This window comes from Salmo salar, chromosome ssa14 (genome assembly GCF_905237065.1).
Source record: "Salmo salar chromosome ssa14, Ssal_v3.1, whole genome shotgun sequence".
NCBI classification, from domain to species: Eukaryota; Metazoa; Chordata; class Actinopteri; order Salmoniformes; family Salmonidae; genus Salmo; species Salmo salar.
In genome coordinates, this window is record NC_059455.1 from 8,162,901 (window position 1) to 8,234,989 (window position 72,089).

General features: G+C 43.8%; 2 protein-coding genes across 3 annotated transcripts in view; one reads left to right on the forward strand and one right to left on the reverse strand.

Moving 5' to 3' along the window:
- The window catches only part of zgc:110269 (probable flap endonuclease 1 homolog), an 8,100-nt gene extending 4,567 nt beyond the window's left edge, over positions 1-3,533 (reverse strand). The window contains exons 1-7 of one of the 2 annotated variants that reach the window (XM_045693839.1): positions 3,353-3,527; positions 2,956-3,031; positions 2,761-2,839; positions 2,533-2,635; positions 1,183-1,237; positions 1,032-1,093; positions 756-892 (exon numbers count right to left, since the gene is read on the reverse strand). In XM_045693839.1, the coding sequence (XP_045549795.1) occupies positions 756-892; positions 1,032-1,093; positions 1,183-1,237; positions 2,533-2,635; positions 2,761-2,765 (362 nt within the window). In that variant the 5' untranslated portion in view covers positions 2,766-2,839; positions 2,956-3,031; positions 3,353-3,527. Of the gene's footprint in view, positions 1-755; positions 893-1,031; positions 1,094-1,182; positions 1,238-2,532; positions 2,636-2,760; positions 2,840-2,955; positions 3,032-3,352 lie in introns of both variants that reach the window. The other variant, XM_014139278.2, reaches the window with a different exon arrangement.
- A 19,349-nt stretch (positions 3,534-22,882) lies between these two features.
- On the forward strand, positions 22,883-49,516 carry nyap2b (neuronal tyrosine-phosphorylated phosphoinositide-3-kinase adaptor 2b). The gene is made up of 7 exons (XM_014139280.2): positions 22,883-23,803; positions 27,290-27,493; positions 36,006-36,328; positions 39,414-40,487; positions 42,691-43,734; positions 44,630-44,727; positions 46,959-49,516. The coding sequence occupies exons 2-7, from the start codon at positions 27,315-27,317 to the stop codon at positions 47,172-47,174; spliced, it is 2,934 nt and encodes a 977-aa protein (XP_013994755.1). The 5' UTR covers positions 22,883-23,803; positions 27,290-27,314; the 3' UTR covers positions 47,175-49,516.
- Positions 49,517-72,089: the final 22,573 nt, after the last annotated feature.

Here is a 72,089-nt window from a genome sequence, read left to right on the forward strand (position 1 = left end):
GCAACTGCCACCTTCTGGTTTGGAGTATTTTATCAAGGCTTTTGTGCCTGACGACTTCCAAGGTCTTTGCTGTGTGAATAAAAAAGACATTGACTGCAGACACCCTGTTCAGAGGTGCTAAGTACTGTCAGCAGGCAAACGTTTCACTATCCTGCTGGTGTCTTGAGCTTTTATGGTTAAGCTTAGGGTTAAGGTTAGGAGTGATGTTAAAGGGTTAAAGTTAGGGTTAGGGGAAGGGTTAGCTAACATGCTAAGTAGTTGCAAAGTAGCTAAAAAGTAGTAAGTAGTTACAACGTTGATAATTAGCTAAAATGTGATGAGATTCGAACATGCAACCTTGGTGTTTCTTGACATTCGCGTTATTTGGGTTGCTAGACGTCCATGTTATACACTCACCCATACCAAATCATTGTCTTATGTAACCATTGGGGCAGCAGGTAGCCTAGTGGTTAAATTGTTGGACTAGTAACAGAAAGGTTGCAAGATCGAATCCCTGAGCTGACAAGGTAAAAATCTGTCGTTCTGCCCCTGAACAAGGCAGTTAACCCACTGTTCCTAGGCCATCATTGAAAATAAGAATTTGTTATTAACTGACTTGCTTAGTTAAATAAAGGTAAAATAAAAAATCTAAATAAATACCAAATGTAACATATCATACTAATTTGAGTGTCCCTGAAGTACATTTACTATACTACGTCTAGTCTATGAGACCAGGCTGTATAGACATGGCTATGGACTCAAAGGTGCACTCTCACCTGTTTTTCTTGGCGTTGAGCTGGCGGATCAGGATGTTTCCACCAAATGGCAGAGTGTCCATGTCTTCTGATGCTACCGCGTCTACTATGCCCTGTTTCACCAGGTGGGCACATAGTGCCTCGCCATCTCCTGGAGCCTGGAGAGAGAGCGAGAGAGTGGAAGGAGAGGGTTCATATGTTATGGTTTCTGGTGGTTGGTGTTTGTTCAAGACAACTTGGTATAATTAGGATATGTGTTCAGGGTTAGCATGCTACATAGAGCACTCGCACACTGACCTGGATGATGGGCACACCCATAAGCTTCAGAAGGTGGAGACAGTCCCGTGTCTGAGGGGACACTACAGGTGCCCACAGAGAGGTCAAAAGTAAAATACAGGAAGATGGAAAACTGATATGCACTGTGATTGAATTCCAATGTTTCTCTTACCTGCTCCTGAACGACTGGGGGAGCTCCAGCCTGCAGCCTGTGCCCTCTTCTCCAACTGAAAGAAAACAGAGAATACAATTAAATTAAACCGTATTGACATGGACTGTAGCAAATTGTACCCTATTTCCTATTTAGTGTAGTGCACTACTTGTGAGGGTATCATTTTGTGAGCTACAGAGCCTTCAGAAAGTATTCATAGCCCTTGACTTATTCCACATTTTGTTGTCACAGCCTGAAATTGATTAAATAGATTTTTTTCGTCACCCATCTAAACACAATACCCCATAATGACAAAGAGAAAACATGTTTTTCAAAATGCCAGCAAATTGAAAACGACACCCCTGAGTGAATACTCTGTAGAAGCACCTTTACCAGCGATTACAACTGTGAGTCTTTCTGGGTAAGTCTCAGAACTTTCCACACCTGAAATGTGCAACATTTGCCATTATTATTTTCAAAATTCTTCAAGCTCTGTCAAATGGGTTGTTAATTATTGCTAGACAATCATTTTCAGGTCATGCCATAGATTTAAGTTCAAACTGTAACTCGGCCACTCAGTAACATTAACTGTCTTCTTGGTAAGCAGTTCCAGTGTAGATTTGGCCTGGTGTTGTAGGGTATTGTCCTGCTGAAAGGTGAATTCATCTCCCAGTGTCTGGTGGAAAGCAGACTGAACCAGGTTTCCCTCTAGGATGTTGCCTGTGCTTAGCTCCATTCCTTTTGTTTTTTTATCCTGAAAAACTCCCCAGTCCTTAACGATTACAAGCATACCCTTAACATGATGCAGCCATCATTAATGCTTGAAAATTTGGAGAGTGGTACTCAGTAATGTGCTGTATTGGATTTGCCCCAAACACAACACTTTGTATTCAGGACAAAAAGTGAATTGCTTCGCCACGTTTTTTGCAGCATTACTTTAGTGCCTTGTCGTAAACAGGGACCTTACAGATAATTGTACATGTGGGGTACAGAGATGAGGTAGTCATTAAACAATCTGGTTAAACACTATTACTGCACACAGTGAGTCCATGTAACTTATTATGTGACTTATAAAACACATTTTTACTCCTGAACTTATTTAGGCTTGTCATAACAAAGGTGTTTAATACTTGACTCAAGACATTTCAGCTTTCATTTTTTATTAATTTGGGGAAAAAAAGTTTTTAACATAATTCCACTTTGACATTATGGGGTATTGTGTGTAGGCCAGTGACAAACAAATCTCAATTTAATCAATTTTGAATTTAGTCTCTAACAACAAAATGGGGAAAAAGTCAAGGGGTGTGAATACTTTCTGAAGGCACCGTAGGTCGCTATGGTCTCAGCTGTAATTCTAAGAGCGCCACTAACCACAGCCCTTTTCTCCCCAGGAGGCTTCCCATCGAACACAAACAATGGTTTGATGTCATGCTCCAGGAAGGTTAGCGTTCGAAAGAACAAACCTGTCAAGGGACTAGAGCGAAATTATGGGAACATGGGTTAGAAACAGAAACAGGGTCCTGAATTCAGAAATAGTTTACACAGGTCTACACATCCCAATAGTCTAAAGTGACTCCCTCTCTTGCTCTAGCTACTTACTTCATCTGCACTGGCTGGAAAGAACTGGACAGATGACAGTAAATAACTGGTAGACATTCGCCATATGCTTTCCCCTATCCTGTGATTTTAGTTCAGTGCAGATGAAGGAGAGGAAAAAGCCACATTTGAGGTGCTGTCAACAATGCCAACGGTTGGGTAAGCTTCTCAATTTAGAAGTTAGAAATGACAGCTCACCCCAGTAACTGAAGATTTGGTACTGCAGTGCGGAACTGGTTCAGAACAATGGAGGTGTCCAACGCAATGACCTTTCCTAAAATTTTGAAACAAAACAAATGACTGCATTTGTAAAATCTTTAAGTGAACTCAATGAGTAGGAAACATCCAATTGTGCCCATATCTAGTACTGGATTAAACTTGGCCAAGCTAGTTTGATAACGTGAATAATGCCTGCCCTGTCTGGTAGCTTCAATGTTGGGGATAAGTCATGTCAATAATTGGGTGGGGCACACTGCTCCATAACATTATACATGCTAGGATGAGATAAAGAGCATATGAAGGAGGTTGATACTAGTAGCAAACTACATGCTAGCTAGCTAACGTTAGCCTTAAGTAGCTAAGCATGCAAACGTACCTGTGTAGTCGCAGATCTCTTTGTAAGAAATAGCACCAGGCGCATCGCTACGAATCAAATCTGCCAGTTTTGTAATACCCATTGTGCTTGTCTGACAGTTACTTATAAAGCCAACAACTTAGATACACAGTTTTGGTGATGCTGTGCACCCGGAAACCTGCGTTGTTGTTGCTACACGAATCTACCAATAGGGGCAGGGGGATCAAACAAAGGAAGAGAGCACAGTAAGAGACTATACCTTAAAGCCACCCATTATTTATTACAGTAAACAATTTACAAACAATCCACTGATATACACTGAACAAAAATATAAACGCAACATGTAACGTATGGTCCCATGTTTCCTGAGCTGAAATATAAGATCCCAGAGATGTTCCATATGTACAAATAGCTTATTCTCAAATGTTGTGCCCAAATTTGTTTCCATCCCTGTTAGTGAGCATTTCTCCTTTGCCACAAGAATCCATCAACCTGACAGTTCTGGTATATCAAGAAGCTGATTAAACAGCACGATATTACGCCGGTGCACATTGTCTTGGGGACAATAAAAGGCCACTCTAAAATGTGCAGTTTTGTTACACAACACAATGCCACAAGTTTTGAGGGAGCGTGCAATTGGCATGCTGACTGCAGAAATGTCCACCTCCAATGTTGAGAATTTGGCAGCATGTCCGAAAAAAACGAACACAATTGCATTTTATCGATGGCAATTTGAACGGACAGAAATAACGTGACGAGATCCTGAGGCTCATTGTGAGACCCATTTTTTGTTTAAAGGTATCTGTGACCAAGGGATGCATATCTGTGTTCCCAGTCAAACTAAGCAAGGCTGTTAATAATACATTCTTATTTTCAATGGGTTAACTGCCTTGTTCAGGGGCAGAACGACAGATTTTTACCTTGTTAGCTCGGGGATTCGATCTTGCAACCTTTCTGTTACTAGTCCAACAATTTAACCACTAGACTACCTGCCGCCCCAATGGTTACATAAGACAATGATTTGGTATGGGTGAGTGTATAACATGGACGTCTAGCAACCCAAATAACGCGAATGTCAAGAAACGCCAAGGTTGCATGTTCGAATCATGTCAAATTGATCAGAAATATAGTGTAGACATTGTTAATGTTGTAAATTACTATTGTAAAAACAGCAGATTTTTTATGGAATATTTACATAGGCGTCTTTATTTATTTAGTAATGGCAAACTAATGGTATCGTAGACTAATGGTATCACATGACTTGCCATGTTTCGCTAAATACTGGTGTGCAGAAGGTAGCCTACTAGCTAACATAACACATCTTTCATCTCAAGGATAAAATGTATCATATGGTGGATGTAATAAACTGCAGTGTAATCATTACTTAAACAGTTGAAAAACAGAATTGGCGTAATGAACACGCCCCTGAAAATATTAGTAAGCAACAGTAAAATAGATTTGTAGAACAATCTAAGGAGCAATTGAAAGGAAAACAAGATCACCTCCAAATCGCAATAGTTTATTTATTTTGTATGGCAAATTCACGAATGTAAAAATATGGAACAATTTGTCAACTTGTTGGCTATTATGATTTGTAAAATTCTAAATATCAGTTTTTCCCCAGATGAAAACTATTCTACAACCATCCCCTGAGAATATGTTCTATGTAGATTAGAATGTCACTGTTACCCAATGTCTGTTTGTTTTTCGATATCCCATCCCATAGAGTGCCAGAATCTCATAGGCTTCCACATGCTCATCAAGCTCTTTCCCCTCGTGTTTGTCCTCATTTCTTTCAATCTCTCTCTGCATAGCCTGAATTTTCTGAAACTCTTTTGGTGTCACCCATTCTGTCTATTGTGCCATGTCTTGTTTCATCCTCCTTTCTCGCCATCTTTTGCGCTCTCTTTCCAGATGTTCTCCATTTCGTCCAGCAGATCCTTCCACAGCTGTTCTATAAACTGCTGGAGTAGCGTTCCCTCAATCTCTCTGTCTCTTTTTATCCTCTCTCCATTCTACTTCATTCGCCAAAGTGATCTCCACCTCTTGCTCCAAAGTTTTCAGGGACCTCACTTGGTCATTTCCCTCAAATATCAACTATCTGGTTGTCTCTCTTCAATCTTTTCCTCTTTCTCTACGTTTGGAAAGACAAATACTTTAACAACAGGAGGAAACAAATCTGAAGAATGAGTATACTGTAAAACCAGATAAGTTCTGGCTTCACCAACATTTTGAGGAAACTGATTACCTTAAGAAACTTAATTAGCTGAAGTGAGCAGTACTACCTTCATATGATTAATACAAATGGCGATTTCTGAGTTAGTACATTCTTTCATGTAAATCCAGTTAGTTATTTTGATTTCTCTCTACATAAAAAAACGAAGTTAAATTAAATCAATATGGTGAAGTGAACATGAAATAATCATATTAAGTCAGTCACTTAGTATGTACAAGTTGCAATACATGAAATGTTTGAGTTTAGCAAAGTCCACCTTATTTAAAAACGATAATTGACCATTACTCAAACGTAACTAAGTTTACTTAAACATTTTTAGGAAACATTACATTAATGTTATCAATGAGCCTTAACTCAAATATAATCAGTAAATACAAAACAGTTAGTTAACTACACTCAAAAAGCAAAAGTTCAGAAATGTTCTGTCTTCCTCTGTGTTGGCTTTGCCTAGAGCTCAGAGAGAGCAAAGAGCAAAGACATGAGACATGTTTACGTTGTAGATTGGCCCAAGACAGCAGTGCCCTGGCCCTCTATCCCCTCTCCCCTCACTGTAAACCCCAATGTGCTGTCATTACTCAAACGTTTTTAGGAAACATGTTGCACTAGATATATCTGAGCACAGTTACATAAAGTTATTTTGTAGACTTTACTCAAACCGACATCAATCAAATGTATTTCTAAAGCAATTTTTACATCAGCCGATGTCACAAAGTACTGTACAGAAACCCAGCCTAAAATCCCAAACAGCAAGCAATGCAGATGTAGAACCACGGTGGCTAGGAAAAACTCGCTAGAAAGGCCGGAACCTAGGAAGAAACCTAGAGAGGAACCAGGCTCTGAGGGGTGGCCAGTCCTCTTCTGGCTGTGCCGGGTGGAGATTATAACAGAACATGGCCAAGATGTTCAAATGTTCATAGATGACCAGCAGGGTTAGATAATAATAATCACAGTGGTTGAAGAGGGTGCCACAGGTCAGCACCTCAGGAGTAAATGTCAGTTGGCTTTTCATTGCCGATCATTCAGAGTTAGAGACAGCAGGTGCTGTCACGGTTGTCATAGGGTAGAGTGGACCAAAACGCAGCAGGAATATATGCACTCATCTTCTTTTATTAAATGGACAAAGAAGGTAAACCAAAACAAACACAAAGACGAATAACAGGCCGGTAAGGCACAAAGCTATACACAGCACAATCTCCCACAAAAAAACCCCATGAAAACAAACTCCTAATTATAGGACCTTCAATCAGAAGCAACGATAACCAGCTGCTTCCAATTGAAGGTCCAACCCCAATAAACTAAACATAGAAATAGACTAGACTAGACAGAACATAGAAATACACTAACATAGAACAGTGCCCAAAAACCCCGGAATACATAAATCAAACACCCCTCTACATAGACACACACCCCGAACCACATAAACCAAATACCCCCTGCCACGTCCTGACCAAACTACAATAACAAATAACCGCCAAAACTGGTCAGGACGTGACAGGTGCGGTAGAGAGAGAGCCCAAAACAGCAGGTTCGGGACAAGGTAGCATGTCCAGTGAACAGGTCAGGGTTCCATAGCTGCAGGCAGAACAGTTGAAACAGCAGCATGACCAGGTGGACTGGGGACTGCAAGGAGTCATCAGGCCAGGTAGTCCTGAGGCATGGTTCAAGGGCTCAGGTCCTCAAAGAGAAGAGAGAGAAAGAGAGAGAGCATACTTAAATTCACACAGGACACCGGATAAGACATCATAAATACTCCAGATATAACAGACTGACCCTAGCCCCCCCGACACATAAACTATTGCAGCATAAATACTGGAGAATGAGACAGGAGGGGTCGGGAGACACTGTGGCCCTGTCCGACGATACCCCCAGACAGGGCCAAACAGGCAGGATATAACCACACCCAGTTTGAAAAAGCACAGCCCCCACACCCCTAGAGGGATATCTTCAACCACCAACCTACTACCCTGAGACAAGGCCGAGTATAGCCCACGGAGATCTCCCTCACGGCCCAAACCCGAGGGGGCGCCAACCTGGACAAGAAGATCACATCAGTGACTCAACACACTCAAGTGACGCATCCTTCCTAGGGATGACATGGAAGAGCACCAGTAAGCCAGTGACTCAGCCCCCGTAATAGGGTTAGAGGCAGAGAATCCCAGTGGAGAGAGGGGAACCGGCCAGGCAGAGACAGCAAGGGTGGTTCGTTGCTCCAGTGCCTTTCCATTCACCTTCACACTCCTGGGCCAGACTACACCCAATCATAGGACCTACTGAAGAGATGAGTCTTCAATAAAGACTTAAAGGTTGAGACCGAGTCTGCGTCTGCGTCTCTCACATGGATAGGCAGACCATTCCATAAAAATGGAGCTCTATAGGAGAAATCCCTGCCTCCAGCTGTTTGCTTAGAAATTCTAGGGACAGTAAGGAGGCCTATGTCTTGTGACTGTAGCGTATGTGTAGGTATGTACGGCAGGATCAAATCGGAAAAATAGGTAGGAGCAAGCCCATGTAATGCTTTGTAGGTTAGCAGTAAAACCTTCAAATCAGCCCTAGCCTTAACAGGAAGCCAGTGTAGAGAGGCTAGCACTGGAGTAATATGATCACATTTTTGGGTTCTAGTCAAGATTCTAGCAGTTTATTTAGTGCTTTATCCGGTTGCTGGAAAGTAGAGCATTGCAGTAGTCTAATCTAGAATTGACAAAAGCATGGATACATCTTTCTGCATCATTTTTGGACAGGAAGTTTCTGATTTTTGCAATGTTACTAAGATGGAAAAAAGCTGTCCTTGAAATATTCTTGATATGTTCGTCAAAAGAGAGCTCAGTGTCCAGAGTAACGCCGAGGTCCTTCACAGTTTTATTTGAGATGACTGTACAACCATCAAGATTAATTGTCAGATCCAACAGAAGATCTCATTGTTTCTTGGGACCTAGAACTAGCATCTCTGTTTTGTCCGAGTTTAAAAGTAAAACATTTGCCGCCATCCACTTCCTTATGTCTGAAACACAGGCTTCCAGGGAGGGCAATTTTGGGGCTTCACCATGTTACATAAAAATGTACAGCTGTGTATCATCCGCATAGCAGTGAAAGTTAACATCATGTTTCCGAATGACATCACCAAGAGGTAAAATATATAGACCAATTTGTGTTTCTAATCTCTCCAAAAGAATGTGGTGATCGATGGTATCAAAAGCAGCACTAAGGTCTAGGAGCATGAGGACTGATGCAGAGCCTTGGTCTGACGCCATTAAAAGGTAATTTACCACCTTCACGAGTGCAGTCTCAGTGCTATGATGGGGTCTAAAACCAGACTGAAGCGTTTCGAATACATTGTTTGTTTTCAAGAGAGGCTTTATTACTGCCACTTTTAGTGAGTTTGGTACACATCCGGTGGATAGGGAGCCATTTATTATGTTCAACATAGGAGGGCCAAGCACAGGAAGCAGCTCTTTCAGTAGTTTAGTTGGAATAGGGTCCAGTATGCAGCTTGAAGGTTGAGAGGCCAAGACTTTTTTCATCAATGTGTCAAGAGATATAGTATTAAAACATTTGAGTGTCTCCCTTGACCCTAGGTTCTGGCAATGTTGTGCAGACTCAGGATAACTGAGCTTTGGAGAAATATGCAGATTTAAAAAGGAGTCCATAATTTGCTTTCTAATGATCGTGATCTTTTCTTTAAAGAAGTTCATGAATTTATCACTGCTGAAGTGAAAGCCATCCTCTCTTGGGGAATGCTGCTTTTTAGTTAGCATTGTGACAACTTAATTCTCCTCAATTAAGTTGGAAAAACCAGATTTGAGTTGTATCAGCTTGAACATTTTGATTAACGCCTCCACTAAGCCACGCCTCCAATATAACAAGCAATGGACATTAGACCGGTGGAATTCTGTCCGTTGGTCTGATGAGTCAAAATTTGAGATGTTTGGTTCCAACCGCCGTGTCTTTATGAGACACAGAGTAGGTGAACAGATGATCTCTGCATGTATGGTTCTCACCGTGAAGCATGAAGGTGCGATGGTGTGGGGGTGCTTTGCTGGTGACAATGTCTGTGATTGATTTAGAATTCAAGGCACACTTAACCAGCATGGTTACCACAACATTCTGCAGCAATACACACCTCCAGGCTGTGTAAGGGCTATTGGACCAAGGAGAGTGATGGAGTGCTGCATCAGATGACCTGGCCTCCACAATCACACAACCTCAACCCAATTGAGATGATTTTGGTTGAGTTGGAACGCAGAGTGAAGGAAAAGCAGCCAACAAGTGCTCAGCATATGTGGGAACTCCTTCAAGACTATTGGAAAAGCATTCCTCATGAAGCTGGTTGAGAGAATGCCAAGAGTGTGCAAAGCTGTCATCAAGGCAAAGGGTGGCTACTTTGAAGAATCTAAAATCTAAAATATATTTGGATTTGATTAACACTTTTTTGGTTACTACATGACTCCATATGTGTTATTTCATAGTTTTGATGTCTTCACTATTTTCTGACTGGTGTGTGTGTGTGTGTGTGTGTGTGTGTGTGTGTGTGTGTGTGTGTGTGTGTGTGTGTGTGTGTGTGTGTGTGTGTATGTATGTATGTATGTATGTATGTATGTATGTACGTATGTATACATAGAGTGGCGATTTTAACATGTAAATCTTGGTGGGGCAAATAAAAAAAATGTGGGATGCATGCCAGCAAGGCCACTACACAACACATTTTTTGTCATTTACATTTAAGTCATTTAGCAGACGCTCTTATCCAGAGTGACTTTCAGTAGTGAATGCATACATTTCATACATTTATATATATTTTTTTCCGTACTGGTCCCCCAACACTAAACAATACATTGATTTCACTATAACTGTGACAAACGGTTCACACAAACGTTGAGGACCTACATAAAGCTGTCCCAACAGCAGAGTTCTAACACCTTACCACTGCAAAAACTGACTTTCAGCGGAGCCTTGTCGGGCAGCGAAACAGTTCATTAAATTACTGCCTTTTAAAAAAACATAGCTGATATGGCAGACTTGCTTAAACAAATGTGGTTTCTACTGACAATTGAGATGTACAAATTATGGCATAAGGGGACAGCAAGCGGATAAGAGGCAATCCGTAATTTCGATTCAGACATTAATGAGCAAGCGACGACGCACATAGTCAATATAACTGTTTGTTCAGCACTTTTGAAATGTACAGCGACAGAACTCAGAACATGGGCCATTCTTACAGTGTACCAGTCAGAACTGTAGGATAAATAAATGGGGCATATAAACAGACAATGAAAGCTCTTACAATATTCAATGATTACATTTTTCTAAAACAGGTTATAGGCTATTTGTGCACCACCAAGTTAGAACAGTGGGTGAAATTAAGAGGTGAAAATATACCAAATTATTAGGGTGAGGCACAGTGAACGCCTTTGGGTCTTTGCGTTTCAAAACAAATACACGTCAAATAACATAATTCTATTATAGAATGTTGTGTGTGCTGAATTTGTGCAAGCCAAGCCAAGCACCACAACTATTAACGTATGTGTTTACTATACCGCGTTGGTGAAAATAGACCAAATTATTAGGGTGATGCACATGGGCTACTAACAGCTTACTACACAACATACACTTAGTATTACTTTCTTATACATTTCTCCCTAGCATATTACATAATTTATGCAGCAGCATACAAGACATCTTTGGACTCACCTTGTGAAAGTGGCGCAGCGGTCCTTTGTGTGCAAATTTTGTCATCAAAGTCTGGCATTCTCTGGATTTATGGTGGGAACTCGGGGGGAAAAAACACAGCCACTCCATTGAATAGCAGGCTAACGTAGGGGTTTCTTTGCAACGCTTGCAGTTAGCCACTGATTCCTTCCAAACGACTCATTGTTGAATTTGCGATTTCCAACTGATTATTGTGTAATCTTAATGTACAATGGCCGATGAGCACCGATACGTTTTATCTATAATTTCTCTTCATTATTTCTCTTTATATGACAAGGATTAAAAAGGATTTGCCAGTAGATTGTCGACTTGATGAAAACTGATGATGACTGCTAGCTTAGACTTTGAAAGTAAGACGTTGACTTGATCAGTCCAATAAAAGCTACTGTAGATATAATGTGATTTGATGGCATTCTATCTGTGGCCAATGACCTTGAGCATTCTTGGATGGGAACTTCTGATATAACTCTATGGCAGAACCGAAGGGGCTAACATTTTCGAGCTCTAACCTTAGAATTGGGGATTACGTACTGTCCCATGAGTGACAGAAAACTGAGCCAATCATGACAGAAAACTGAGCCAATCAGGCTCAACGCTCTATATTTTCTGCTGGCTCGCCCCAACACCACAGAAAGCACTGAGCTAGGTTGAAACACCTGCCTTACTCAAGAAAGCAAAAAAAGAGACCATGTTTGGATGCAGCTTTATTAACTCATTGAGATTTTTTTTTTACCTAAAAGGGTGGTGCTTAAAATGAATGACGGGTCGCCTTGGTTTGTATATATAAGCCATATCACTGTCATGAGGTTGGACTGTGGGTAGGTTTATGACCCCCATAAATACCTTTCTCCCTTCCCTCTCTCTCGACTCTACAGAAGGACTCTTGAAGAAGCCTTTGTTAAACATATAGAGTCTGTGAACATCAAAAGGTGGGGGGAAAGGAACCATATTTCGGTAATCCAACCAGTTATGCGTTGGTACTTAATGAATATGATGTCAGTTCGGTTGTCATCTGAGACATTCTTATTAATGATAGGATGACACAAACTGTATCCTGGAAAGTCTACACATTATAGTTATCAGATTCACATGGAATTGTTGTGCAATTTAAATGTTTAAATATGAAACTATTTGTGAAAAGATGAAATGTCATTTTAGCTTCCAAATGAGAGAATTGGGTTTTCATGAGTGAACTATGCCCAACTCAGTGGCTCCGCCCATGTGAAGAGACATTGGTTATAAACTATGAAACACTCCCTCTCTCCCTTCCTATAAAAAGCCCTTTACGAAAATTTAACTTCCTGTTCCGAGTACGCGATGCCTGCAGCCTCTGCGTTAAAAGGGCGAATAACTTGCTGTTCCGGGTACATTAGGGCGACGGTCCGATGTCAGAAGGATTCAGATAATAAGCTGTTCCGGGTACAGTAGGGCGACGGTCCGGTGTCAGAAGGATTCAGATAATAAGCTGTTCCGGGTACAGTAGGGCGACGGTCCGGTGTCAGAAGGATTCAGATAATAAGCTGTTCCGAGGACGTGAGGACGACGGTTCCACGTTAAAATGACTAACATGTCAACTACAGAACTAAGCCAACCTCAGCGTGAGCTTTGGTTGCGAATGGTATGAACTTATTCACTACAGAAGTGATACCTCCTAGCCGTTGAGTTAGCAGCGACCGCTGTAAACGTGGGCTAGGAAAGGACAGACAAAGGATCTCTTCTACCAAACACCATGACACTGCCAAGTAATCTGTTTACCACCAGAGACCCTCTTAAAAGGACAAGGAAGATCTCTGTTGGGCAACACGGCCAGCATCTACGACCAACCTACCGAAGCACAGCTCAGAGTAAATATTTATTGCATTTTCCTTTTCCAAATGGGTGGTTATTTACAATGCATAAGATTCTGTATTTACGATAGCATAGCTTCTCCCTTTGTTCTTCAGTCCTCCCGTGCTTTCATTCAAGCCCAACCCTCTCTCTTTGTGTAACCAGCCGTCATACAGGTTCCGTCCTCCAGGGACGTTTTCTGTACGACATAATTTGCATTCTGTGTATATGTAATTCTGTGTGATTATTTAGGTATTTAGTAAATAAATAATTAAATCAAAGTTTGAATTGCTGATTAAACTTGTTAGCCAGGGTTCGTGAAGATAACCAAGAATTTACAACTTTCAGATGAGACTGAAATAAGGTGACGATTAATATTGACTGCTATTGATGTAAAATATTGCTAGGTCTTTAAGAGTTTATTCGGAAGATAACAGCTCTATAAACACTCTTTCGTGGTGCCCCGACTTTCTAGTTAATTACATTTACATGATTAGCTTAATCAGGTAATAGTAATTACAGAGAAAGGATTTTATAGAATAGCATGTCATATCACTTAATCCGGCATAGCCAAAGACACGACAACTGTCTCACAACTGCCCTAGAACTCATGTTAACTAGCTATTCACAGACCACAACCTTGTGGTTATCATGCATTTTTTTCTCAGTCGTTTTTCAATGTGCTTACGCTGTCAGAAAAAGCCCATTAAAATCCTGTTTCTTACAAAGCAAACACAAAACAATTGTGACCCTATAGGTCCACTAAAATGAAGATTGCTAACTAACTTACCAACAAAGACTTCTGTGTCAGTCAAACTGCAGTTGTTAAGCTTGTGTTCTGGCTTTCTGTCCCCAAAGCTCTCTCTCCATGCCAACCCCTTCATGAGGTCATGCCTGTAGCACCTGTAACTGTGACATCCTACTATAGCCAGACAACTGGCTACAGTAGGAGCAAATAGGAATCCAAGGTAGCCATTGATATCTTTAATAAAATGCACACCACCTAGTACAGCCACCTCTGTAACCTCAGTGCATTAACACAAATATCCAATGACTCCTATGCTTAACCTATACAGTCATCACCATAACCACAGTTCATTTCAAAAGGGTCAACACGTAGCCACAGTGCACCTCTCACACGTGGTTGTCATCTCCGTAACCACAGTGTATCTCCTGGTCAACTCCGTAACCACTGTTCCCCTCCGGCGTGTCCATCCGTTGAACACTCAGGGGTGAGAAGGGTCTTCTGTCTGGGTCCAGCCTGTCTGCAGCCATGCATGGGGCTTCAGCCCATGAGTTTTGGACGTCTAAACTGGGGATTTAAGGACTTATGGGGGGTTAAACCCCCGGATTCAAGCCCCCAGCCGCCTGTTTGAGGGATTACACTCCTCAGACCCCCATTTTCACCTCTTCATCTTGGCTAACGAGAAATGGGGGTTGTCTTTGTGTTCATGTCTCTGCTTGACATCTCTGGGGGCGAGGGATCTCTAAATGAGTGGACTAACTGCTCTTAGAAGTTAAAGAGATTCTCCGGTACGTTTGTATATATGTTTTTGCCAGTAGTTCTGAAAGTAGCGCCCATGAGCTAAAAGTGGTCCCCAAAAATTGCATACTACAGTTGTGGGATCTTAATTTGAGCCAGTTTGATACAGCAGAAACATTATCCTGCAGCAACAGGAAATCGAAATTATTGTGTGTATTATAATTAATGACAATTTATTGTAGGGGTTTAGAATTTCAGACTTGATTTGCCCTAACATAAAATGTATCAAGTGGAAATTATAAGCTTTTCCTGCTATGCAGGAAAATTATCATCAACAAAATAGTGATCAAATGAAGATCCTATATCTCTACGTCACAAATGTGTAGATATGTGCACTACGTCACTACGTCATTGCTCTCTCTCTCTCTCTCTCTCTTGCTCTACTTTGTGTGTGTTTGCTAGCTGTCACTCAAATGGCAAGGTGCTGAAGCTTATTGGCTGAAACTCAAATTGCTAGGGGGCTGAAACTCATAATGTATGGAAAATGGCACCACACAGTTTCCAAAAAACAGTCGCTTTCAAACTATGGATTTTGTGGCTAATTGAGGTAAGACAGTAATTCTGCTCATAGATTATGCATGTATGAAGTACACATTGACAAATCCAGCTCAAAGCGGGAGGTTAAAAAAAGACTTACTAGTCTCCAAAGTACCCGAGCATGTCTTTAATTAAGTCCCCTATTTAGGGGACCGGTTTTGACTGACTTTTTGGTGTATAAATCGCTCTGTGAACGTTGCAGGCTTTAGTGACTTATAGTGCCGTCTGTCTGCTACCGTTTGAAGTGTCAGGTTTCACACTCCACATTCACATAGGGAGTGATGTGTCACGTTGTCTGGCCTATCCAGACAAATAATCAATTTGCTCTCCCTCTGTGCAACGGAGCCCAGCCTGGGAGGCGGCATATTCATGGGGGTAGTCTAGCGAATCCAGCAGTCGCAGTTTCATCTCGCTGTGATATTCTCAGCCGGATTCTCAGCTCTCAACATGAAAAAAATACTAAATAACTTAGTAGAATTGAAACACGACCACTTTCTTTTGGTCACCGCTAATGTCATCAGTTGTATGAAATGGGGCCTAATTTGCACTGTCACTAATTATGATCACAATTAGAAGCTTTAACCTTATTTTATATTTTGATTGTTACTACATTTAGAAAGCATTTCATTCATTTCAAACCCTATTCCCTTACTTTTGTTGAATAGGATGTTTTTTCTTCATATTTTCATAATATTTGTACACCTCAGCAATTTATATTTTTACCAGAAAGGTGAGTTTCAGACCTTTGTAGAACTATGCAACATTTCTAGTTATTGTTTATGGCCATCTCATGAAGATTTAGTACTTTTAGGCATGTCTATTTGGGTGGAAATGTACATTTTTGTCAGACCCTGATCTGTTTCACCTGTCTTTGTGCTTGTCTCCACCCCCCTCCAGGTGTCGCCCATCTTCCCCAGAGGTGGGACAAAGGTACAGGACGACAGGCCCTGTGTACTTATACCTGTGTTTTCTGTTTGTCTGTTGCCAGTTCGTCTTGTTTGTCAAGCTTACCAGTGTTTGTCCTGTCAGCGCCTGTCTTTTTCCCTGCCTCTCTTTTTCTCATCCTCCTGGTTTTTGACCCTTCTCTGTCCTAACCTTGTACCTGCCTGCCAGACCACTCTGCCCGTCCCGGGCCCTGAGCCTGCCTGCCGTCCTGTACCTTTGTCCCACCTCTGGATTATTGACCCTTGCCTGCCTTGACCTGTCGTTTGCCTGCCCCTGGTGTTACAATAAACATTGTTACTTCACATGGTCTGCACTTGGGTCTTACCTTGATTCCTGATACATTTTGCCATATTGTTCAAAAGGTTAGAAGGTTGTGTAAATGGGACATGGTACATGCTGTATTGTAGACGAATGCTGAGGACCTTTAGAGTGTTGTGATAGAAGCCAGTGGAATGCACCATATCTTTTTGAGGGGGGTCTGATCCAACAGCATAAATTGACATCAAAGATACGACATAGGCCTACAACAGTATTAATGTATTGACGATATTGACTACATAATGGACTGCCCTGCTCTAATGGTTTACAAGAACTGCCTATACAAGCAGTATGGTAATGATTTGACTATATGGGTGTGTGAGAATGAGGTCAACTTTGTGCCTATGTGAATGAATGGAAAAGTGTGGGTGTGTTTTTGTGTGTGCGTGCATGTGTTTACCAGTATGTGGTTTTGTGTGTGCTCATGTTCCGGTATTTGTGCATGCGTGCGTGTGTTCCGGTATACATGTGTGTGGTATGTCAGGTGTCTGTGTGCTGCTGGCCAGAGCGCAAAGCTTACGCTCCACTTCAGTGTGTGTGTGTTCCGGTATGCCAGGTGTCCGTGCACTGCTGGCCAGAGTGGGAAGCTTACGCTTCACTTTACAAGGGAGCCTACAGGGGTGGAAGTAAGCTGCCCTGAAACTTTAATGAGAGTCTGACATCTTCAACACGACCGTCTCACTGCCCTCATCCTCATCCAACAGTCCCTATATGTGGAGTGAAAACCAGACAGACAGCCTACTTTAATACCAGACAGACATTCTGCAGTCTCCTAAACACAAAGACACTATTCACACTGTTTATGGAGCTTCATTGTGAAGATCAACAGCTAGCTACGAAAAATAGGTTTCCACTCATGATTGAATTATCTTGTGTATAGTACGCTAAATGTACATGCAAGTTGATGACTGTTCCTAACGATTTTGCTTTCTTAATTGTTTTTGATTGATTGGCTAATTGTCCTATAGCCACATCAGTTGCCAATTACAGTAGCGGATCAATATTCGTTTACATCGTTACGTGCTTGGCTGAACTGTAAAAACACTAGAGTACAGTAAATTCAATATTGGGAAATCCCTGATTAGTTGCCCTAATGAGGTCTACTGTAAATCAATGACCCAAATCAATAATGTATGTTTACCTCCTATCACTTAAATCTACACTACAGTAAGTACATGCACATCCTTAAAGGAGAACTATTCCATCTCTATTCCAGTGGTTACTACAGAATTAGAATAGCCTATCGCAGTTGCAGTTACATTGACCAAAACCCTTCACTGGAAATAGTTCTCTTTTAACCCCTCAACCCCCAGAGTCAGTTTAGTTACACGAATAGAGCCTGATGAGTTACACAAACAGACTCTGTCAGGGAGTAAACTGTTCCTTCGAAGTGCTGAACACACAGGCTGGGGGGAAGAGGTCAGAACGGGCCTTTTCTTTTGTCCTCTGAAGTGACGGATGTCGGCTGACTTTGTGTCTGTCCAGTTAACCACATTGCCCACGGAAATGACTCTAATTATTTCCATGGTTGACACTTCCTTTACAGTGCATTTGACCAGTCAAAAAACCAGTCAAAACAAGCAGGTAGTGAGTCATTTAACTCATATCTGGTTATGGCATACTGTACCTTGTGACAGAGAGCACTTGTGATTCAATTAAAAGTTCTTGATTGATACTCTTACTCAGTACTAGCTCTCATGATGGTAGTGCCATTGAAGTGCAATTACAGTGCTGGATTAGCCATCTAAAATAACAAGCACACGCACATGACATCCACTGGTAGTAATAACAGTCTCGAGCTATAGTTTGTGATTGACAAATCCTGTGTTGAAAGAGTAACCAATGTCATCTGCACAAAAAAAACATGAAAGGGACTTGGCCCTTGAATTGTACTGCTTTCTTAGTAGGTTACTTACACGCACTTTCCATTTGGGTACTGAACCATACTTACAAAATGCTTTCCTATTTACTTTCGAGTAGAGTTCTGCTCGTTTTCTAGAGCTAACAAGATCAACAAACCTAACTCTCAACTGCTGACTTACTTTCGGTTGTTCTTATTAATAGATATATTAGATCTATAACTTGTAACTAACTCAATCCTAAAACTAGCTAATCTCTTACCCACTACTGTGCACTGACATTTACAATGATTCTTTCTTCCCCTCTGCTGGGGCCTATTCTCACAAAATTGAGATTCTAGGATTTGCGTGCGCAACAAATTATTGGCATTTATCAAACTGTCGCAGACAACATTGACTTTCATTGATTTTCAACATTGAGTCAACATTGTTTTCATTGATAAATAAGAGCCATACTATACGTGAACGAGTGCTACAACCCCACCTGGAAAATGCCCTCCATTCACCATTTATGGTAACAAAAATGTCCTAATTTGCTGTATGATTTGGAAATGTTAGAACTGGGCCATGTCAGTTTCTAAAAGAAAGCGCAAAGTCTAATTTTAATCACATTTCTGAAGCGGTGTGGGTAGAATGTTTTAATCTTTTGCTGTGACGTCTTCAAACAAAAAAATGCATGCCACCTATTGCGAGTGCCAAACACTGGCTACGCATTCTGCAAGATTGATTGTCTATTCAAACAATTTAAAAGTAAATGCTACAGCCCATGCTTCTTTGCAATATGATACACTACACGGCCAAAAGTATGTGGACCCCTGCTCGTTGAACCTCTCATTCCAAAATCATGGTCATTAATATGGATTTGGTCCCCCCATTGCTGCGATAACAGCCTCCACTCTTCTGGGAAGGCTTTCCTCTAGATGTTGGAACACTGCTGCGGGGACTTGCTTCCATTTAGCCACAAGAGCATTAGTAAGGTCGGGCACTGATGTTGGGCGATTAGGCCTGGCTCGCAGTCTGCGTTCCAATTCATCCCAAAGGTGTTTGATGGGGTCAGGGCTCTGTGCAGGCCAGTCAAGTTCTTCCACACCGAAAGGGCCTTCCTCAAACTGTTGCCACAAAGTTGGAAGCACAGAATCGTCTAGAATGTCATTGTATGGTGTAGCGTTAAGATTTCCCAAACACTGAAACTGAGGGCCCTAGCCCGAACCATGAAAAACAGCCCCAGACCATTACATTTTATTACATTTTACATTTAAGTCATTTAGCAGATGCTCTTATCCAGAGCGACTTACAGTAGTGAATGCATACATTTCATTTATTTTTTTTGTACTGGCCCCCCGTGGGAATCGAACCCACAACCCTGGCGTTGCACACATCATGCTGGCGTTGCAAACACCATGCTCTACCAACTGAGCCACAGCATTGTGCAAACTGTAAAGTTTGCACAATGCATTCGGGCAGCGAGTGTTCTCCTGGCATCCGCCAAACCCAGATTTGTCCGTCGGACTGCCAGATGAGTCGTTGAAGCGTGATTCACCACGGTGCCACGTTGAAAGTCACTGAGCTCTTCAGTACAGGCCATTCTACTGCCAACATTTGTCTATGGAGATTGCATGGCTGGGTGCTTGATTTTATACAATTGAAAGCAACGGCTGTGGCTGAAATACCCGAATCCACAAATTTCAGTTCAAATCAAATGTTATTTGTCACATACACATGATTAGCAGATGTTAATGTGAGTGTAGCGAAATGCTTACACTTCTAGTTCCGACAGTGCAGTAATATCTAACAAGTAATCTAACAATTCCCCAACAACTACCTAATACACACAAATCTAAAGGGGTGAATGAAAATATGTACATGTTAGTATATGGATGAGCGATGGCTGAGCGGCGTAGGCAAGGTGCAATAGATGGTATAAAATACAGTATGTACATGTGATATGAGTAATGTAAGATATGTAAACATTATTCAAGTTGCATTATTTAGAGTGGCATGTATAAAGTGACTAGTGATCCATTTATTAAAGTGGTCAGTGATTGGGTCTCAATGTAGGCAGCAGCCTCTCTGAGTTAGTGATTGCTATTTAACAGTCTGATGGCCTTGAGATAGAAGCTGTTTTTCAGTTTCTCGGTCCCAGCTTTGATGCACCTGTACTGACCTCTCCTTCTGGATGGTAGCGGTGTGAACAGGCAGTGGCTCGGGTGGTTGATGTCCTTGATGATCTTTTTGGCCTTCCTGTGACATTGGGTGCTGTCGGTGTCATGGAGGGTAGGTAGTTTTCCCCCAGTGATCGCGTTGTGCAGACCGCACCACCCTCTGGAGAGCCTTGCGGTTGAGGGCAGTGCGGTTGCCGTACCAGGCTGTAATACAGCCCGACAGGATGCTCTCGATTGTGCATCTGTAAAATTTTGACAGGGTTTTGGGTGACAAGCCAAATTTCTTCAGCCTCCTGAGGTTGAAGAGGCGCTGTTGCGCCTTCTTCACCACACTGTCTGTGAGGGTGGACCATTTCAGTTTGTCGTTGATGTGTACACCGAGGAACTTAAAACTTTCCACCTTCTCCTTGATAGCTTGATAATGAGCTTGGAGGGTACTATGATGTTAGATGCTGAGCTGTAGTCAATGAACAGCATTCTTACATAGGTATTCCTTACATAGATATGGAATAGGGCAGTGTGCAGTGTGATGGCGATTGCGTTGTCTGTGGACCTGTTGGGGCGGTGTGCAAACTGAAGTGGGTCTTGGGTGGCCGGTAAGGTGGTGATATGATCCTTGAATAGTTTCTCAAAGCACTTCATGATGACAGAAGTGAGTGCTACGAGGCGGTAGTCATTTAGTTCAGTTATCTTTGCCTTCTTGGGTACAGGAACAATGGTAACCATCTTGAAGCATGTGGGGACAACAGACTGGTATAGGGAGCGATTGAATATGTCCGTAAACACACCAGCCAGCTGGTCTGCGCATGCTCTGAGGACGTGGCTAGGGATGCCGTCTGGGCCGGCAGCCTTGCGAGGGTTAGCATGTTTAAATGGGGTGTCCACATACTTTGTAGTGTATATTGTTCAATATTTTGTTGATCAATACATGATTATCTTTCCTTCTCCTGCCTTGGTATAGGCTCTGAGATGAAATAGGCTATGATGTTGCGCTCCTTTTGCACAGCAATACTGCAGCCTACACATACAGTTGAATAGTTTAAATAGGCTACCGTTCTATTTACTTTCAAGCATGCTTGGCTATCGAATGAACAATGGATAAATGGTAGACTCATTTTTTGTTGTGTAGCGGGAATAAACCTATTTGACCTTTTGATGTCATAAAAGTAGGGACAGTAATATGTCCTGCAATATGATTATGATTTAAGCCTACATAAGAAAAGTAAAACAAACATAGACCTATTAGGCTACATGCTGCTATTCGATATCGTTACCAATGGCAAATGCATCTGTTTAATCATTTGGCCTACGTTTGAATGTTTTTATGATTATTCCCATCCACCAAATACCTCCAAGTTCCCCAAAACAACAACATTAGCTTGCAATACAATTGATCAACCACTAGAAGTTGTGCGTCCACACTGTTTAAGCTTTGCTTGGAGATACGTACATTTTCACCAACCTTTGCAGGAAAACTGAGCCTCCTGCTCCCTATCTGCTCTGCTCTCTGCTGTTCCTAATTCAATACATTTGAATTAGGGACAGCAGTTAATACACCTTAAATTCCCATTTGTTCCTGTAAACTAATTTGTAGGTCGCCTCTGACACAGTCCCCCCCCCTTCTGCAGGACTCCTTATTTCTACAGTCGAGTGCGAGACCGACCGAGGGGGGATGGAGGGAGGGGGAAAGTGAGGGGAGGGGGCGAGGGGAGTGGAGGGTAGGGTTGATGAAAACAACAGATCGCTGCTACCCTAATCCTTTTGTGTATACGGTGTTAATCCAGCCGTAAAAGCCCGCTGCATCCGCGCCTTGTACCCGAGCGCTCCCATCACACAAACAACTACCCTATGTCCTTATGGAGAGCAATGTCTGGATAGTCATACTGTAAACACAGCACTAGCAGCACTAGCATCCCATAACAAACACACCAGAACACAACCTCAAACTCTAACTGTGCCTGTTGTGTGTCCATTCGTCTGAGTTGCGCCAGGGATGTGCAGCCTTAACACAGATTTCCTCTTTGCGCGTTTGTGCAGAGTGCGTTTTAATTAATGCGGGGAGGGTGAAGGTGTGTTTTGAAGATGGGTTTTGTTTTTTGGCTGCTTTCTGACATTTTCTCCATGTGCATTTGTTGTTTTTGTTCCATTTGTGCATACAGAGTTGTTGGTTTGTTTGGTATGGATGTATGAATGCATACATGTGAATGTAAGTCAGTGTATTCATTGTGTGCTGTGTTTTTGTGTGTATCCCAGGCTTGTTTACAAGCTGAACGAGAGAGAGGGGGGAGGGGGATAGAGGGAGGGAGCGGTAGTGTGGTTGCCGGGGCAGGGGGGGCTGTGTCTAAAGAGGACACACCCTGGCAGCAGCGGAGGCACCAATGCCCCTCCCACCCCCAACCCCCCTCTACTCCGACCCACAACGCCAGGCAGCTGATTAGAGAGCTCTCCGTGGTGCTGAAAAGAGAAAAACACATTCAGACACACAGTGAGTGCAGTACGGCCATGAGAGAGAGACAGAGAGCGAGCGAGAGAAAGAAAGTGAGAGAGAGAGAGAGAGAGCGAGCGAGCGAGAGAGAGAGAGAGAGAGGGAGAGAGAGGAAGGTAGAGTAGGCGTGTTCTTTGTGTTGTGATCCACGCTTCTGAAGCCTGGACTCATCTGCTGTGGCTCAGGCTAGCAGAGAGGAGCTCTGTGTGGAGGAGAGAGGCAGTGGAGGGATGCTCCGACTGAACACCCCCTGACACACACATACACACACCGCTCTTCTTTTCAACTACGGACACAAACTGCACCTGTGACACACACACACCTGGAAAGCCGAGAGTTCATCGGATCAGACAGAAAAAGCCACGAAGAACAAGTCACCTCCGGCGTGTGAATTCATTCTGCAGAAAGTGGCAGCAAGTCAAGAGGAGTGTGTGTGAGGCTTGTTTGTGTCTGTCTGTTTGTCAGTGAGGATGTGTGTGTGATGCTGGTAGGGTCTGGTCCAGTGCTGCTGCCTCCTCCCATGCTCTGTAGCATGTGCAGATGAGTGTGAAGCTGGCCCCTGGGTTGGAGTCTAGCATCGTTTGGACAGGGGGCTTGGGTCTCTCCGGCTACCCAGGGGAGGGAGCACTGGTCTGGGCATCCACCGGCCTTGCTGGCACTGCCTCGGCCCTGGAGGACTCCTCTGAGCCAGCCTTACTGTCGGGAGCGTACAATGGCTACTGGACTTCCCTGTGGATTTAAGTGGAATTCTGCACAGATGCTCCAGGATCTGTCCGAGTTGTTCAGCGGCTCGCACTGGACTCACCTGGAGAACACCGCTTTGGCCCTCCTCAAGCCAGCAGGGACACAGCTCCACTGTAAGTATCCCCCCCCCCACCACACACACACACACCTTCCCCTAACCTATCAAATAAAATTGTATTCGTCACATGTGCCGAATACAACAGAATTCAACCTTACCGTGAAGTGCTTACTTACAAGCCTTTAACCAACAATGCAGTTCAAGAAATAGAGTTAAGAAAATATTTACTAAATAAACGAAAGTAGACAATAAACAGAGAGTAGCAGCAATGTAAAAACAAGAGGGGGGGGGGTGTCAATGTAAATAGTCTGGGTGGCCATTGATTAAATGTTCAGCAGTCTTATGGCTTGTGGGTAGAAGCTGTTAGGGAGCCTTTTTGGTCCTAACTTGGCGCTCCGGTTGCCATGCATAAGCAGAGAGAACAGTCTATGACTTGGGTGACTGGAGTCTTTGACAATTTTTGGGGTCTTCGTCTGACACCGCCTAGTATATAGGTCCTGGATGTCAGGAAGCTTGGCCCCAGTGATATACTGGGCCGTACGCACTACCCTCTGTTGCGCCTTACGGTGAGATGCCGAGCAGTTGCCATACCAGGCGCTGATGCAACTGGTCAGGATGCTCTCGATGGTGCAGCTGTAGAACTTTTTGAGGATCTGGAGACCCATGCTTATCTTTTCAGTCTCCTGAGGGGGAAAAGGTGTTGTCGTGCCCTCTTCTCAACTGCCTTGGTGTGTTTGGACCATGATAGTTCATCAGTGATGTGGACACCGAGGAACTTGAAACTGTCGACCCACTCCACTTCAGCCCTGTCGATGTTAATGGGGGGCCAGTTCGGCCCTCCTTTTCCTGTAGTCAACGATCAGCTCCCTTGTCTTGCTCACATTGAGGGAGAGGTTGTTGTCCTGGCACCACACTGCTAGGTCTCTGACCTCCTCCCTATAGGCTGTCTCATCGTTGTCGGTGATCAGGTCTACCACTGTTGTGTCGTCAGCAAACAGTGCCATTGATTTCATAGGGTTCACCTTTGTTACCTGATCCTCTGTATGATGAGTGATGGTTTTCACTGAGCTGGCTGTGCAATGTTTTGACACCGCTCGAGAATATCCCCATACCCCCAGTGCCACCGTTGCCTAGATATGGACATAGTGTGCCACTTTCGTTTCCGTTTTGAGAAAAAGCCGCCTCGGATGACCAACTGTTGCAGTCAATGTCATCTAAGGAGAGGAGAGGATGGAGAGGGCAAGAGAAAGTGAGGTATAGTGAGGGAAAGAGAGGATGTGGGTTAGGTTCGGAGCTGCAAAACAACATTTTAAGAGAAAAGATTGAGTAAATAATTGCACGCACGGGAGAGAGAGCTTCTCCAACAGATATAGCTGATTTAAAAGAGAGAAAAGATAAGAGAAAGAGGTGAAAGAAAGGGAAGAGATGAACTGTTCAGGACCATAGGAGGAGAAACAGGGCTGCAAGGTTTTACTGAAAAACAGTGTGATAAACAAGCTGATTCCAGCGCTGCATAGCGCTGCAGGCTTACAGGGATTACAGAGGCAGGCTTAATTCAGCTCCAGCAGTGTTTGAATCCTGCGTTGCTCCCCCCCTCCTGTCACTGACAGAATTTTACCTCTGCACTTAACATATCCACTCATCACTTCAACACTGAGATTTCACGATGGGCTTCAAAAGTGCTTCACCACTCAGCAGCTTCATGAAACCACTGTGCTTAGAAACGGTGGTACATGGACCAAAATTCAACCACTAGATGCAGTGTAGAGGGTCCGCACTCAAAAGAAGATGCAAAAGTACTCTGTGCCTGTGCATCAATGATAAACTTCAACTATGAGATGCAATTCTGCAGCATTAACTGTAGCGCTCCAGCTACGAGCTAAAATACAGTACTGTAAATTAGGTCTGTCTCTCGTCTCTCTGTGACACTGATTCAAAACTGGGCCCTTTAAAAATGAGTAGTCTCTGGAGCAAACCGGAACAAACTGCCCCACATGCAGTTAAACTCACTAACCCCAACGCCGAGGTTATTCATGGACAGACAGAACAGACAGACAGCAGAGGTATAGTGAGCCAGACAATTTTCTGGTCTTTCTAAGTTAGCCATGCCATCCATTTGGCTGCTCTCCAATCTCTCTGACTAAAAAAAACAACACACACACACACACACACACACACACACACACACACACACACACACACACACACACACACACACACACACACACACACACACACACACACACACACACACACACACACATGGTCTCACATGCACACACGGACAGACACACAGTCTCACACACACACACACCCACGCACACACACACACACACACACACACACACACACACACACAGTCTCACATGCACACACGGACAGACACACAGTCTCACAACGAACAAACAAAAAGCTAAAAAAACACACACACACACCCACGCACACACACACACACACACACACACACACACACACACACACACACACACACACACACACACACACACACACACACACACACACACACACACACACACACACACATACACGGTCACACACAAACACACACTGTCCCCCAGGTCCCCTCCCCCCACTCTACACACAGTCCACTCAGTGCCGCTCACACGTAAACAGCATGAGTCTCTTAGGCTTATCTGAAAACATTGACCTACATAAAAGTGTGCGTTGTCTTCTCTTCTGCTACAGACTCCTGTGGGATGCACTGTGCTGTTGCACACACGCATACCGGTACACACACATTCCCTCTCAAACAGCGTCTATGCACAGTGAACACTCTGCATCTACACACACATTGAATCGCACACCACATCATTAGATGCTCAATGGTGTGTTTGGATGTGGCTGTAAACAGTGCTGTAGTCACCATCCATTCTTCTCATTTGAGTGAAAGCAAAGGGATAACAGTCGAACTGATGTCAAGGAAGAGTCTTTTTTTCAATGGAGCATCCTCCTTCACGCAGCTCGCCTGTGACGCACGACTGTTTGTGGAGGAATCTTATAAAGAATAATCTTGTGGAGAAGCAGACAAAAGCACAAGCCAGATTATTTGATCAGGAATCGCAGCAGTTCTATGTGTAAATCCAGCACAAACGCCAGGAATGCACATAAATGCAATCAGTACCATAATGCCTGATATTCTGGGTGCATAGTACATGACGTTGAAGGACTTCTCAGTACTGTATGTTGCTTCATCCTAAGCCTAAGGCTACTGTCATTCGGTTTTGTGTCATTTGTTTTTCCTTCTTTCATCCGTAAGTTCTTGATCCATTGAAGCTATTTATCAGAGCGACTAGATAGTGGGGCCCCTTCAGAGTTGTGTGTTTGTACTATACGTTTCTCATGCTCCGGGGGGGATAATGATGAAACTTGTGGTCTCAGCCATGACGCAACTGTTACCACTAATAATAACAACCCTTTATAAGCAAAAAACCCCGCCCATACACAGCCACCAGCCACCGTAAACGTCACTGAGCCACTATGCCATATTTGTCCTTAACACTACTCTATGTTCCTCTCGCAGAAGGCTGCCGGATCGCTTGTGAAGAATGATGAGCTCCAAAGAGGAAGAAACTCTGAGATTTCTCCAGTATGTTGAAGATAGCGGACTAAGAGCCTACAGCGGGCTGGTCTCTCAGAACCTGGATCACGCCAGGAATGAGAGGAACAGGATTTACCTACAGGAGAAAAACGACAAGAAGAGAAAACAGGAAGAAGCCATAAAGAGGTAGGATGCTTAAAATGTGTTCATACACCTACAGGACACTCCTTCCAAAACCTGGGCCGCAGACCTTTGAGAAACAATACACATATACAGGCACGTCACGCTTGTCTATAGATGTGAGCTGTCACACCATACTAGTGCGAGGACTTAACATTACATGTAACAAAGCATCAAAGACAGTCATGCATCTTATAATACACCTCAAACCATACACACACACACACACACCGCATGCTTGTCCAGTTATATATAGATTCACTTATACATGATATGCTTGTAAAGTCACAGGCGTAAGTTGTTGCACTGTGCTGCCGATGCCACAGACCTCTTACAATTACAGCTAACCCAAGCCTCCAAGACAATGAAACTGGCCCAAACAAGCCCTTAGGGCACCTTGTCCAATCTTTCAAGGAGGCCTTTGAATTTCCATTTCCTTAAGCTGGGGCCCCGAAGTTTTTGAGATCGGAGACAAAATCCCCATGTCGTTGCTTACCTGGAGCGCGCGGCCGCCACCGACACTCGTTTAATGTGAGCGAGTCAGAGACGCAATCTGAGGGCTTTGACCCGTCTTTGAGCAGTCTCAGACGTCCCAATATTTGGAAACATGTTTGAGACATGCAACGACAAGATTTGAGAACTGTGATCTGCAGTAGCCAGTGAGGTGATGACGTTGTATCGCATCACCCAGAATGTGTACACTCGAGCAGGGGAAATGACTCTGACAAGCTCTTTACACACAACGTTATTCAATTCAAAATGTATCGGCTAGACATTTCAACTCTGTATCGCAAGCGTGAATGTCTGACTGAAAACGTTTATGAGGCTGCTTGGAGCCGTAGCTCGTTCTAGCTATCTCATCGCATCCTTGTTTTAGTGAGACAGCGTGGTATCGAGAATCCTCACCACAAAGGGAAGAATCTGATCGTGCATGACCCACGTCTGCGCCACATCGTTGAGTGTGCACAGTGCACACCGCTACGTCGGCAATACAAAAACACGACTGGAATGACGGTCGTTTAATGTGAGAGGCTCAGAGATGTTAGGATTTTAAAATATTGTGTAGTGTTCCCGCCCGGCGTTAGGGTGTGCCATTCTGATTTGGAGCAAAGGCTTGTCCTCTGCGTTGGTCAACACTGTTGAGTTTCCATACCCAACAGAGAGGAAAGGATGTGTGTACTGTATGTTGTTCTTGAGTGGGTGTGCGTGGGTTGTGTGTGTGTGTGTGTGTGTGTGTGTGTGTGTGTGTGTGTGTGTGTGTGTGTGTGTGTGTGTGTGTGTGTGTGTGTGTGTGTGTGTGTGTGTGTGTGTGTGTGTGTGTATGGGTCTTGAGTGTGTAACATGTCCTCAGTCCCTTCTGTTAAGAGCTCACAGTGTGTGTGTCCCTTAAGCCATGGCATATTGCTATACTTTGGGGTGCCAGTGGGTCGGTGCGGGCCTCTCTACGGAGTAGAGTTAATTTATCATTTACTGACTTATTTGGGACTTGTCCTTGGCTAGAGGTCGTCCCTGCCTGCTCCACTTGACGGAAAGTAGTTTTAAGGTAGCCTGGTCTCAGATCTGTTTGTGCCGTACAGCCAACCCTTATGGCCATTGTTTGGCATGGCAACGACAATAGGACTTGGCAAGACAGCAGAAACGGATGACAACAACCATAGGAGCACAAACAGATCTGGGAACAGGCTAGATTTAGGGAGATTGTGATCATACAATTGATGGATGAGCCCACGTTCACTATTAGACATAAATGCATTGAGTGTGTGATTGGTTTAAGGTTGTTTTTAATGTAGGGTCTATCAACAGAACTATAGGCGATATTTGTTAGCTGGCTAATGGTGGAAGAGTTTTGGCCCGAGATTGGGCCAAAACTCAAAACCAGTCATATATAATGTACATAATATTATTTACTAACTGAGAGTTTGTAATTTCAGTCGTCTGATACAGTGGTTACAAACACTCCTACAAAGCATTGGAATGGTCAGTAGTGTCTGGCAGATGTTTGCGTCCTCTTTCACCCTCTGTCCAGGTGAAAGTGAGGCAGAGGAGACTGGTTGTCCTTACTTGGGGCTATGTAGCGGCACCACGTGGCATCCGAAAGCTGAGCGAATAGGAAGTGGCTGCACGACATGGGCAGCACGTGGAGACGGCGTGCTTTGGTCGTGTGTGAACAAGTAGGCGCTGTGGAGGCACGTGTGCGGTTCGCCCATAAAAGATGACAGCAGATGGGTAGAGAGGCGTCTGGTCGTGTGTGCTTTCTAATGCTACATGCTAACAGTGGTAGCAGAGTTCCTCGACAGATTCTCATTCTACAAGTCTTGGCAGCATTTTCTCGGTCTAGGAAATGTGTTCCAAACCTGAACGGTCATCACTCTTTAGGCCTTGTACGGCATTGATTGCTTTCACCTGTTAAGCTCTGCAAATGTTGCAGAGAGTGTCAAGTATGTGCAGTGTAGGTGCAGCTTGGGCCATTTAGTGTCTTCTTCTGGCTTCTTCTGATAGTAAATCTGACATCAACTACAGTTGACTCCTAATATTATAGTAGGTGCCAGCAGTGTAACTTTCTTCCATTCATTAACTGTACTGGTTCTCTGCACTTGCAATGATTCTATGCACAACACCGTTTACATGAGTAGCGTTTAAGAGCAAGTTCTATTTGAGAAACCAATAGTGCATGTTTTAAAGCGCAAAGTCCTAGGTCCTCCAGTTGTATGATGAAACGTTCTGTGGGGTGCACAAGAAACTCATATCACTTCTCACTTAAACACATTGCAGCAAAAGTTACCTAGCACACCGATAGCGAGTCTGAAGTCATCCTAACTTTGTACCCATTCCAAGGGAGGTGCTGCCTTGAGGAAAGTGCTACCTAGTGTCCTGATATCTCTCTATCTGTCTCTCAGCTGTTGTCAATGTAAAATATTAATACACAGTAGCTAGAGGAAGAGTATAAAAAAATAGCTGGATTTTTGACGAGGCCTATAAGTAGGTCAATGAGACGACCCATTTTTACAATAACTGATGGAGGGAGAGAGAGAAGCAAAAGTAAAGAGAGATAGAAAGGGGGAGAAAGAGAGATATACGAGAGAGAATGGGAGAGAGAGAACGAGGGAGAACGGGAGAGAGCGCGAGAGAGAGAGAGAGACAGAGGAGAGGGAGGGGGAGAGAAAAGAAACCTGTTAGAAAGAGATTAAGTGTGAAGAGCTCGCTAGCAGGAGATGTGTTCTGCCTGGTGACAGCTGGAACAGCCGCAGGCCAATCAGATCACCAAGTTGGTTTGAGTGAGGAAGGTCTTCCTGCCTACAATGCCATCCCACTTGTGTTTCCATTTTATCTGAAGGAGTAGTTATTCACACACACACAGGGATGTACACACACAGGGCTGTTGTCGGGCAGTTCTGGTTCTGTGTCTACTTGAGTCTCTATGTGACTTGGAATGTGCAATATGTCACCAACAAACAAAATAATTGGGTTTATGTGAGAGATTAATTGGAAGGGAAAAGTCGGTCCATAACATTCAGTGTGTGTTGTCACGCACGCACGTGCACGTGCACGCACACACACACACACACACACACAGATTGATATGCACAGCAAACCTCACAGACAAACTTAGTTCTGTTATTTTTTTTTGTGTCTTATTGTGCATTCAATGTCACATAGACAGACTCAAGTAGCCTACTGACACAGAGCCAGAACTGCCTGACGACAACCCTACATCCAACTGTTCCATGTGCACCTGTGGTCTAAGTTCCAGCCAATCACCGGGCAAAGATCCTATAAATAACACACACATACACTCCACCAGTTACACACCTGGTACATACACAGTTCTGTATGTGCTTATGTTCATGAGTGCTTTCCTGCAGACACCTGTGTGTGAGCGAGCAGAGCTTAATTATTATTACGTATGATTATGATTACATTATTATTGTCATTTCTGCAGAGTATATGAATTAAGTACCACCATGTTATAGTGAAGCCATATTTCCACATTGCATGGATAAAGTTTTCTAACTCTAATGAAATAACAAATGATTATGAAATAGGCTAATGTTATGACATTATTATGATCATTTCTGCAGCGTTTATGAGTTAAAAGCAAAAGCTACAACTCGTTACTTGATTTACTACACTGAAAACAATGAAGGTTCTTAAAGGGTTCTTCCTCAGCTGGTAAGGTTCCTTGGGGAACTCTTGGCCGATAAAGAACATTTGAGTTAAGTGGAGTGTTCTTGATGGGACATCTACAGTTCTTCGGAATTCTTAAAGGTTCTTGAAATATATGGAAGCGTGCAGATGTGTCCCTTTCATAGCATACAGCAAATTGGCCAGTGTTAACTAGTGTTGATTTTTCTGGTTAACATTTTTTTTGTGTTGATTCAGGAGTTAAATTAACACTCAGTGGTGTAAAATAACCCCAGTGTTGGTGACGATAACCAAAGTTGAACCAAAACCATGCCCATCGTTATCATATTTCCCAGTATGCTCTACTGCAGGTGGATTTTAAGAATTGTTTGTTTCAATATCTATGTTTTTGCATGTACACAATTGATTAATTAATCATATTCTACTAAAATATTAATAACATACATTTTGTAAACTAATTCAATCTGTTACTATGGACTGAGGCTATTGCACCCATTACTGAAATGATTGTTCCACTTTATATCATCTCATATCTTAGTCTTCTTAACCCTGGCAGTCATTCTGAAAGCAAATGCTGGCTATCCCCGCTCTTCCTGGATTCCAATAGGAATTACACATCACTTTGCAAGACAGCATAATGTGACTTTCAGGCCTGATGTGGCCTGTAAACCATGAGTTTCAGGCCACTGTATTAGGGTAAAACTAGGGTCTCAAAATAAGCCTTATGAATTATGCTGTGTTAAAAAATAAATGTCTAATGATAACACATTCACTTCGGATTTCACATGGTGAAGGCCACAGGACTGAAAATGTATGAACGCAACAACCATGTCTCTGTCACAAGCAAACACAGTTATTGGTGGTACTGGTAACTCAAAAATGTACTTGAAAGGCACCCGGCGAAATATGCAAATTCATCTCAACAATAAGGTGTTAAGTGTGTGTGGGTCTTCAAAGAACCATCCCATTTAAGGTTCTTCAGAGAGCCTAAAATGGTTCCCTTATGGCAGGGCTGCCCAACCCTCTTCCTGGAGATCTACCGTCCTGTGAGTTTTCAGTCCAACCCTAATTTAACACGCCTGATTCTACTTATTAGCTGCTCAACAAGACCTTAACTAGCTGAATCAGATATGATAAATTAGGGTTGGACTGAAAACCTACAGGACAGTAGATCTACAGGAAGAGGGTTGGGCAGCCCTGCCTTATGGCATCGCCCTGAAGAACCTTATTTGGTTTCAACTTGAACCTTTATTTTTAACAGTGTACATAGGGAAAATAATAACTCCTGCCATTCAGATACCATGGTTAGTGTGTTTATGGTTCAAAAAAAAGAATAGGAAAGGACCAAAAAGAGTGTTTGAAACAGGCACTGTCTTCTAGGCTACATAACATCAGCTGGTGCCAAGCTCCTCTGGGCACAAGGCATGACCAGGAATACACACTGAGAGCTGTGTGATTTTTTTTCCTCCCAGGTCTTGAAAATGCCAGCTCAATGCTACATCCTTCATGTGCGTGACTGGCACGGTCCACCGCAGGGATTCATAACCTGAGGTCCTGGAACCCTCAGGTGGTGTGTGATAGGTTTGATAGCTGGAGGGTAGGTGTCATCTAGCTGTACACAAGGGAGGTCTACAGGTTCAAGGAAAGATTCACCCATTCTGAATGCTACATCTCTGAGCGAGGTTCTATCGATTCCTGGGGTCGTTTCATGACTTCATGTGTATCTGAGCTATTGCCGTTCAAGCATGCTGAAATTTGCAATGACATAGCTTTGCGATAAATCTGCTCTCACTAGACTGGAAGTTAATAAGGAATACGACTTTTAGATTGCAAAAACGTCTGCCATTACATGTCAGATTTCAATACTGGCTGATGTCATAACGCGGGAGCCATTTATAATATTTTTCCAATATTCCTACCTCGAGAAATGTGTAATTTAACAGTGGGTCCTCCACATGTCTCCTATTTGTCTGCCTCTTCAGTCCAGGGTGCATTGCATGGTGCCATTGCAAGGCCGTTGCGAATGTCAGACTCTGTGAGGCACACCGATCTGTAGATTGAACATGGTGAGATTGTAGATTCCTACATTTATAGTGCCGTTTGTTTAGGCGATTTTACAGCTAAGTAGCTACTTCACATGCTGATATTGACTTTGGTATTATTGTGTGTAGCTACATTTGCTAGCTAGCTACCTAGCTTGCTAGCCAGCCAGCCCATTGAGAGAGCATTGTGCGTGTTGTAGTCAACTTGGTCTGCAACAGTTTTCCACAACGATTTTCACATGTTGCTACCAATCTTAGTATAACAATAAAATTAAACATTTGTTCACAAAAAATATTTTTCTCACATATTAGTGTTATTTAACACTGTACGTTTTTTGGAATGAATGGTTTTGGGTGGATTTTTCCTTTAAGAACTACAGATGGGAGTTTAGGACTTGGGAGTTGTAGTCTCTCATGTGTTCGTTTGTTGTGCGGAGCTGGACAGCAGCAGGCTTTGTGTCTGGTTTCCGTGGGTACCCTGTTGCTAGGCAAAATTAAGCCCCTGACCAATGAACCCAACCCTGCAAGCTCCTGCTGCTCAGCAGCTGGCTTGGAGTCAGTGGGAGTCAGCAAAGTCACACACACACAAAACGCAAACATCCACCCACCACCGCCCATGCACGCATTCAAGCATTTGTACGCACACAATGCCACTTAATGTCACAATAATCTTCCAACTTTGTATTTTGACTGACGCATTGACTTAATGTTTGGATAAACTCTTGGACTTAATTTCCACTATGTGGGCTAAACCACCAAAAGATACCAAAAACAGAACAGCCTTTAGGTTGGTTTTCCTATAACTAACTGATTCAGTGCAGATAATTGATTCCCCTCAATGACAGTAACTGGACAAAAACTGTTTAGAATACTAATATATCAACATCACTGTTTCTGTCCAATTGGTCTTGAGGGGACATTCTTTCTATATTGTCCAAAACAATTTGGAAAGTTGGTCATTCCAATTTCCGAACCTTTTCAAAGAGGCACTCTGCAACTGGAGTACTGTCTCCATCACGGTCGAATTACACGTGGTTCAACTCTCATCCACTGACGTCGTGAAAACTCTGCATCGGTGCAATGAGGAGTTTGAGTTGTAGTTGAGCACCAACAGAGAAAGATGCATGAGTAGGGAGGAAGGACATATTCAACACAGCGCATGATGCACAGTAGTTTGAATGGCCACTATGTGAGTGGGTGTGTGCATGTGCAAAAAGTTCTGTAGTTTTGTGGTTGGAGAGAGAATAATTGTTAGGCTATTTGGTTTTGTAGTGTTCAATTGACTTACAGGTATTTACTCAGATTTTTTTTTTTTAAGTATTCAAGGTGTTGACAATATATTGTACCACAATCAACACATTTTCGTATCTGACAATATCTGATGATATAGGGCTATAAAAATGAAGACAAAAAAAGCTATTCAGAGGCCCAACTAGACTACTTCCTATTTTTGTCCACCTCATCATTTCCAAACTGTATTTAAACTTTCGCCATGATATCTTCTGTTTGCTGGTGACCTTCTAAATAAAAACAAATAAAAATAGTACTTGAAATGAAGCCAAAGTCACCACCATCTGGCAGTAAGAGAGTCAAAAATCAACTCTACAGTCCTGTGATTGTTAAAGCCCCATCCTGCCACATGAACCACTCCATTCAGGCTAATCATCCGTGTTTTTAAAGAGGGATCGATGGTGGCTGGAGTGGGGAGACTTCCATCGTGTCATTGTGTCTCTGCGGCTGGGAGCGCTGAGCTAACCATGCCCAGGGTTAAACACAAATCAATGGCTACCCACAGAGAGATTCTCTTGGCTGAGTGGCACTAATGTGGCTCTCGTTGTTGACGCTTGCATCATTGGAGCACTCACAAAGAGAGTAGGGCAAGCGGAAACTCACACACGTGCACAAACAAACATCGAAGTAGACCTAGACCTCTGTGTGCTATTTTTGGTTCAAGTTCTTGTGAAAGGGCAGAGTTCCAGAGGTGAGGGAAGGACTGATGTATCGGTGATGTTTTAAGTTTTCTAATTATCTTTATAGATTCATCTTTGTCACAGTAACTTACTACAACTGTTTGAATGAAAGATTGATCAATTTATTTATTGTTTTATCATTTCTGGATCAATCATTTGGATTGGAAAGAAATACATTTCATCTTTATAGTGTTCAGTGTGGTTGTGTTTGCTTGTTTTTCCATCCATAACAAATTGTTTCTATGTCGAATGCGAAGATAGTTGTACGTACCGTCGTGCGTTATGACACGAGCACCTATACTATCAGATTCCAGATCAGTCGTCATGTATCATAACATAAACATGTCTCTCTCTGTCTCTCAGGACGGGCGAAGAGGTGGTGACTGAGGGGAAGCTCCTGCGCATGGGCTCCATGACAATGCCGCCCCCCCCGGAGCGCATGCCCGTGCCCCCCTATCTTGCTTGCGGGCCGGGCTTCGCTGTGCGCTCCCAGTCCCTACACTCGGTGGGCGGGGGCAGTAATGGCGGTGGGGAGGAGGAAGTGGGCAGCCCCACGTCCCGCAAGCAGCCCCCACCCAAACCCAGGAGGGACCCGGCTACCAAGTTGAGCATTTCCTCTGAGACAGTGGACCACAGCCCCACCTTGGTCTGTAGGGGCTGCAGGGCCAATCCGGAAAGTTGTGATGGTAAGTATGGAATGGCACGGCTAGCTAAGCAAACTAGCTAGCTATAGCCTGTAATTCAACGTAGCTAAGGCAACATGGGCTTAGTACACAACTATGAAAATAAATACTACCCAACGCACAACTACACAAACACACAAGACCTGAGAAACACTCTGAGAAACACTACACTACAATATGCACTGAGTGGTTTATGTGTGACAGCACTGTACAGCATTCCTGTCTGACTTTACATAACAACAACACAATTTGGCCCACACTCAGTAAACAAATGACCGTCCGCTGCAGTGGGATTGAATGAGCCGAGCCGCCACCCTTACAAGCCAGAGTGCAGTGAGTGTACATGAGGTTGAGTGTAGCAATGCGGATGAACATTGGCTTCTAGTGAGTGAGGCTCTGCTCGGTCATTCCATCCCACTGCTCCTGACGGTCATGAATGGTGTTTATGTAGGCCCAGTCGGCCAATTTTTTTCCACTATTATTGGATGGCGGATGTGCGTACAGACTTTCTTGTCATCATACTTTTTCCTCCCCACATGGACATGTTGCAGTGTTAGATTCCCCCCGCTTGAGATTTCACCACAGGAGGCTGCTGAGGGGTGAACGACTCGTAATAATGTCCGTAACGGAAACCACGTGTTTCATATATTTGATACCATTCAACCTATTCCGCTCCAGTCCTTAAGACGAGCACGTTCTCCCCAATTAAGGTGCCACCAACCTCCTGTGGATTTCACAGCAACACAACCTGACTCTACTAACTCATTCAGGCCTGAGGAGGTTCGAAGGGTGCGTGCAAAGTGACCGGTCTCATTTTTGGTGCGCTGTCGAAAGCTAACCGTTTGGAAAATGCCTCCCCACAGCATGTGCAACCTACAGTATCTGTGTTCTACAGTGTCTGCTTATCCGTTTTCTCCCTAAAGCCCACAAAGATCCCGTTTACATTTTGCAAGAGAATGTGCTCCGAGAACGGGTCACATCTGGAGAGATCTGAATTTGATGTCCTGGTGTGACTCGTTTAGCCTATATCCACTTTGTGATCGGCTCTAGCATGAATCCTCACCAGGTAGACAAAAGTGATCCGCTCTGCGTCTGTTGTGAGGAAAAAGTGTCAGAGGTCGTTGTAAGTCGTTGTTGCATGCAATCGGCAATTCCCCTGAATTTAATAATAACAGCAGATCTCAAAGGAAAACAGATTCATGAAACGAATGACGGAAGCGGGACACATTGGGAAAAAGATGGTTACTGTAATAGAAAATGTGAGTAGAGACTAGGTAATGAATGGATCAACATTCAACCATCTCTAATCAGATATGATTTTTTTTCTCTTTATTCACTATAAAATCAGTAGTGTGGCCTTGTGGATACTGGGATGTAAACCAATAGAGCATAAGAGCCATATAAATTCAATCACTGTTCAGCTGTAGACCTATATCAAATAGCATGAAAACAAAAAAAATATTTTGACAGAAACAAAGAAAACCTGCTAAGCAAGGAAACAACAGGTGAAGAAATTAACAGGCTATTAAAGTATTTTAGTCTTAAAGGGCTGTGAGAGACTTAAAGGTGAATATACGGCCGCATTTGACTGCGTTGCAGTTTGACGTGTGTGCCAATGTGATGGTTGGTTAGGGAGTTGCCCTGGCTGTCTCAGATTGGAGGGGATCACTGTGTGCGCACAGATCTTCCTCTGCACCACGGCAACCATCCCACAGAAACAAGACCCCCCATAGCCCGGCCAATCAGAACAGCGGCAGGCAGCGAGGGCCAATGAAGCGGCGGCAACGGTTGAGCTCTAAGGCGTCCCGGCCAATCGCCGTCGGAGTGTGGGGGTGTCCATCACAGAAAGAAGGGTTGTTGCGTGAGCCAGAGCAGGCTTTGCGCCGAGCAGGGGGGAGGGGCCAGTCGGAAGCAGAATTCATTCAGGAGGAGCGATTGACCTAGATTCCTTTTCCCCTAGGAGGAGAGGGGGTGTGGGTAAACACATCCGCTACGGGGGAGGGGGCGAGAGAGCGGGGGAAGGGAGGCGGGGGAGGATGAACTCATCATCTGTGCGTGAAACAGATCTCAAGATCCACCATGCAACCCAGTTAGCATAATGATAGTAATAACAGGCCATGCATCCGAGTGCGGAGACACAAATTACACTGACACATAGCCACATCAACAATTGAAAAAACACACACACACACACACACACACACACACACACACACACACACACACACACACACACACACACACACACACTGAACCACAGCTGACTGTGCTCAAATGAGGGGTTGGGTGAAGTGCGGAAGAGACATTTCAGTTGAATGCATTCAGTTGTACAACTGACAAAATAAAATATACATATATCCTATTATCGTCTCCTTATCTGGTTGAGAAAATGGTGCTGGGATATAAAGCCCTGTTGAATTTACAACCTGTGTTTGTGCAACCTGTGTTTTTATGTGCACTTGTTGGAGGAAAACAACATATTTGCCCTTTGCCTGTGTGTGTAGTAGGGAGAGATTTAAGTTCAGAGACTATGAATGTGAATATGTTGAGGTTGGGTTGAGGTTATGGATGTACTGTATATGAAAGATTTCAAAGGGATGAATGGTGTGTGTGTGGGTGGGTGTGTGTGTGTGTGTCGTGATGGCGGTGGTGAGTCATAGAGAGGAGCGTGCGCCTGGACCATCTGGCGTCTGAATTATTAAAGGTGTAAAATCTGCAGTTTGAAGGAGACATGTTCTAGCTTTTATCTTCCACTTACATCTGACCAACGGGAAAAGGGACTCACTAATACACTACACTATTTGACCTAGAAATACACTCTCTCTCTGCGCTATAATATACTGTAACCAGAACATATCTAGCCTAAAGGAACACCTGTCTCTATATGGCTGTGATATACAAGACCCAAATGGATTCACTGCAATGCTACGTCATACCAACCTGAAAAAACCCACACAGTTTGACTCAGATACACTTAACTACAACACTACCGTATATCTGACCTAAAAACAAAGACATGTAAAACGGAACAATACAGTGAAGGTTTACTATGATATGGCTAACACGTTTTGTTTTTCTGCTCCTTCAGCGCCACAAGGCTGCGGCGAAGACTGCAAGAGGGTCCCTCCCCCCAAACCCAGGAGGAACCCCAACACCCAGCTGAGCACCTCCTTCGATGATTCCTACATCAGGAAGCACGGAGGCTGCAAGGGTCACTCCCCCTCTGCGGAGCGCGAGCGCAACCCCTCGCCGCCAAGCGACGAGAGCCCCAGCCACCACTCCGACTCGGATGAGCCCGTCTACATCGAGATGGGCGCCAGTGTTGGGGGGCAAACAGAGGCGCCCAAGAGTGAGGACGAGGAGCCGGACGAGTCGGTGTATGAGGAGATGAAGTACCCCCTCCTGGATGACATGGACTACCGCTGGGACCCCCCGGGATGCCGCTCCGCCTGCCCTACCCCGGCACCACTGGACCCTGAGCCCCTCAGCCGCTGCTCCACTCCGCGCAACATCCCCCTCTGCGACATTCCCGCGCCCTTCCCCAACCTGCTAACCCACCGGCCACCTCTCCTGGTGTTCCCCCCTTCACCAGCCCAGTGCTCGCCAAACTCAGACGAGTCCCCGCTCACCCCTCTGGATGCACTGACCAAACTGCCCATGATGGACAACCCCAGTGCCTACAGCAAGTCACCCACCTCCTCTTCCGAGCCCCCGTTGGCGCACCTACGCCGGGAGCTGACCGCCACGCCCACCCTGACCGTGTCAGGTCGCTCGTCGGCCCCGCCCCTGCCCTGCACCCTCTACAAGTCCTCGGCCTCCTCGGCCCACGGCTATCAGCGCAGTCACTCAGCCTGCCCCTCGCCCGTCAGCATGGGCCGCTGCCTAACTCCCCTCAGCCTGATGCGTGCGCCACCCTTCGACACCCCCATTCCCTTCCCAGGCGGGCTGCCGCGCAGCGCCTCTGCCACGCCCCACGGAAAGGGCTCACCGCCCCAGGACTGCGTTGCCGGGGGCAGGCTGCATGGGTCAATGCAGAACGTGTCGACGGGGCGCTCACGCACACCGACCAGCCCCCTGGACGAGCTGACCAACCTATTCACCGCCGGTAGGAACATGATGAAAAAGAACACCAGCGGAAGGAAGTCGAAGGAGCCCGGGGAGAGTGAGTGTCAATCATTCAGTCAGTCCATCAATCAGTCAATCAACGCATCACATAATCTATTTGTCAATCTAGTTACAGAATTAGTCAATATCAACATAGAGGTAGAGTAACAAAATAGTTCCTCTACAGGTATCCACTATCCAGTCTGATCCAAACTGACCGCTATGCTATAACCCACACAGTGTAACATTGACACATTTGTTGACACATTGATGCGCAAACTACAGCAATGGTTCAAGTTTTTTTGTGAAATTATTTATTAGTGTTCTCATCAGTGTCGCGTTAATATAAACCCCTTTTCATCTGGTAAAACAACTTCCAATCCCGCTAAATTAGGAGATGCTGCTGCTGATGTTTGCAGTGGGTGTTTGTGGTTCTTTGCAAGCATTTCCACCGTGAGCCCGTTTAATCTATGCCCAACAAACATAGATTGATACAGATCATATGATTTAATCTGGCCCGGATTAGGGAGTAAAGCGGTCGGCATGCCTCTCAAACCCTGCAGTGGCATTAAGCCACCGCACAGCATTACTCTTAAATATGTAAACATGTTTAATCACAGAAGGCCAATGCGTCCAGTGCAGTACGGTGCCAAAATTGCACAAATGGTGAATCCAGATAGTTACCCAACTCCGGAGATTAATACATTTTTATAAAACTTCAGAACCGGTTTTCCGTATTCATGCTTCGTCGACCATCCTGTAATCTTTATATTCAATCATGGATTTATTTATTTAATTTGTATGTATAATTCAGCCATTGATTTTCTCCTAATTAACGACCCCTGTTGACACATGGCCTGAAATTTAAATGGGCCTAATGCAAAGGAATAAAATATTAATTTGTGTTTGAAACCACATAGGCTATGCATTGCATATGCACACAATACTGTATAACAAATTGTAAAAGATTAAATCGTGTGTAGGTATTCAGGACTTAATTATGGTCACAAGAGCAGTGAAGTGTGTTATTGGGTTTTTATCAGATTGGCTGAGGATTTGGAGAGAGATCTAACATAGCAACTAACTCAATGAGGGAATTCCCACTGGCTGAGTGCATTTGAACCCATCTAGGGCTATACATAAAAAATGACTGGGCACGTGTCAATCTGTTCTTAACTCCGAGAGCTTCATAGCAACCACCAACTCCAACCCAGTCATAGCAACAGAAGAAGGAGCCTCTCTTATTTGCAGCATCCCCTCCCTGTGGGGAAGTGGGCCAATCGCAGCGCAGGTCACTCCAGCTTCCAACTGATCATGTGCAGCAGCAGTAGGCTTCCTAAGAGACAACCAAGACATTTACACCTGATCAGAGCGTTCTATTCCTATCTTGGCCCAATCAGCAAGTAAAGATTGAACCAATCAGGGAAATAGCTTCACTGTCACCAATCAGGAGAGAGAAAGAAGCCCCAACCTATGACAGTTGCTGACTTCCTGGAATTGTAACACCACAATCTTCTCTGAATGTTGGAAATCTTGGTTGGTGGGTCTGGCAAATGTTTGCATCTAGCTTTTTATGCAAATTCGGTGTATTTTTTAGCTTTAATTGGCTTGTGGGATCATTTGTTGGCTCTGTCCTCTTCATGCATATGCAGTAATGTCTTATTGATGCACAGTTCTGTGTTCTGTGTTGTCCTTTAGCCTAATAGAGAGAGACAAGCAGAGAGAGATAGAACATTACAATTGTCATATATACCTACTGCATTGTTTTAGAAATATTTATCCAAATATGACAGATTAAAACAGCAAATAAATGTGTTTAAATAAGAATGCATTGAAAGTGGTTACTGAGCCTTTACCTACCCATTGATAATAGTATCTATGCAATTCACATCCTGGATGTCTCCACGACATCTGTCAAATGAAACAACAGCATTTCCCAGTAATTCAGGCAAAAGGACCTTGTCTCATCCCAGTGGTTCATAGCACCCACAGCGCATGGGTGAAACCAAGTGGCCGTATAGCGTTAGTGCAGTGCTTTTTATAAAATAGTTTATTTTTATATAGGTTATGTTTACTAGATATTTTGTGTTGAAGTAACAGAATATACTACTAACTAATTGGCAAGGACATGCAGGAACTTGGTATTTGACTGCGTTTCTCCTAGGAAATAACAGTAGATACCACTAGGCCTAACTAATAACTAGGGACTTAAAGAAACTTGGTATTTTATGGTGTCTGACTGTGTTTCTCCTCTGTTCCAGCCGAGTCCAAGTGTAAGCCTAACTGCGAGTCCAAACGTGACGGCAAGGAGCGGCACAGTCACAGCAAGGAGTCCAAACGGGAGAGCAAGGAGTCCAAACGGGAGAGTAAGGAACGTAGCAAAGAGTCTTCTTCTCACAGACGCGACACCAAGGACAGGGGCTGTAGCAGCGTTGAACCCCTGCCTATGAAACGGGACAGCAGAGACCGGGGTTGTAATAGTGTGGAGCCCTTGCCTATGACAAGAGACAGTAAAGATAGGGGTTGCACTAGTATTGAGCCTCCACCTGTCCGACGGGACAGCAAAGACAGGGGCTGCAATAATATAGAATTGATGCCTAGACGCAATAGCAAAGACAGAAGTGTCCACGGCGTGGAGCCTTTACTACGGCAGGACAGTAAAGACTCTCCCCGGAATGGTGTGGAGTCCAGACATGACAGCAAAGAAAGGCTCAGCCACCAGAACCCACCGGAACTTCTACCCAGGCAAGATAGCAAAGACCGAACCAGGAGCGAAATGGATTTGAGACATGACAGCAAAGAACGAATTGATCAGCCACCAGAGCTCCTACCCAGACAAAATTGCAAAGATTCACCCAGAAATGGCCTTGAGTGCAGACGTAATAGCAAAGACCGAGACAGGGCGAGCTACGGCCTGGAGTCTAGACAAGAGGGCAAAGAACGAAGTTACAATGGAATGGAGCTCTTACCCCGACAGGACATCAAAGAGTCAGCCAGACATGGCCTTGAAGCCAGGCGTGACAGCAAGGACAGAAGCTGCAATGGCTCAGAACTGCCCCCCCGGCGGGATAGCTATGGCAAGAGTGCCAATGGGGTAGATCCTAGGCGCGACAAAGACCGGGTGGGTTACAGCTCAGATGTCTTGCCCAGGCGTGATAGCAGAGATAGGGGGACCTACAACTTTGAGCAATCAAAACCCCAAGAGAGGAACGGTGTATCAGGGCAACAATCATCGACGGCCACACCAACTCGGCATGGAAGACCTGCTGGCAGTCCGCCAATGATGTTGGGAACTGGCAATACAGGTGAGGATAGCCTAATTGAAATTGCAAATACAGCTCAACACAACCAGACACCAGGAAGTGACTGTGGTAAATTATTTACACGCACTAAACATGTCCTCATTAAGCACAATAATCAGCAAAATTTAGAGATGCTATACTGTTGATTGCAATAACATGCAAGTAGAGTATCCATAATCAAACAATTTGAACATTCTCTGACTGGGTTACATGGGTAACTAAAATGTACATACAACAAAGGTAGTCAGGTTCTTCAATCAAGTACAAGGGTGGAGCAAAAACCCGCAGACACTCGGGTGACTCGGCCCTCCGTGGAATGAGTTTGACACATGCTGTAAAACAACACATTTCACTGCACCTATCCGGGGTGTGTGACAATAAAACATATTTTGAGTGCGCTTGTTAGCTAGCTTGCTAGGCTAATTTAGTCAACATATTGTCCGTCAATTTGATTGTCATTTGAAGACATTGAATTAATTATAAGGATATTTCATACTAATCAGTAAAGTTAGAAAATTAAATGAACAAACACAATTTTACACTTTTCACACCAAATAAGCAACTTACCTAGTCCAACTGTTCTCATCAAGTTGCAGTTTCAAACTCAAGAAAGGTGATTTTCTCTGTTTTTTGCGGGAATACTGAGACCAGGTGCAGGTGACCTTTGAAACACACTGTAGTCTAAATAGCTAGAAGCTACATAACATAAAATGAAATGTGATTCCAAGTGTTATCTTATAGACAAGACATAAAACATGCTGAGAGAACTACAAAGTAGCCTACACTATTTACTCTGGTAATGTGGTGATGATTGGTAAGGGTTTGAGATTGTTTTGTTGCATATAAAAAAAAGAGTGAGCTAAATGTATTAATTTAAATGCATTGTCCATCTTTCTAGAACTGAAACCAGCACTTCCGAAGTATGGACGCTCCTCCTCTGCCCCAGTTACACCCTCTCCCTTGGGGACCCCACAGAGGCAAGCACCAGAGGCACAGGTAATTCGATGAGATATGAGATATGCTGCCAATAAATCTACGATTATCGAGAATTTCAATAAACATTTTTCTACGGCTGGCCATGCTTTCCACCTGGCTACCCCTACCCTGGTCAACAGCTCTGCACCCCCCACAGCAACTTGCCCAAGCCTCCCCCATTTCTCCTTCACCCAAATCCAGTTAGCTGATGTTCTGAAAGAGCTACAAAATCTAAACCCCTACAAATCAGCCGGGCTAGACAATCTGGACCCCATCTTTCTAAAATGATCCGCCGAAATTGTTGCAACCCCTATTACTAGCCTGTTCAACCTCTCTTTCGTTTCGTCTGAGATCCCCCAAAATTGGAAAACTGCCAAAGTCATCCCTCTCTTCAAAGGGGGAGACACTCTAGACCCAAACTGTTACAGACCTATATCTATCCTACTCTGCCTTTCTAAAGTCTTTGAAAGCCAAGTTAACAAACAGATCACCGACCATTTCGAATTCCACCGTACCTTCTCTGCTATGCAATCTGGTTTCCGAGCTGGTCATGGGTGCACCTCAGCTACGCTCAAGGTCCTAATTGCCATCGACAAAAGACAATACTGTGCAGCCGTATTCATCGACCTCGCCAAGGCTTTCGACTCTGTCAATCAACGCATTCTTGTCGGCAGACTCGACAGCCTTGGTTTCTCAAATGACTGCCTCGCCTGGTTCACCAACTACTTCTCAGACAGAGTTCACTGTGTCAAATCGGAGGGCCTGTTGTCCGGACCTCTGACAGTCTCTATGGGGGTGCCACAGGGTTCAATTCTCGGGCCGACTCTTTTCTCTGTATACATCAATGATGTCGCACTTGCGGCTGGTGATTCTCTGATCCACCTCTACGCAGACGACACCATTCTGTATACTTCTGGCCCTTCTTCTGGCCCTTCTTTGTGTTACCTAACCTCCAGACGAGCTTCAATGCTGTACAACTCTCCTTCCATGGCATCCAACTGCTCTTAAATGCAATTAAAACTAAATGCATGCTTTTCAACCAATCGCTGCCTGCACATGCCCGCCCGCCTAGCATCACTACTCTGGACGGTACTGACTTAGAGTATGTGGACAACTACAAATACCTAGGTGTCTGGATAGACTGTAAACTCTCCTTCCAGACTCATATTAAGCATCTACAATCCAAAATTAAATCCAGAATCGGCTTCCTATTTTGCAACAAAGCATCCTTCACTCATGCTGCCAAACATACCCACGTAAAACTGACTATCCTACCGATCCTTGACTTCGGCAATGTCATTTACAAAATAGCCTCCAACACTCTACTCAGCAAATTGGATGCAGTCTATCACAGTGCCATCCGTTTCATCACCAAATTCCCCATATACTACCACCACTGTGACCTGTATGCTCTCGTTGGCTGGCCTTCGCTTCATATTCGTTGCCAAACCCACTGGCTCCAAGTCATCTATAAGTCCTTGCAAGGTAAAGCCCCGCCTTATCTCAGCTCACTGGTCACCATAGCAGCACCCACCCGTAGCACACGCTCCAGCAGGTATATTTCACTGGTCACTGCCAAAGCCAATTCCTCCTTTGGCCGCCTTTCCTTCCAGTTCTCTGCTGCCAATGACTGGAACAAATTGCAAAAATCACTGAAGCTGGAGACTCATATCTCCCTCACTAACTTTAAGCATCAGCTATCAGAGCAGCTTACAGATCATTGCACCTGTACATAGCCATCTGTAAATAGCCCATCCAACTACCTCATCCCCATATTGTTATTTATTTATTTTATTTATATATATATTTTGTTTTGCTGCTTTGCACTCCCAGTATGTCTACTTACACATTCATCTTCTGCACATCTATCACTCCAGTGTTTAATTGCTAAATTGTAATTATTTTGCCACTATGGCCTATTTATTGCCTTAGCTTCCTAATCTTACTTCATTTGCACACACTGTATATAAACTTTTCTATAGTGTTATTGACTGTATGTTTGTTTATTCCATGTGTAAGTCTGTGTTGTTGTTTGTGTCACACTGCTTTGCTTTATCTTGGCCAGGTCGCAGTTGTAAATGAGAACTTGTTCTCAACTGACTTACCTGGTTAAAAAAGGTGGAAAGAAAATGAAAAAAAAGATCGGCCCCTACTGCAGACCTGGATCAATATCTATTTGTTTTCTTTCATTCTTGGGAAGTGCTTGATTTTCTTTCCCTGGTTGGCTACTGCTCTTCTCCACTTTTCCCCAGGTACCCCAGATGCCGTGGATGTGTGGGGACAGCACCATGCTGGAGCAGATCGAGAGGAAGCGCACCCTATGCATAGAGATCCGCTCCAGGCAGCGGCCCCCAGACAGGAACCACCCGGACAGGAACCTGTGCAAGCAGAAGAACAATGGGGCCAAAAAGATCCAGCCGCCCCCGTACCCCACACAGACCACTGTGTTCTGGGACACAGCCATCTGACTATAACCAATGATTAACTATAACCCACTTGGCCCCACGCCCAACCCCCATCTAGACTTTGTGCCTACTGATTGGCCTACTCCGCATCACGGGGGTCAGGGGCAGCCAATAAGAGCAGGGAGGGGATCGCTGATGTCAAAGAACAATGGTGGTTACCATAGCAATATTTCCGCTTGTTCAGGTTGTAATGTTTTCTCATCATCACTGGTGATATTTGATATTTTTCTATTTCAAGTGACTCCATGTAATATACTTAGTACGAATAAATATTTTCTAAACAAAAAGGGATAAAGCAGCAAAAACTATGTAGATGTAGAGAAGTCCAATGTTTCTTTTACGTTTTTGTTTTGGTATTTTACATTTTAAAGCATAATCTATCACGGATAATTATTTATGCCAAATGCTCAATGAATTTCCAGTACTCAAAGCACTCTTTTGAATGGAGGATATTCTGACTGTCAACACAATGCCACTGTTGTATGTTGACATAGGTTTCTATCAGAACCATATATTTCGATCTAAATACATGGCTCTGGTTGCCATTAGCCCTTGGGCCAATGTGTTTTAGTATGTACAATACTTAGTCCTAGAACAGGTCAGGAATCTTATGCTTCAGTTTGTAAGTTTACAAGCTGTGTAGTCAGTCAGAGCCTTTGACAAGGATTTATTTGTTATGTGATGGGTTGGCTAGCATGTACATAGTACACAACACTAAGATAGAAACGAGGGTGGGTCAGGGAGATAAACCTAAGGACAAACTTATTATCCCAAACCAGCCTGCTGAGGTAAATTGTGGGTGGGGTTGCACTTTGCAAGGGTTGGTTATCTAATATGGGTTGGTGGTAATAGCTGGCACAGGTCAGCTCTCCTACTCTGCCAGGCACATTGAGGGCATCTTCCCACAGAGTAGATAGGGAACTCAATCCACACCAACAACCAGCCAGAACAATCCATGCCTGTACTTTTAGACAACGACTTAATCTTACGGCAGAATATGTGTATATTATGCACTTGCTTGAGAAATAACTTGGGAAAAATATGCTTATATATTTTTGGGTAAAATGTAGAGTAGTAGAGCTGTGCCATGTAATACGTTATCACTTGTTGGCTGGGTGGTATGATCGCAGGATGATTGGCTGTCTGTGACATGCCGTCATCCGTGACTGGCTGTCTGTGACGCATTGTCCCCCGTGATTGGCTGCTTGGCAGCATCCATTTTAGGGATCAGATGATAAGGACCTATAGGGTGGCCACAGCTCTGCCCAAGTATAAGGACATGGGTTACACAAGGGCCTACAGATCAAGGCTTTGTAAAGTAAAGATTAATAATGAAAAACTGCACTACCCATCATCCTCCATCACACTCAATTAGACTGGATCCATGTCCAGCTACCCCTCCACTCCCCCTCTACCTCCTACATCATCTAAAGAGGTTATCTTTTGCACGTAAGAAATGCAATGTCTGCATTGCCAAACTGTTTTAGATGTACCCCCCCCCCTCCTATTCCTGTCCTCCATAGACCAGCATGCACCTGCATGGGCAATAGGGGTGTGACTGAAGTCATGGGTGACTCAGGAGTTGCCTCTAACAGTTGTTCCAGGGCCAGATTTCTTAATGGTCTCCTAGGTTAAGGTTAGGATTTGGGTAATCTAACTATAGATCTGTGTTGGGGGATGATCCTGCATCAAGTGATGAATCCCTTTGAGGTTGTTTAGGGTGCAGTGTACTGTAGTGATGTTGGGGAATAACATGGGCGAGAGACCGATAAACGGCTAGATCCCCAAATCTGTCCATTCATTGGCAGACATGAGCAGCAGTCCTACAGGAATGGAGGAAAGGAAACCTAGGAGTAGCAACAACCTAACTGGTTAAGCCAGTGCAGTACCCCTTCCATTGAGAAATCAACACGGAGGTCCCACCGAGTCCTTTATACCTGTATGTGTGTGTGTGTTAGTGTGTGTGCGTGTGTGTTAGTGTGTGCCAAGCTACACTGTATGCAGGTCAACTCTGAAATGATTGTTTTTAAACATGAACTTTTCTGCCCCGCACGGTTGGTCGGCGCAGGTCTGAAATGTATAACGATGTACAATCTCTTTTGTGTGTGTATAGAATATGTGCACTGTGAAAGGTAGAGAGAGCACAGCACTGTGAAAGATAGTGAGAGCACAGCACTGTGAGAGGTAGAGAGAGCACAGCACTGTCGGAGTCATCTGTCTAATTTCTAAAAAGGAAAAGAAGGAAAAAAAAAACATGTTTGAGAAAATTAAGTACTGTATGCTGATTGTCACATGGGTTCTGTTGTCGAGATAAATAAATATGAACTTCAACCCACTGTGGAAGAGCTCGGACTCCTGGTGGAATATGTGATTGTACTTTTGGTCTTTACAGTTTACTCTGATTTACTTGGATACATATGTTTTTTCAATAGTAACCCACATTGTAGTACTCAAAGGGCACTTGTTAAAGTTAATGGAAAAGGTCCCTGTAAATCACAACATGATTCAAAGGGATTTTTGTTCTTGTGGATGAAACTTTTAAAGAATAAAAACATCTGCTTATCTGTAATACAAACATGGCATAGCACAATTTGATAGCAAATTTAAAACCATAAGAGCACCACTGTTATCAGCACCAATAAACAAAATGAATATTTACACCAACACAGGCAACAAAAGGAAACTATTTCATTTGTCATTTCATTTTGCACAACTACAAACAGGAATATAACATGTATGTATGATGTACGAAGAAATGGGACCAGTGCATTTGAAGCTGTAATAGCAGCAGTGTAAGTTATATAAATTATAACATTATGACATGGGTATTGATACAAGAATATAATATTATTGGTTATTTCAACTACACATGTTAAGATGAGATCTGATTAAGGCTTTCACTTCCTGATCTGGGAGGTGCTCAATGCTGGTTGATCAGTGCTTAACCATTGTGCCTATTGCCTGGCCAATGCCCACCACCATCAAGAAGTTAGTTTAAAGGATTATTCAGCGAAATTACATAATCTTCCACACTTTATATATTTGTATCCTTACCTTGAAAGCAGTCTATCGACAGGGATAGACAGCAATCCACAAAATGGTTTTGTTAAATTAGCCTCCATGGTCAAATGGTAGATGATGGTGGTAGCCCTGAAGAGTTGACAAATGTATAAGGCTATACAGTGGAAAACCCAAAATAGCAGTGATTTAGAGGGGTCAGGGAAGTTCGGTAATCATATTATGAGGTAACTTGACTTATGGGTGAAATAGGAGGTGACGTGGCCTGGAGTGGTTTAATGGTCTATGCCACTGCCTCTGGAGCACATGTACAGCATGGGTTCAAATCCGGCCCACTGCTCTTTCAGAACTCTCTCTCCTATCTGTCACCTCCATCTCTCTCAATCCAATAAACATACAATAAAGAATAAAGAAAAGAAATAGGAGACATAAGGTGTTCAGCCCTTGGTACACACGTGGCAGCGGCTGACCTGCTGGCACTGTTGATTGGAGGCACACGCCAGGGACGGGGCGGTGCCAAACTGCTCGGCTCGGGTAACAAGGGTCAGCCAGAAGCTGTAGACATTGGCAAAGTATTGGCACGTGCCACTCCACGCAGGCAGCTGCTCGACGAGGTCAGAGACTGACCCTTGCCACCTGCTCCGGAGTGCTGGAGAGAGGAGAGGATAGTACAAACACACACACACACACACACACACAAATATCAACAAACAACTTTGCACACAATAAAGTCATACACACATACAAAGATCCCCCACCCCCAGCACACTCACCATGAGGAAGGAGTAGCTGGCCCACAAACTCCTCCATCCGGGGGGACAGCTGGGGGCGTTGTGATCTTGGCTGCGAGGGCGTCTCTCACACACGGCACAGCTGCTGATGTGGCCGAGGATTTCGCCCCCCGACACGGGCATCATGGGCACGGCCGCAGAGGTGGAGAGCCAGTAGGACTTACCGTTGCGTCTGGCGTAGTCACAGGTGTAGCAGAAGGGCATGGTGCTGAAGACTTGCATACACAAGCCTGCCTGGCTTGTGTCTCCCTGGGGGCCCTCGCAACCCAGCAGGACCCTTAAGACCCAGGAGAGGACACAAACACCACAATCAGTCAGTGTGAAGGTAAGGGTGCGCGCACACACACAACTCTCCTGTTTCTGTTGGTCAGCTACCATGAGGCACAGGGTTTCCATGGGGCCCAGCATTAAAATGTGCCCTTTATTTAACAAGGCAAGTCAGTTAAGAACAAATTATTATTTACAATGACGGCCTACCAGGGAACAGTGGGTTAACTGCCTTGTTCAGGGGCAGAATGACAGATTTTTACCTTATCAGCTCAGGGATTCAATCCAGCAAACTTTTGTTTACTGGCCCAACCACTAGACTACCTGCTGCCCCTGGGGTTGGGGTTCAGGTACACCTAATGATCCTGAGGGTCCAGGGAGCCCAAAGGGGGGTTCCTCAATGGTATTGACCGGGACAGCCTTTGGGACCTGCAGAGGAACCGCATTATCAGAGGGACAGGCTAAAACAGCCAGAATTGTCTCAGTTAGCTCTGCTGATCTCAGTGGTCACCTGTGTCTGCCTTTGTCACCTTTGGGCCCCAGGAGGCCATAGGCACCTAGACGACCTCTTGGTCCATTTGGGCCCATGTGACCCACTGGGCCTCTGGCACCTATCAGAAAATAACATTAGGCACCAAACAGAAGAAAACAGACTGCATCAGGGAGGAACTACCTCGACTTGCCAAATAAAAAAATGTCATTTTTGTTTTTGCTGCAAAACGTTTTAAAACGTTTTCTGTTTCGGAGTTGTGTGTTGTGTGGTTACCTTCGGTCTTTGTGGTCCTGAGTAGTCTAGTGGCCCGGGGGGACTTGCGTCTCCTGGGGAAGGCACTGCAGTATCAGTGCGACCCGGTTCACTGAGTGGTCCTGAAAGAGCACTTGAATACTGAGACAATAAAAACACATGGTAAACCCCTCCTACGCACCAGAGTATGGGAGCGGAGCTGGAGAAGAGCGAGGAGCAGAGCATGCCCAATTTGACTGGAGCGTGGAGCGAGATTCCTAAAGTCTGGAGCGAGATTCCTAAAGTCTGGAGCGTTGGCCTTCTAGCCTGCTCCAATTTCATTCCAGTAGCCTCCAGTAGAGCTCATTTGAGCACAGGGTATGCCTGGCCCAGCATGCATTTGTTGTCTACTTGTGTGCTGCTATAGCCCCTTGCTTTAGCTACTGTCATGGAGTTTGCTAAATTGATAGAACACACAGGTGCAAAATCAAGGTGACTTACAAAGATGAGGACCAAGAGCAAGAGAGGGAGTGCGGTGATGTAGGGTCCACATCTAAAGAATCATTGTGGAATCTGAAAAGACACATATCCCGAAAACATGATGGTGTACTTACTACGCGCACATGCTAAAAGAAAGGAATGAGGTGGGTAGCTAACTATACTGAACAAAAATATAAACGCAACATGCAACAAAAATATTTTACTGAGTTACAGTTTGTCATGATGTGGCGCTTTGGGGGTGTATATCGTAGCTCCCCGTCTCTCTCACTCTCCCAACCACAGGCTTTATGACTTTACGAAAGGTCATACATACCTGGTAGAAACTGCCATGTAGTATTGAGGGAGAGAGTCTACCAGAACAAAGAGCTTATCTTAGTTCTAAACTCCTAATCCCCAAAATGGGAGAACTAAACAATATTCTACTTTTGAGAATGTGGGAATGGTCCATGGACACTTAAGGGACAGTTATGACAAGTGTTTCATTTGGTGATCTCATGACGGACAGGAAACACACGTAACTGTATCTCTTAAAGTGTACATTTCCCAGCTGTCAGGTTTATGTCTAAATACTGTGAAACATATGTGATTGAACATGCAATTATTTGTGAAAAGATGTAATGTGATGTTAACCTTCTAAATGAGAAAATATGGGTTTTCATATAAAGTCAACCAAGTCAGTAACCACACCCACGTGAGCATAGACATTACGTCGGCATCATGGACCAGCTTTTTCTCTGAAGTGTATATAACACACACCAAACGAAATTCACATTAGACGAGAAAACATGCAGCTGACGCTTCATGTGAAATGGTTTAGAACGACAATCGGCCACGGAGACCATACAGCTGTAGTTTGGCTACACGGCTGGAAATAGTTAAACTCTGAAACTATCAATCACTACAGAATAAGAGCAAATCTTAGACATATAATTACTAGTCTGCAGCTAGAAATTACGTAAGTCTAGAATGAGAATACCGACAACCACCGAAGCCTCTATCTATGAGAACATTTCCAAATGGTACTCTGAAGTGTACATTCTAACCACCTACAACCACAAAAGACATTGTGACTTCTGGGAAAGTTAACCAGAGACTCTGATGAACTCTATTGAGTGATTGAGTGATTCCAACAGAGAAGACAGCAACGACATACTGGTGTAAATATATACATTGCAATTAGTCTCGAATGAGTGGCTGTTCATGTACAAAGGATTAGCATTTCAATGATTATAATTATCCTCTGTGTATTGTAAATCCAGTTAGTCTTTCCCGCTCTTTCTCAGTCCCCACCCCTTTCTTTGTTTACCAAGCCGTCATATCGGCTTAGTCCACTAGGGACTTTTCTATCATTGTTAGTAACCAATATCTACTGTTTATATGTTATGTAATTCTGTGTGATTATTTAGCTAGTAAATAAAAAATTAAGCCAATTTGTGTATTGCTGATTCATTATGGAAACTAGGGTTCGTGCAGATATCCAAGGGTTTGCAACGTTCAGTAATGAGAACTGAACTGAATAATTCATTAATAGACTAATTAATATTTGGAAAATGATAACTTTGTAATCTCAGTCCGTGGTGCCCTGACTTCCTAGCTAATTAATGTTTACATGATTAGTTTAATCACGTAATAATTCAACCTAGAGTGATTGATTTGATATAAATAAGTCTTCACATTTAAGTAATGATAGTCCAGACACGACAAGTTCATATAAGGGAATCAGGCAATTGAAAAAAATTCATTATGCCCTAATCTATGGATTTCACATGATTGGGAATACAGATATGCATCTGTTGGTCACAGATACCTACAACAAAAAGGTAGGGGCCTGGATCAGAAAACCAGTCAGTGTCTGTGCAACACGACACATCTGCTTCACATAGAGTTGACAAGGCTATTTATTGTGGCCTGTGGAATGCTGTCCCACTCTTCTTCAATGGCTGTGCGAAGTTGGTGGATATTGGCGGGAACTGGAACACGCTGTTGTACACGTCGATCCAGAGTATCCCAAACATGCTCAATGGGTGACATGTCTGGTTAGTATGCAGACCATGGAAGAACTGGGACATTTTCAGCCTCCAATAATTGTGTACAGATCATTGCGACATGGGGCCATGTACAGTCGTGGCCACCAGTACAGAGCTTGCTCAAGAATGGCAGCAGGCAGGTGTGAGTGCATCTGCACGCACAGTGAGGCGAAGACTTTTGGAGGATGGCCTGGTGTCAAGAAGGGCAGCAAAGAAGCCACTTCTCTCCAGGAAAACATCAGGGACAGACTGATATTCTGCAAAAGGTACAGGGATTGGACTGCTGAGGACTGGGGTAAAGTCATTTTCTCTGATGAATCCCCTTTCCGATTGTTTGGGGCATCCAGAAAAAAGCTTGTCCGGAGAAGACAAGGTTAGCACTACCATCAGTCCTGTGTCATGCCACCAGTAAAGCATCCTGAGACCATTCATGTGTGGGGTTGCTTCTCAGCCAAGGGAGTGGGCTCACTCACAATTTTGCCTAAGAACACAGCCATGAATAAAGAATGGTACCAACACATCCTCTGAGAGCAACTTCTCCCAACCATCCAGGAACAGTTTGGTGACGAACAATGCCTTTTCCAGCATTATGGAGCACCTTGCCATAAGGCAAAAGTGATAACTAAGTGGCTCGGGGAACAAAACATCGATATTTTGGGTCCATGGCCAGGAAACTCCCCAGACCTTAATCCCATTGAGAACTTGTGGTCAATCCTCAAGAGGCGGGTGGACAAACAAAAACCCACAAATTCTGACAAACTCCAAGCATTGATTATGCACGAATGGACTGCCTTCAGTCAGGATGTGGCCCAGAAGTTAATTGACAGCATGCCAGGGCGGATTGCAGAGTTCTTGAAAAAGAAGGGTCAACACTGTAAATATTGACTCTTTGCATCAACTTCATGTAATTGTCAATAAAAGCCTTTGACACTTATGAAATGCTTGTAATTATAATTCAGTATTCCATAGTAACATCTGACAAAAATATCTAAAGACACTGAAGCAGCAAACTTTGTGGAAATTAATATTTGTGTCATTCTCAAAACTTTTGGCCAATACTGTATTATCATGCTAAAACATGAGGTGATGGCGGTGGATGAATGGCACAACAACGCTGTGACAACGCTATGCATTCAAATTGCCATCTATAAAATGCAATTGTGTTTGTTGTCGGTCGCTTATGCCTGCCCACAACATAACCCCACCGCCACCATGGGGCACTCTGTTGACAAAGTTATCAGCAAACTGCTCGCACACACAACGCCATAACGTGGTCTGCGGTTGTGAGGCCGGTTGGACATACTGCCAAACTCTCTAAAGCAACGTTGGAGGCGGCTTATGGTAGAGAAATTACAATTTTAATTCTCTGGCAACCGCTCGGGTGGACATTCCTGCAGTCAGCATGCCAAATGCACACTACATCAAAACTTGAGACATGAGTGGCATTGTGTTCTGTGACAAAACTGCACATTTTAGAGTGGCCTTTTATTGCCCCCAGCACAAGGTGCACCTGTGTAATGATCATGCTGTTTAATCAGCTTCTTGATATGCCATAACTGTCAGGTGGATGGATTATCTTGGCAAAGTAGAAATACTCACTAACAGGGACGTAACCAAATTGTGAGTACGGATAATGTATGGAATCTTTTATTTCAGATCATTAAACATGGGACTTTACATGTTGTGTTTATATTTTTGTTCAGTACACATTGTGTCATTGTAGCAAAGTATTTATTAAAAAATATTACACCTGTTAAAAAGTTTTGTTCATTTTTGCTCTATTATCTATACAGTTGGCCATAATAGATTTTGACTCAATAGGCCTGGCATATTCCCATATTCAAGCAGCTTTCCATTTTGATTGGATTATTTTACCAAAAATTCTTCACACCTACCTACAGTTGAAGTCGGAAGTTTACACACACTTAGGTTGGAGTCTTTAAAACTCGTTTTTCAACCACTCCACAATTTTCTTGTTAACAAACTATAGTGTTGGCAAGTCAGTTAGGACATCTACTTTGTGCATGACACAAGTCATTTCTTCCAACAATTGTTTACAGACAGATTATTTCACTTATAATTCACTGTATCACAATTTCAGTGGGTCAGAAGTTTACATATGCTAAGTTGACTGTGGCTTTAAACAGCTTGGAAAATTCCAGAAAATTATGTCATGGCTTTAGAAGCTTCTGATAGGCTAATTGATATCATTTGAGTCAATTGGAGGTGTACCTGTGGATGTATTTCAAGGCCTACCTTCAAACTCAGTGTCTCTTTGCTTGACATCATGGGAATATCAAAATAAATCAGCCAAGACCTCAGAAAAACAATAGTAGACCTCCACAAGTCTGGTTCATACTTGGGAGCAAATTCCAAATGCCTGAAGGTACCACGTTCATCTGTACAAACAATAGTACGCAAGTATAAACACCATGGGACCAGGCAGCCATCATACCGCTCAGGAAGGAGACGCGTTCTGTCTCCTAGAGATGAACGTACATTGGTGCGAAAAGTGCAAATCAATCCCAGAACAACAGCAAAGGACCTTCTGAAGATGCTGGAGGAAACAGGTACAAAAGTATCTATATCCACAGTAAAACGAGTCCTATATCGACATAACCTGAAAGGCCGCTCAGCAAGGAAGAAGCCACTGCTCCAAAACCACCATAAAAAAGCCAGACTACGGTTTACAACTGCACATGGGGACGAAGATCGTACTTTTTGGAGAAATGTCCTCTGGTCTGGTCTGATGAAACAAAAATGGAACTGTTTGGCCATAATGACCATCGTTATGTTTGGAGGAAAAAGGGGGATGCTTGCAAGCCGAAGAACACCATCCCAACCGTGAAGCACGGGGGTGGCAGCATCATGTTGTGGGGGTGCTTTGCTGCAGGAGGGGCTCGTGCACTTCACAAAATAGATGGCATCATGAGGAAAGAAAATTATGTGGATATATTGAAACAACATCTGAAGACATCAGTCAGGAAGTTAAAGCTTGGTCGCAAATGGGTCTTCAAATGAACAATGACCCCAAGCATACTTCCAGAGTTGTGGCAAAATGGCTTAAGGACAACAAAGTCAAGTTATTGGAGTGGCCATCACAAAGCCCTGACCTCAATCCTATAGAAAATCTGTGGGCAGAACTGAAAAAGCGTGTGTGAGCAAGGAGGCCTACAAACCTGACTCAGTTACACCTGCTGTGTCAGGAGGAATGGGCCAAAATTCACCCAACTTATTGTGGGAAGCTTGTGGAAGCCTACCTGAAACGCTTGACCCAAGATAAACAATGTAAAGGCAGTGCTACCAAATACTAATTGAGTGTATGTCATTTTCTGACCCACTGGGAATGTGATGAAAGAAATAAAAGCTGAAATAAATCATTCTCTCTACTATTATTCTGACATTTCACATTCTTAAAATGAAGTGGCGATCCTATCTGACCTAAGACAGGGAATTTTTACTAGGATTAAATGTCAGGAATTGTGAAAAACTGAGTTTAAATGTATTTGGCTAAGGTGTATGTAAACTTCTGACTTTTTTTAAACGCTGCAGCTCTGCTCAGCCTGGCAAGAGTGTCCCGAAGGGTGTTAAGCATCACCAGTGGCTCTGCAGGTGAGGAGAGGATATTCTCCACTGCTGGCCGGCTCTCCAGGCACCATTGCGTGAGCCTGAAGCCACAGACTCTGGCCAAACTCAACTTTCTAAAAATGAATTCAAAGGCATTGTAGACTGTGCCTAATAAGTAAGTCACAGACTATATGCGCAATTTATTCTATAATGATTTAATACAACGAAATGTTGTTTAAATGCTGAGCACTTTATGTCCCTACCAACCTAGTGTCGCACTCGCAAATGCTTCACAATGTATTTCTTTGTAGGCTATAGCCTTGAAATAATTGAAATAATATAGCCTAAATAATTCATTTTCTTCCCTTCTAAGGCTCCCTGTCTGGCTCCTAACCTATTTAGAGTGTTTATATGCTGTTTACTACGACATGTATTTGAAATGATGAGCGCTTCTTACATTCAACTTTTCATGTTTATTAAAATACTTTTCATTCAAATCATATGGTTTGGTTTCAATACTTCAAAATCAAATTATGGGTCCAGGTAGTCACAAAAATACATGGGTGTTGATTAAATTGTGATTTTAATGAATGGAGCAAATTTGGAGCGGCAGTTTTTTTCTTCCTGTGAGTGCTGAGCAGTTTTTAGCGGAGCTATGTGGAGTGCCATGCTCCATGAGCCATGAGCGGGATTTCTGACCACTCAACTCTGATCACATATTCTGCTATGCACTCATTCACTGACAAACAGACAGAGACAGACGCACACACACGCACCTGGAGGTCCATGAATGCCTTCGTATCCTGAGCCTATGTCTTGATTAAAGACTAGTTGATTAGAATCAGGTGACGTTCCTGGGGGTCCTGAGTGACATCTCACATTAAATCAACCATACAGGAGTTATACAGTAGCTAACATCGTGATGTATTGTTGTCTCTGCCTTCTTGCTCTTTGTGCTGTCTGTGCCCAATAATGTTTGTACCATGTTTTGTGCTGCTACCATGTTGTGTTGCGACAATGTTGTTGTCATGTTGTATTGTTACCATGCTGTGTTGTCATGTGTTGCTGCCTTGCTATGTTGTTGTCTTAAGTCTCTCTTTATGTAGTGTCGTGTTGTCTCTCTTGTCGTGATGTGTGTTCTGTCCTATATTTATATGTTATTATTTTTTTTAATTATTTAATTTTAATTTTAATTTATTTATTATTATTTTTAAATCCCAGTCCCCGCAAGAGGTCTTTTGCCTTTTGGTAGGCCATCATTGTAAATAAGAATTTGTTCTTAACTGACTTACCAAGTTAAATAAAGGTTCAATTCAAAATAAAAAACAACCCAACCACTTTAAAAAGCAATTCCATGTGCAGCAGTATTGCTCCCGTCCCTCTCCTCGCCCTTACCTGGGCTCAAACCAGGGACCCTCTGCACACATCAACAACTGACACCCTCAAATCAACATTACTTATCACTCCACAAAAGCTGTGGCCCATGCAAGGGAAACAACTACTTCAAGGTCTCCGAGCGAGTGACGTCACTGATTGAAACGCTATTAGCGCGCACCCTGCTAACTTGCTAGCCATTTCACACCAGTTACACTCACCCCCCTTTTGACCTCCTCCTTTTCCACAGTAACCAGTGACAGGGTCACGGCACCAATGTAACAGTATTACTTCCGTCCCTCTCTTTGCCCTTACCTGGGCTCGAACCAGGGCCCCTCTGCACACATCAACAACTGACACCCTCGAAGCATCATTACCTATCGTTCCACAAAAGCTGTGGCCCTTGCAGAGCAAGGGAAACAACTACTTCAAGGTCTCAGAGCGAGTGACGCCACCGATTGAAATGCTATTAGTGCGCACCCTGCTAACTAGCTAGCCATTTCACACAGGTTACACAAGCAATACTCATTTGTACACCACCACACCAGGGAACTACACAGAGCTGTTTTATATATCTACTGTATAAAGTTAAAGAAAATCACACACAAACCTATTTTAATACATTCCAATGCATGGTGACCTCTTACATAGGGTATGGCATATCAATCATGCAATGACAATTTATTTAAAATAAATTGTTACTGTGCATCTGTACTGATACATACAGTATGTGTAGCCACAGTATTTTTATTCAGAGACAGTTATTCATTGACAATTTTATCTCCCCTCACCTCTTGCTCCCTTCTCTCCATTCTGACCTCTTAGTCCATCCAGACCATGCAGACCTGGGGGTCCCGAGGGCCCTGTGGAGAAATTCGTAGTCAAGTCAATCAAGTCAAGTCAATACACTGCTCAAAAAAATAAAGGGAACACTTAAACAACACAATGTAACTCCAAGTCAATCATACTTCTGTGAAATGAAACTGTCCACTTAGGGAGCAACACTGATTGACAATAAATTTCACATGCTGTTGTGCAAATGGAATAGACAACAGGTGGAAATTATAGGGAATTAGCAAGACACCCCCAATAAAGGAGTGGTTCTGCAGGTGGGGACCACAGACCACTTCTCAGTTCCTATGCTTCCTGGCTGATGTTTTGGTCACTTTTGAATGCTGGCGGTGCTTTCACTCTAGTGGTAGCATGAGACGGAGTCTACAGGCGTTGTAGGGAGGTCATACAGGCACGTGGAGGCCACACACACTACTGAGCCTCATTTTGACTTGTTTTAAGGACATTACATCAACGTTGGATCAGCCTGTAGTGTGGTTCTCCACTTTAATTTTGAGTGTGACTCCAAATCCAGACCTCCATGGGTTGATAAATTGGATTTCCATTGATAATTTTTTGTGTAATTCTGTTGTCAGCACATTCAACTATGTAAAGAAAAAAGTATTTAATAAGATTATTTCATTCATTCAGATCTAGGATGTGTTATTTTAGTGTTCCCTTTATTTTTTTGAGCAGTGTACATAAAAACCATGCCAGGGTCTGTGTGATGTTGTTGTTGTTTGTATGTGTATGTTTTGCATTGTTTATGAAAAATCCATATAAAACATGCCTATCCGGTTTCAGGTAGACCCAAGTACAGACTGTGTTGAAGTAACAATGTTTATTACAACAACAGGACAGGGGCATGCAAACAACAGGTCAAGGCAGGCATGGGTCGGAAATCCAGAGTAGGGGCAAAGATACCGGACGGCAGGCAGGCTCAGGGTCAGGGGCACGCAGAGTGGTCAGGCAAATGGGCTCAGAGTCAGGACAGGCAATGGTCAAAACCAGGAGGACGAGAAAAGAGAGACAGGAGAAAAGCAGGAGCTGAGAAACAAAACGCTGGTTGACTTGACAAACAAGACAAACTGGCAACAGACAAACAGAGAACACAGGTATAAGTACCCATGGGATAATGGGGAAGATGGACGACACCTAAAGGGGGTGGAGACAAGCACAAGGACAGGTGAAACAGATCATGGCGTGACAATGCCAGGGTCAACTGCACAAATGTATACTGGTACAGAAGACAAAAGAGATAGTGGTTACAATGTAATATGTAAGTTACGAGGTGGCACGTAGGTTGGGTCTTAGTACCTGTGGGAAGGGCCGCTCCATGACTACACTTGAGGCCTTGACCTCTGAGAGGTCCTCCAGGAAGCTCTGGGGGTCCTGGACGACCTGGCAGACCTGAGGGACCAGGGAAACCTGCACACACACAAGGTTGCAACATCATTTAATAGAAGGAGAGGCCTTCGGACTTCTCCAGTGATTCTTTGAAAATACATCTACATGCCTTAAGAAGATATACAGTATAACACACAGACGGGGACTGTCGGAGTCCAATACAGTGCGCCTGGAGCTCCGTGGACGCCAGGGTGTCCAAGTGTTCCTGGTGGTCTTCTGGGTCCTGGGTCACCTGGATCTCCTTTGTCCCCTAGTGAGGCTATAGAGAGAAGAGGACCAATTAAGGTTGCATGTTTCTATGAACTTTCCCCAAATTCCCAGGTTTTCCAGAAATTCAAAGTTGGAAGGTTCGAAGAATCAGGAGGAAATTAGAAGGAAATCCAGAATCCTTGAACCAGGACTTTTGGGAAAGTTGCCAGACTTGTGCAACCCTAGACCCAATCACACCTGCTCACACCATCTAGAAGTGTGACTCACTCCGTCAACACAAACTTTACATTTGGGAGTGAACACATATATTTTGGATCTAGATACTATACAGCAATAACAGCCCAGGTGGAGGCGGCAGCCAGAAAGACCAGGTCAAAACAGAGAGGACTTGTTTTCACCCACTTTGTCAGGAGTGGCTTACTGGAAACAGCAGCGGACTGAGAACGGTAGCGGACTGGAACTGATCTGGAAACAGCAGCGGACTGGAAACAGTAGCGGACTGGGAATTAAGAGCTGAGCTGGAAACAGCAGCGGACTGTAAACAACAGCGGACTGGGAGTTAAGAGCTGAGAACAGCAGTGGACTGGGAACAGCAGCATTCTGGGAAGAGCAGAGGACTGGGAACAACAGCAAACTGGGAACAAACTGGGAACAGCAGCTGACTGGGAACCGCAGTAGACTGGGAACAGCAGCGGACTGAGACTGGGAACAACAACTGACTGGGAACAGCAGCAGACTGAGACTGAGAACCACAGCTGACTGGTAACGGACTCCTAGGAAGGCGCCTCATCAATCCCTAGGACATTGTCAGCACAACATTCAGACCAGACCAATACTCCCTCTAAGCCGCGCACCTCCTACAGGACTGCCACTCAGGAGAAATGCCATGCAGAGACGCAAGAGATTGAACTTCACTGAGTTCGCCTCATTAATTTGCACTAAAAAGATCAAGTTTTTTTCTGTGATCGAATCAACATCAACATCAGCCCATTTTCAATGCAACAAACCAAAACAAATCAAACTTTGCAAGATTGAGTGTGTGATTTTGTTGACTGAGTAGAATTCTATTGGTGGGGTAGCCCACCAGCAGTTGGGTCTTTCAATCACCCAGAGTGAATGCGCTTTTCAGATCCATTCAGATCAGAGTGCAGAGCCGCGCGTGTGCACATTTGTTTAAATCCCCTTCAATCAGTGTAGACGAAGGGGAGGAGACAGGTCCAATTGAGACATGGATTGTCTATCTGTGCCATTCAGAGGGTGAATGGGAAAGACAAAAGATTTAAGTGCCTTTGAACGGGGTATGGTAGTAGGTGCCAGGCGCACAGGTTTGAGTGTGTCAATAACTGCAACACTGCTGGGTTTTTCACGCTCAACAGTTTCCCGTGTGTATCAAGAATGATCCACCACTTAAAGGACATCCAGACAACTTGATACAACTGTGCGAAGCATTTTAGTCAACATCGGCCAGCATCCCTGTGGAACGCTTTTGACACCTTGTAGAGTCCATGACCTGATGAATTGAGGCTGTTCTGAGGGCAAAAGGGAAGGGGAGCAACTTTATATTAGGAAGTTGTTCCTAATGTTTGGTATACTCAGTGTATATCTACTGTATTATATTTATTTAACAATAGAAGTGTGATTCGTTTTTTTGCCTTTTATTATTTTAATCCTTTTTGAGTTTTTTAAAGATAATATTTAGAAGGAATCATTATGATCTCTTCATTGATAATATTTTAAAGTAATATTTTAAGTTTTGCTTTTACTCTGCCTATCATTTCACCTTGAGGGGGGAAAGAACAATACTGTATTGTAGTTTTAGAAGGTAAGACTTTTTTCTTGTTATTAAAATATTGTGCTTCTCATATAATTGTACCAGACAAAAACGGTATAATGCTAGTCCTATAGGGATATAAGTTAGGGGAGCTAAAAGTACAGTATCTTACATATACTGTGTTTACAGTCATGCTTGAGTGATTTTTTAGATAAAACCTGGAGTATTTCATGCCTGTCTGGACTCTTGAATAAAACTCTCATCACTGCACATGGTACCTTCAGGCATTTGGAAATTGCTCCCAATGAAGAACAAGACTTGTGGAGGTCTACAATTTTTTTCTACAGTCTTGGCTGATTTCTTTTTTTTATTTTCTTTCCCCTGATGTCAAGCAAAGAGGCACTGGGTTTGAAGGTAGGCCTTGAAATACATCCACAGGTATTGACTCAAAGGATGTCAATAGCCTATCAGAAGCTTCTAAAGCCATGACATCATTTTCTGGAATTTTCCAAGCTGTTTAAAGGCACAGTCAACTTAGTGTATGTAAACTTCTGACCCACTGGTATTGTGATACAGTGAATTATAAGTGAAATAATCTGTCTGTAAACAATTGTTAGAAAAATTATTTGTGTCATGCACAAAGTAGATGTCCTAACCGACTTGCCAAAACTATAGTTTGTTGACAAGAAATTTGTGAGGTGGTTGAAAAACTAGTTTTAATGACTCTAACCTAAGTGTATATAAACTTCTGACTTCAACTGTATATCCACTCGACATTCGGGACACCCAAACCCTCCTCTCTTTAACTCAGGAAGATAATGTCACGTGTGGAGTCGCCAGAGCCGCCCGCCAGTCAGGAGTCGCCAGAGCCGCCCGCCAATCAGGAGTCGCCAGAGCCGCCCGCCAGTCAGGAGTCGCCAGAGCCGCCCGCCAGTCAGGAGTCGCCAGAGCCGCCCGCCAATCAGGAGTCGCCAGAGCCGCCCGCCAGTCAGGAGTCGCCAGAGCCGCCCGCCAGTCAGGAGTCGCAAGAGCCGCCCGCCAGTCAGGAGTCGCCAGAGCCGCCCGCCAGTCAGGAGTCGCCAGAGCCGCCCGCCAGTCAGGAGCCGCCAGAGTCGCCCGCCAGTCAGGAGCCGCCAGAGTCGCCCGCCAGCCCGGATCAGCCAGAGTGGCCCGTCTGCCCGGATCAGCCAGAGTGGCCCGTCTGCCCAGATCAGCCAGAGTGGCCCGTCTGCCCGGATCAGCCAGAGTGGCCCGTCTGCCCGGATCAGCCAGAGTGGCCCATCTGCCCGGATCAGCCAGAGTGGCCCGTCTGCCCGGATCAGCCAGAGTGGCCCGTCGCGCCGGATCAGCCAGAGTGGCCCGTCGCGCCGGAGCTGCCAGAGTGGCCCGCCGCGCCGGATCTGCCAGAGTGGCCCGCCGCGCCGGATCTGCCAGAGTGGCCCGCCGCGCCGGATCTGCCAGAGTGGCCCGCCTACCCGGAACTGAGGGGGTCTGCCTGTGACCCGGAACCGAGGGGGTCCGCCTGCGACCCGGAACCGAGGGGGTCCGCCTGCGACCCGGAATCGAGGGAGTCTCTCTACGACCCGGACCCCAATGAGTCTGCCTATAACCTGGAGGGCAGGAGGCCGGAACCAGAGCCACCTCCAGGATAGGTGGGTTGGGGAGGGAGGGTGTAGCACAGTGCCGTCGTTGACGGCAGCCACCCTCCCTTCCCTCCCTAATTGTTTAGGGGGTATTGCTTTTTGGTTTTGTTGGGGTATTGGGGATTTTTGTGTTTTCTTTTTTAAGGTGCATTCCGGGGTCTGCACCTTTAGGGGGGGGGGGGTACTGTCACGTCCTGACCAGCAGAGGGAGTAGTGGTTTAGTATTTTGGTTAGAACGTGACAGAGGGATGTTTGTTTTTGTATGGTGGTGGTTTTTGTGTGTGGTGTGAGGGGTGTTTGATTTATGTGTTCCTGGGTTTTTGGATGTATGTTCTAGGTTGTATTGCTGCATTTTTGTCTAGTTAGGTTTTCTATGTTTAGGGTTGGGTGCTGGACTCTCATTTGGAAGCAGGTGTTTCTAGTTGCCTCTGATTGAGAGTCCTATATAGGGGTGTGTGTTTGTTAGTAGGTTGTGGGAAGTTGTTTGTGAGCACTGCTTTGTTTAGCCTGCCACACTGTTCGTGTCGTGAGTATTGTTTATTGTTTTTTTTTCGTGTTCACGTGTTTGGAATAAATGATCATGATGAACATGCAACCCGCTGCGCCTTGGTCCTCCTTTCCCGACGACAACTGTGACATTAGCGAATTCGTGCTTGTAAGAAAAGACAGACAAGGGCAGTTTTTTTTAAGAGGAACAAGTACATTTTTGTACAAGTCTGTTTAAATTTATAAAAAAGGAAAATGTGGAATTGTTGTGTAGTTCTTTACTCGGTTTCGCTGGCTTCAGAGATAACCTTTTGGTTCTAACGTAATGTACCTGATGCGTATAACCACTAGATGGCCTAATATTCCAGTACTGGTCACAATACTGGTTCTGTGAACTGTAAAATTAGTCTCTCCCTCTCCAAACTATTTGTTGATCCTTATAATCAATTGATTCTGATTTGTTATATGTTACAAGCCATATAATATGATATTATAAGAGCTCATAAACAGTTATAACAAGTAATAAAGCATTTTAACAGTTGTCTGTTTGATAAAGTGTTCCCAAAGTTTCCATCACAAATAGCACAATTTCTGATTGGGGGTAAAAGTAATATTGCACCATGTAGGACTAAAGCTATGGTGGCTTGGCCAAGACATACAAACGAGCACACACACACACACACACGCTCACCCTATCCCCTTTATGCCCCTCCAGCACAGGTGGTCCCTCGTCGCCCCTCCTTCCCTTCTCACCGTGAGGCCCTGCAAGGCCCCTGTGACCATCTGGGCCCTGTGGCCCCTGCTTCAACCTCCCTGGTTCCCCCTGGAGAGGTAAAGACAGCTAAAGTAGTAGCAATGTGATTTACTCATCAAATGTGTCTGATATAGGTGTAGTGGTCCTCGAGAACATATTGACCTAGTAAGCTAAAGCCTAGGCATGAGCTATGGGAGCTAACATGAGTATTCAGGTCTGGAAAACATGGATATGTATGAGCTGAAAGCATGTGATGAATTGCTGCTACTGTTACCCTTTTGTCATTCCACCATGTACATCTATCAATAAGTCTGCAGCTTCAGCTCAGTCTTTTTTCCGAACGTTGTGCGGACATCACATTCTCATGAAGTTTCTTATCAAACGTATATACCCAATACATGATAAATAACACACTCTTTAAAAAAAAAAAAGGCTATGTCTAGAACCTTAAAGGGTTCTTGGGCTGTCCCCATAGGAAAACCCATTTGCTTTTTTTGGTTGCAGGTAGAAGAAACCTTTTGGTTCCAGTTAGAACCTTTTTGGGTTCCATGTAGAACCCTCTGTAGAAAGGGTTCTACATGGAACCAAAAATGGTTCTACCTTGAACCAAAAAGGGTTATCCTATTGGGACAGCCAAAGCACCCTTTTGGAACCTTTTTTACTAAGAGTGTAGGATACTGTTTATGTTTGAGCGCTAGCTCATGGTGGAGCTAGTGCAACAAAAAAGCACATACTATATCACACACACAGACCAATGAGATGCTGACAGACATGAAAATTGACCAATGATGCACTGAACAGATTAGTTAGTCGGAGAAACTGTACTGTGTGAACTAATGGTGGGCATCAATATCAATAAGATATCGATAAAAAAGCATACATGACTATTCCTGCATGCACAAAACCCTCTCATAGCCCTTCTCATTGGCTCTCAACCTTGCCTACTGATGGGGCATTAACGGTAAATGGGCTTTCAAATCAAATTGTATTTGTCACATGCGCCGAATACAACAGGTGTGAAATGCTTACTTACAAACCCTTAACCAACAATATCATTTTAATAAAATACCTAAAAAAAGAAATACTAAAATAAAATTGAGTCAATGTGCGGGGGCAGAAGTGTCGAGGTAATTGAGGTAATATGTACATGTAGGTAGAGTTATTAAAGTGACTATGCATAGATAATAACAGAGACTAGCAGCAGCGTAGAAGGGGGGGGCAATGCAAATAGTCTGGGTAGCCATTTCATTAGCTGTTCAGGAGTCTAATGGCTTGGGGGTAGAAGCTGTTTAGAAGCCTCTTGGACCTAGACTTGGCGCTCTGGTAGTGCATGCCGTGCGGTAGCAGAGAGAACAGTCTAGGGTGGCTGGAGTCTTTGATGATTTTTAGGGCCTTCCTGACACCGCCTGGTATAGATGTCCTGGATGGCAGGAAGCTTGGACCCGGTGATGTACTGGCCGATACACACTGTAGTGCCTTGAGGTCGGAGGCCGAGCAGTTGCCATACCAAGCAGTGATGCAACCCGTCAGGATGCTCTCGATGGTGCAGCTGTAAAACCTTTTGGGGATCTGAGGACCAATGCCAAATCTTTTCAGTCTCCTGAGGGGGAATAGGTTTTGTTGTGCCCTCTTCATGACTGTCTTGGTGTGCTTGGACCATGTTAGTTCGTTGGTGATGTGGACACCAAGGAACTTGAAGCTCTCAACCTGCTCTACTACAGCCCCATCGATGATAATGGGGTGTGCTCGGTCCTCCTTTTCCTGTAGTCCACAATCATCTCCTTTGTCTTGATCAAGTTGAGGGAGAGGTTGTTGTCCTTGCACCATACGGTCAGGTCTCTGACCTCCTCCCTGTAGGCTCTCATCGTTGACGGTGATCAGGCCTACCACTGTTGTGTCATCAGCAAACTTAATGATGGTGTTGGAGTCGTGCCTGGCCGTGCAGTCATTTAAACTGGTTGGGTAAGTTTAAGGCCCCTAGAACATTCACACCTGGCCTAATGGGCAACCAGTTGTCTGGACTGTAATGAAAAATTAACATTGGCACAGTTTCAATATTGTTGTTTTAAAACATTGCAACTGGGGTAAAAAGTGTTTGTGATATACAGTATTCCAATATGATATCGATATCAAGTGGAAAAATTCAACACAATTGGTGCCAATCACTAGTGTGAACTGTGAAACTTTGCATGCATGTTTTATGACAGAAGATTCTAAAGATGATACGGAATTTATTTGATTCCTTTTAATACTTTCAGCCATAGTGTCAACCACAGAATTCAAGTTGTATGGGTCACACACAGCCGTGGTCATTACACTAGGCCATCCGTCATAGACCCCCACGAAAGTGTATGTGTGTGTTTTGTGTGTGACAAATGTATTTCACAGCATGTGCTTTTTTTTTAATCAACTATCCCTATCTGTCTCCTCTCCATAGCTTGTGTTGGAAGTCAGTTGCACAAACATGGAGCAACATTTACTTGTGTTTCCTAAATATTTGGATATTTGAGAGATTTATTTTGTAAGACAGGATAACTCCCACTACACATCTGGCAATAAAACTGGCCTACTTTCACTTTCCAAATGAGTTGAGTTTCAATCCCTGTGTGAACTCTTCAACCAGACTTACATTTAACAGTTTCTTAATGCCTTAATGATTTTATTATTGTAGATGTGTACCAAACAGTTAATGTAAGCATTAATGCAAGTGCTGAGGGCAATTCCATTGGGATCCTATTGCTCTAGATCACTACAAACCTTGGACAGTACCATGGGGTTTCACAATGTGTAACACTAAACATGGACACAGACAGACAAACCTAATGTCACTGCATAATCACTCTTAATGAAACAGGTGGAGTTAAGGTCAACACAGAAATTCCCCAGGTGATGGATTTAAGTTTATCCTAGCTCTAAACAACTACATTTCACCAGTGAAGCCAAAACACATTACCAGCAAATACAGCAATATTTCCCGGAATACTATTCCTCACACCAGAAAGAGGCTCCTGCCAATGTTTACAGGCGAAGGTATGAAGGAGAGAGATGCATGTTCAACCAATAAGGCCAGGTTAGTTTAGCAAGGTTAAGCTGACACTAGATCTGTCTCTGTACGTACAGATGCAATATTTTTGTGTGTGTGGATCATGGCACAGAATTATGGAGGGTTAAAGGCCAATATCTAAAATGCAATGCTTGAATGCTAAATTGAATTGCTAGAATTATAAATGCAATGTTCATGCTAAATCAGAATGGCAAAATGATAAATGCAATTAAAAAGCTAAATTAAATGATACATGCAATGATTAAAGTGTTAGTTCATATGCCTTGCAACCGTGATATATAGGCCTAAGGCCCAGACAATAAAAAGACAGTGGCAGAATAAATTCAACCACACCTTTGTTTCATCACAAAAGCGGAGCGCAACCTCTGACCGGTGAAGTCAACAAAGCATTTTGCATTTAACAAACAGTTACATGACCTACAGCATGGTCAAGCAAGTTAATGTTTTCGAGATTTTCGGACTACTAAACAACTATTGATTTAGATCCACAGAGAGTTACAAAGAAGTCACAAAGTCACAAAGAAAACAGGAGCTGCCTCCACTATTCCAGCACCATTTCAACATCATCAAATCACCTATGCTTAGTCTAATACAGTGACAACTAAAATACAATAAAAACAATATAGTTCAATCATCGTCAGCTAAATATGATGTGGCTGTCTTTGGTTCTGATTTTTGTGTGTGTGTGCACGTTCGTGGAAGTAGAAAAAACTCACCCTACTTGTAGAGAAACATGTAGACATCCTTCATGTTGATGAAACGGCTTATGACTCTGTGATACAGTACATGCTTTTATTTTTTTGTTGTCCTAGGCTACCTGGCTAAAATGCTTGCTCGCTAGCCTAACTTCCTTTCATGGACAACGTTAGCTAGTTAACATTAGCCTTCTACATCTAGCTACATAGTGAAATTCCATCCTCTCAGTCCACGGGCACAATGTATGAGTTCATGGTTGGATCAGAATCGCTGTTATAATCATTGGCCAGTATGGAGAATTACGAAAAACCACAAGTCCAAATCCCTATCTCCATCCATGGCTAATTTAGGAAAGGGACAATTTTAGCTAGTTAGCTAGCCATCGGAGGACAACAACACAACAAGATGCAACAATTCAAGTTGTTTCTGTCAATGATGTATTCCTGTCAATGATGTGATAGGACTGAAGTCAAATCCAAACTGGCTTCTCTTGATACTTTTTTTTGTGCACTAGGACCATTCACAGATGAGCTCACTCAGTTTAGCTCAACACTGACTGGCTATTCTTTTATTATTTTTTTATCAAGGGAGGCCAAGTGCTCGCTGGCTTCCTTTGCATTCAATGCTACAGGCGGCAACAATGTCATACACGTTTTGACCAGACAGTATCAGATAGATGGCCTACACATACAGAGACAGAGGGGCACTGTTTCACTCGCTTGGATGCTTTCACTGTTGAGATGCATTCAGCCTCTTGTGAATTGAAGGACAATTATGAAAACTACAGTAGGTCTCCTTACTTAAAGTGGTAGCCAACACACTTCAATGCAAAAGATCACCTGTCTGTTCACCTGTTAAATTCTACAGTATGCTATAAACCGCGCTCCCCTTCGGATGCATATAGACCAACAACTAGAAATTATAATAGCCTATCTAATAGGCCCAATTAAATGAGAGATGTGCTTGGTAATTTGTTGTATGGATAATTTGGGAATATCAGCTCATCATGGCCATAAAATGTGAGGAATTTATTCTGCAATGGTTATCATAACGCTTGAAGAATAAATATTACTTACAGTGACTTCGGAAAGTATTCAGACCCTTTGACTTGTTTCACATTTTGTTACGTTACAGCCTTATTCAAAAATGTATTAAATATATATATTTTTCCCATCAATCTACACCCAAAAACCCATAATGACAAAGCAAAAACAGGGTTTATACATTTTTGCAAATGTATTAAATATAGAAAACTGAAATATAACATTTACATAAGTATCCAGAACCTTTATTCAGTACTTTGTTAAAGCACATTTGGCAGTAATAACAGCCTCAAGTCTTCTTGCGTATGGCGCTTTAAGCTTGGCACACCTGTATTTGGGGAGTTTCTCCCATTCTTCTCTGCAGATTGTCTCAAGCGCTGTCAGGTTTGATGGGGAGTGCTGCTGCAAAGCTATTTTCAGGTCTCTCCAGAAATGTTAGATCAGGTTCAAGTCTGGGCTCTGGCTGCTGGGCCACTCAAGGACATTCAGAGACTTGTCCCGAAACCACTCCTGCATTGTCTTGGCTGTGTGCTTAGGGTCGTTGTCTTGTTGGAAGGTGAACCTTCACCCCAGTCTGAGGTCTTGAGCGCTCTGGAGCAAGTTTTTATCAAGGATCTCTCTGTACTTTGCTCCATTTATCTTTGCCTCGATCCTGACTAGTCACCCAGTCCCTGCCGCTGAAAAACATCCCCACAGCATGATGCTGCAACCACCATGCTTCACCATAGGGATGGTGCCAAGTCC

Excerpts from the sequence above, each read along its gene's own strand:
- nyap2b (XM_014139280.2), top strand. The coding sequence starts at position 27,315 with ATGATGAGCTCCAAAGAGGAAGAAACTCTGAGATTTCTCCAGTATGTT. Across the intron at positions 40,488-42,690 it reads GTCGAAGGAGCCCGGGGAGA|CCGAGTCCAAGTGTAAGCCT; the intron begins GTGAGTGTCAAT and ends CCTCTGTTCCAG. Across the intron at positions 43,735-44,629 it reads GTTGGGAACTGGCAATACAG|AACTGAAACCAGCACTTCCG; the intron begins GTGAGGATAGCC and ends CCATCTTTCTAG.